Source organism: Agelaius tricolor, unplaced genomic scaffold, assembly GCF_023055355.1.
Source record: "Agelaius tricolor isolate 1412-34295 unplaced genomic scaffold, bAgeTri1.0.p SCAF_8, whole genome shotgun sequence".
NCBI lineage: Eukaryota > Metazoa > Chordata > Aves > Passeriformes > Icteridae > Agelaius > Agelaius tricolor.
In genome coordinates, this window is record NW_027269268.1 from 3,455,207 (window position 1) to 3,524,999 (window position 69,793).

General features: G+C 44.1%; 4 protein-coding genes and 1 long non-coding RNA gene across 5 annotated transcripts in view; 1 reads left to right on the forward strand and 4 right to left on the reverse strand.

The window, feature by feature from the left end:
• Positions 1–12,660: 12,660 nt before the first annotated feature.
• LOC139592589 (interleukin-8-like) lies at positions 12,661–15,926 on the reverse strand. The gene is made up of 4 exons (XM_071432686.1): positions 15,802–15,926; positions 14,878–15,013; positions 14,041–14,124; positions 12,661–13,481 (listed from the first exon to the last, which is right to left on the reverse strand). The coding sequence occupies exons 1-4, from the start codon at positions 15,860–15,862 to the stop codon at positions 13,451–13,453; spliced, it is 312 nt and encodes a 103-aa protein (XP_071288787.1). The 5' UTR covers positions 15,863–15,926; the 3' UTR covers positions 12,661–13,450.
• A 5,772-nt stretch (positions 15,927–21,698) lies between these two features.
• LOC139592590 (interleukin-8-like) lies at positions 21,699–24,454 on the reverse strand. Its single transcript, XM_071432687.1, has 4 exons — positions 24,391–24,454; positions 23,582–23,720; positions 22,554–22,637; positions 21,699–21,965 (listed from the first exon to the last, which is right to left on the reverse strand). Exons 1-4 carry the CDS (start codon positions 24,452–24,454, stop codon positions 21,890–21,892), a joined length of 363 nt encoding a protein of 120 aa, XP_071288788.1. The 3' UTR covers positions 21,699–21,889.
• Positions 24,455–27,430: 2,976 nt separating this feature from the next.
• Positions 27,431–29,456, reverse strand: LOC139592591 (interleukin-8-like). Its single transcript, XM_071432688.1, has 4 exons — positions 29,237–29,456; positions 28,927–29,062; positions 28,056–28,139; positions 27,431–27,461 (listed from the first exon to the last, which is right to left on the reverse strand). The coding sequence occupies exons 1-4, from the start codon at positions 29,298–29,300 to the stop codon at positions 27,431–27,433; spliced, it is 315 nt and encodes a 104-aa protein (XP_071288789.1). The 5' UTR covers positions 29,301–29,456.
• A 25,133-nt stretch (positions 29,457–54,589) lies between these two features.
• LOC139592592 (ras association domain-containing protein 6-like) lies at positions 54,590–64,915 on the forward strand. Its single transcript, XM_071432689.1, has 10 exons — positions 54,590–54,660; positions 58,692–58,770; positions 59,132–59,283; positions 61,057–61,148; positions 61,569–61,753; positions 61,856–61,957; positions 62,824–62,875; positions 63,390–63,508; positions 63,595–63,692; positions 64,404–64,915. Exons 1-10 carry the CDS (start codon positions 54,590–54,592, stop codon positions 64,477–64,479), a joined length of 1,026 nt encoding a protein of 341 aa, XP_071288790.1. The 3' UTR covers positions 64,480–64,915.
• Positions 64,916–69,671: 4,756 nt separating this feature from the next.
• LOC139592040 (uncharacterized) overlaps positions 69,672–69,793 on the reverse strand; it is an 8,724-nt gene continuing 8,602 nt past the window's right edge. The window contains exon 6 of the long non-coding RNA XR_011679863.1: positions 69,672–69,793. This is a non-coding gene — a long non-coding RNA (uncharacterized lncRNA).

Consider the following 69,793-nt stretch of genomic DNA (forward strand, 5'->3'; position numbering starts at 1 on the left):
AAGTGAAAAATCTGCCCTGGGATTTTGCAAATATCTGCTGCTCTGGTAAAGTGAAGCTGTGTGTAGCTCTGTCTGGGCTGTTCCTGAGACAGACATGGTGTAACAGGGCAATGTGGTCATTTCAGACAGACACCATTCCCAGGGGGAAAGCCATTATGTGTGCAGACACACTGGAGTTTGTTGAGAGGTGGCCAGGGCAGGCAGGACTTTCTCAAGGTTCTGAAGAGGGAGCAACAGTCTCAGGTCTCCTTTAAATGGCGGTGGGGGGGGGGGGGGGGGGGGGGGGGGAATCACTGTTTTTTTAACAAGGAAGAAAATGTACATGGAAATTCACAAGGAAACAGAAGAACATTTCATGCTTGCTACCCATGGGTGTGTAAAGGAGACAGATTTCCATAGTACCTTCATTTGTCTGTCCCATGTTCTGGGGGTGAGCCAGCTTTCCCCAGGTGTCACAGGAGAACACTCATAACTGCCCCATATCAGCAAGGCCAGGATGTGGCTTTCAGATAAGGTTTAGTCGGATTTCATGTGGATTTCATGTGGATTTCATTTCATTTCAGTAGATTTGTCTGTCACTAAACCAGTACTGTGTACCCAGTGACAGAAAAGATTGTTTGTCCTAGAAAAGTGCACTGAGGAATCCCGACAAGGGGATTCTTGGCTTTCAGAAGTGTCAGAGATCCTTGTTACAGATAGGACCCGAACCATTTTTCTTCTGGAAACAAATTTACTGTTGCAAACTTTTACTGTTTCCTACAATAGCAAACACTGTTACTCCTTCCCACCCAGCAAAATGCGTTTAGCTTTAAACACAGCCCACTTCAAGGTGGGCTGGAGAATAGTAAGAATAGAAACTCCTGCAGATTGCAGGGGTGTGCTTGGGTTCCATACATCCGTCCTGGGGTTAATCTCTCTTCATACCAGCAGCTCAGATCAGCTTCAGAGGGTTTAAGTAACGTGCCTCTGAATATAGAAACACATTAGCTTGGCACAACGTGCCCCTGACACTTCAGAGAGAACTGGTCTGCAGGTGTGTCCAGGAATCCCTGGCTACACAGAGGTCGCTGCTTCCCTGCATCCCACTAGCCCAACTGACGCAGGTACACAGCTCCAGTTAACATGGAATTCACAAAAACCTGGGATGTTTTTCAACAGGAAAACATTTTTATTGCATTATACATTTCATCACATTATCATGAGAAATCCACCTCTTTACATATAATTTCCAAAGCAGAATAATGAATATTAGTTATTCTTTATGAGTTATGACACTATGTCATACAAGTAGACATAAAATGTCTAAGTCTCTCCAGAACATTTACTGTTCCTTTAGATCTTGTGCATAAATACCAAATATTGTAATGTAAACCCATTTTAAAACAAACCAGCTAACCAACCTCAACACTATCTGGTTAAAACTCAAACCAGTCATGGCACAAACCCCCACAATTTCATAGAAATTATTAAATCCTTCTAAGTATTGAATAGGGGAAAAAGACTTCGGGGCAAAATTTCTGATTTCATTAGACTGTGATTTCTAAGTATCAAATAGGGGAACAAGACTTCTGGGGCAAAATTTCTGATTTCATTACATTTCAGTACATTGTGCAAAAAGGTCCCAAGGCATTCTGCATTAAAGGCTGGAGAGCTGGAGTAGGAAAAAGAGATTCAGCAAAACATTCTTGCCTGAACCAGGTTTTATTCCCATGTAATCCTGGACAGGCACTGAAATGTTAAGTGCCATCCAGCACTCCTCTTATTCCTGATGGAAAGATTACCCCCAAATATTGGCACAATCCATTCAAACCTCTCCTGTCACACTCTCTGCAGACATTTACAAAATCATCTTCATGATGTACTCATCTTCTTTTCAGATATTAATATTTTATAGGAAGTTATTGGCAAACAGAATTTGGCAAGAAGGAGTTTGCACAAAGGTGGAACAAGTTCTGAGAAGGCTGCTGAGAGGTGTCCAGCAAAGCTTCCACTGTCTTATCAAATGGATTCAATCACTTTGTCTCAGTCAATAAAACCATACATAGGATTAGGCAATAACAACTATGAGGAGAGGGAATGAAACATAGAACATCTGATCTACAAACCCATCAAACTAGAGAGTTGAGCTATTGTGTCCTCCCAGCGTCTGTTTCCTGGGATCTTGTGGCAAACAGATAACTTCATTCCGAGGTGTTCCTTCCCTCACTCACAGCTTGTTGGCTGAACTGCAATAGGCAGAATTCAAATTGTAAAGCCAGACAGGAAGTTTTTCCATAAGTTTTCTTGCATACACCAGATAATAAATCTCATAGAAGGTGTGGAAAAGATGCCTGATGGTGATGATGGAACGTACTGTGGCTAGATTTGCAATTAATCAGGCATTTGTTGTGGATACTCTCCCTGACAAACTGCTGGGTTGTCTCTTCCCCAGCACAGAAGCCACTTTCTGGACACATTTTTGGTGTAACTAACTGGATTTCCCTACAGAAATCAATAACAGAATGTGGCTCGTTATTCTTGGGTTTGAGAAGGTAATTTTGGTCCCAAGTTCTGGTCACAGCTGGCCCGGCACGTACCTGCGGAGGATCCTGGTGACCAGGAGCTTGACCCAGGGAGCGACGGGGTCCAGACAGATCATCTGTCCCTGCTTCATCGTGGCTCTGCGGGCGAGACAGGGAGGGGGTGAGGCCGCGGCCGGGGCCGGGGCCGGGGCCGGGGTCGGGGTCGGGCACTTACATGACCTCGGGCACGGCGCAGTGCGGCCCCTCGGCGAGGAACTCCAGGCGGGCCAGGCGCCGCGGCGGGATCATCTCGGACACGGTCCGCACGCAGCGGCAGCGCAGCTCGCCGGCCAGCGGCGCACCTGGCAGGCGGGAAGAGCCTTCTGAGCCTCGGCTCCGGGGTCTCCCGAAACTCCCCGACCCCCGGACGGGCCCGGCCCCCCGCGCACCCCTGCCGAGGCCCGGCCGCGGACGGAAGGGTAACTTACCCTGGCATAGAGCGGCGGCGGCCAGGAGGAGGAGGAGGAGACGGAGGTGCGGCTTCATGGGTGGTGCTGGCGGCGGAGAAGGTGCAGGAGCCGGCTAGCGGCCCCCTTTCCCTCCCGTGCTTTTATTCCCGGCCGGGAGCTGCCGGGGAATTCCCCGGAGTGCAGCCAGGGGGCAGTGCCCCGTTGGCCCCTTTCCAGGGATGGGTGTGCGCCGCTAAAGGAGCAGGGCGGAGAGGGAAGGGCGGCCGCTCCCGGCACAGCGGCTGCTTCAGGTCCGGGAGCGAGAGAAGTGTGGCACTGCGCCGTCCCGAGAACCGCCCAGGGTCTGCTGGGACCCCATTCTCCGAAAGGAGCGGCGGCTTTTTGTGGGGGCTCTCCGTTAGCTTGCAGAGTGCAGGGTGCTGAGCCAAAGGGGAATTTGGGTTCTGGACCTTGCCTTGCTGCCGAACCATGTGCAACCACGCACTCTTACTCAGTGGGCATTGCTCTCCTGAGCATCCCTTCATTCACCTAGTTTTTGAAAACCGGAAATCTTTTTTTCCCCGGATTTCCATACGTACACTCTACTACCGACAGCCTTCTGTTCCACTCCTTCACACACAGAGGTCACTCTCTATCTTCATTCCTGTCAAGACATTTTGCTAAGTTCAGTTATAAAGAAGCAAAATAGCAGTTTCCTATGAGCTTTTAATGAAAACAAGATGACTGTTTTCTACATTTTATTTACACACAGGTTTAGATCAGTTATGGTCAGCACACTTTCTTTTGTAATAAGTTTTAGTACAAAATAGAATATTGCACTTTATTTGTCTTGGTTTTTGGTTGGTTTGGTTTTGAGTGGTTTTTTTTTAACAAATCTGTTTTCTTGCACAGACTTTTGTGAACATGGGTGAGGTTCAGCAAATCAATTTCTTCCAGGATCAGGCAGCCGTGTGTCTTGCCCAATTTGCCTGAATGCCTTAGATTAGATGAACTGTCTGAGAACAAAACCAAGTCAGGACCCAAACCAGATAAGATACAGTGTATAAAGCAGTCCTAAAAAGGGATTAAGGAGATAGCAAGCTGATGGGACACAAAGACTCTCATTCCTGGGCTCCATCATCTATAGCTCAGCTGTTTCATACAGCTGCTGGCTTAGTCCCTCAGGAGATCAGCCCTGCAGGAAGATTTTATGTCACAAGAAAATGGTGACTGCCCCATGTTATCAGGAAATATCTAATGACTAATTTGGACCCCTACCCAGATGCAGTTTGGTAACGCCATCCTTGGGAGCATCTGACTTTTAGCTTGGTCTTAAAAGGAAGTTACATGGTCAGCTTAGGGGCAGCCACTAATTAGAAACCTTCACTGAGATCCCTTGAGATGATGGAGGTGGAGTCACCATTCCCTCCAGGTTATAGCCGCACAAGCCTTGGACTGGGAGTTCCCCATATGCGTGTCCCAAGGAAGTGCCATGTTCTTTGCAGGAAGAAGGGTTTGCCCAGCTGCAGCAAACTGAGGCAACAAGCAGGTAGGATGGTGCACAATCTGCTCCGGGTCATTGCAATTATAGTTGGCAGATCCAGCTCAGAGTGATGTGGGGAGCAGATCCCTCATTGTCACTCGTGCGCAGTCAGATTACACACTGCTCTTGGACAGTACACATGAGTAAGGACAGCTTACATGACAGCACTTGGCTTTATGCTTGCATGACTGCTCACAAGAACTGACCCATCAGACTCATTCCACAGTGGTTACTGCTGAGGAAATTCCAGATGTCTCCTGGGGTCTGGAGTGTGAAGCTGTTTTTAGACATGGAGCAGCAATGTGTGAAACTCTGCAGCCAGCTGTCCCTCAGAGCAACAGTCAAGTCATGGACGTGCTGCGGTGCAGCAGATGGCACAGAGCCTGGTCCTCTGAGTCAGGGCTTGCACAAACAGGCCTGGAACAAGGGAAATGCGTGTCTCTGGGGCTATTTCAACATGCAAGACCATCTGCCTGAGCAAGGCTTTGTACCTGTAGACTTCAGATTGCTTCTAGTTCCCTTCTGTGGAAATGTGAGTAAGGTCTCTTCAGTCTAGATGACAGCAGCAACAAGGCTGAGCTGCAGAGTAATTCTCTTCAATTGTAACCTTTGCCCTGTTTCCCTTCACCATCTTTGACAAAATGCCTTTAGCAAGTACAGAAATGATAGGGAACAGACAGCACCACTTTAGAAAGCTGAGTTTTCCCCTGTCTGCTGCCCTCTTTCATTATAAATAAGCTTGCCATGCACCGAGTGCAGGTGGAACTAATAGAATCATGAAATGGCTTGGATTGGAAAGAGACCTTGAAGGTAATTTTGAATTAAGTTTAAATTAGTTATTTTAAGTTGTGGTGTCAGTGTAGCTGGGACAGAGCTCACCACAAGATTTGTATTTGCCTCACTGAAGTTCCTGTTCAACTCACCCAGCTCTTTAGCAGAAGCTGCTGTGTGAAGATAGGCCAGGATTCTGTGATTCTGTGAAATCTCTCCGTGTCCTTAGCCTGGGTCTCAGGGTTACTGGGACACAGAAAGCACTCCCAGCCCAGGCAGGCCCTGAATAGGTACATAAAGACAGTAAACCTTATGGCTCAATTACCTTCACATTATCCAGTCCTTAATTCATTACATGCAGGAACTGATTTGGCTCCTTTGTTTCAGACTTTGGCTGTGTGCCTTTCCACAGCAGGTATTTATTTGGCTTGGCACCTGTAGTGTGAGCCATTCACTGGCAGCAGGCCCAGGAGAGCTACAAGACAATTAAACAAGAGATGTCTCACTTCAACAAGTGAGGACTTCTCCTAAGTGCACGAGAATTACCTTGGAGGATGTGTCCCAGATACAAGAGTAAGGTGAACTTTGATCATGACCTAGAAACCATTTAACATGGCCAATCTCTGAAGGAGCAGTCTTATTTCCTCCAGGGTTTTTATTAGGAATGGTTTATGTTCTGATCTGTAAAATGTCGAGTCACTGCTACCTAGTACAGACTGAAGTCAGAGGGTATGGACTGCTGATATTCTCTCATCTTCATTATGTTACCTTTTTTACCTATACCAGCATGCTTCATAGTATTCCCTGTCTATATGAGGTGCTGCTCCCTAGCACTATAAATCCTCCTGTGGATCCAGCTCTGTCATGAAGTACAAACACATTTGCTGGAGGCAGAAACCAAATTTCAAGCTGCAGTTTTGTGCAAGGTAAGTTTTCTATCTGTCAGATGTTTTATTTCCTTCAATTTCCCTGTGTGTTTCTCAAGTTTTAAAATGTTTCCAGTCCATATGCCCTTGAAAATAATACCAGAAGCTGTAAAGATAGAAGTGTCCTAGTGTTCACCTTGTGTCATGGAGAATCCCAACTCCATTTTTCCAGCTGCATTGTGGCACACATCACATATTGTTGTGTGCTCTTTTCTGTAATACCTTTTGAGATGTGAAAATTCACATTTAAAATAATGATCTATAGCAAATGATGCTCAGTATTTTCCTGCCTGCCTTCCTGCATCTTCACCTAAATTTAACATTCAGGAGCCCTCAGGCTTTTTTTTTCCCTTCCCCAGAGTTAGAGGTTTTTCACCATGCCCACTGCTGGGAATCAGAGCGTGAGCATACACACACACACACTGTTGATAGCTGAAAGGAATGTGTTTGTATTACTCAGGCATTACCTTGGCAAATAGAACCTGTTGGCTCTGAAATCCGTGTGTTTGGCCATCATTTCTGTTTTTCAGTTTCAGGTGCCAGCTGACCTTTTCTGTGATCATTGGTGGGACTGCAGAGACTGTGGTTTCACTGTCACCTTACTAAGTGGGACTCCTGGACACACAACAATTCCCAAAAAGTGAGTGACTGGTGGTGGATTCAGTGGTTCTGGTATTTTACACCTGCCTGACATATAAGGACACAGGAGGGGCTTTATTTTGAGTTTGGGACCCAACTCTTTAAGCAATTTGATCTTACCTCTGCTGAGGGGGAAAAATCTCCTGGCTTTTTAGTGGCAGGCATGATCCTGGACAAAGATTACAACTGTGTGACTCCTTCCACTCCCACAGAGTTGTTCAATTGATAAGCCTTTGAGGTCATCACAGCTTCTGAAAGGCAGAAAGAGCTCCTCTTGGCCTTACCAGGAGCAGAAAATGCTCTTCATCCTACGAATTGCCTGCAGGCTTTTGTCCTTGGATCTGTGCGAACTTCATAACAAAGATTTCAGTCAACTTAGAAATGATCTGTTTAGAAATAAATACAATAAAATTTGTTCCATCTGCAGAGAGTTGCAAGTAAAGAAAGTATGAGTCGCTGAAAAAATGAGCTATTCAACCCAAAAAAACCCCAATCCAAGGTCCTAGAATCAACATTCCCCCCCAACACGGCTTAAGGCAATTTCAGTTTTCGGACTCAGTGGAGCTGAGTAATTTTTGGGAGTGTGCTTTGAATAGTTGTGGTCTTTTGGTTAAAGTGATGGCATCACTTGGGAAAACAGTGACACGAGATATCTGATCACAAGAAAATGGGAACACTCTTTGGAATAATCACAAAATGTTTGAAGTCTTCTCTCATGACACCCAGACTTCAGTCCTGTCTGTTACTTTCATTGCTTGTGTTGCAATGAAGGAAAAATGAAGAAATCATACTTGCCTTACACCCTAGGAGACATTGAAGCTGCCATCTCAGGGAATGCTTCCTTACAGCCCTTTGGGTGCCATGTGCAGGTTTAGTCTCCAGAGTACTTGGAGTCTGTAGTAAAATGAATTAGATTGTTCCTGGCAACAAAAAATGGCTGCTATATGTTGGAAGGAAGGAAAAATAATACCAGTGAATTTGCTTAATTGTTACTGAATTATCCAAAATAGCCTACAAAGCAGCAAGAGGGACATGCATCCTTCCAGCTTGTTATAGGGAGGTGTTTAGAGAGGGAGGTGTTTGGAGGAAACACACTGGTAACATTTTTGGTAAATGCAATCACCACTGAGTTTACTGTCAATGGTTTTCTTCCCCATTATCTTGTCTTTCTTTATTTTTTCCCTTCCTTTTTAAAAATTTCCAGTTAGTGTGACTCCAAATTGCTTCAGTACATGCAGGGTACAGGACTATACCAAGACATTGTGCTAAAAGCTGTGGCAACAAACATGAGCAAAGCATTTTTTCTTTCTTAAGAACTAAGAAATTAAAATTGCTAGTGAGTACTGCTGTCAGGAGTAAACTGAGGTGGCAAGAGAATAAGCAAGCTAGGAGCATTCCATGGAAAACTGGCTAGTGAAAAAAGCAACATTTGATTTCATTGAAATGTAGCATTTTTACCTTTGGTTTTCTTCTAGACAGTGAAAGCCCCCATAAAATGAAATTGATCAGGACATTGACTGAAAATACTAATTTCACTTAGCTCCAAATACTATTTTGCTGTGAGCTAAGATTAGTTTAATTTAGATGAACTTTGCCCTTAGCTCTTGAAAACAACCTTGAATTTAACAAAATCATTGCTTTCTAATGAGGTTTTTTTGGTTTGTTCAAATCCTCATTTTTCTAGGGGAGCACTGTTCCACCAGCAGTGGAACAGTGCTTTCCATCTGGATGGCCCTGGCTTGTATTCCTGGTACACACCATTTGAAACAAACCGCACAGAGTACTTTTCATGCATTTTCTTCTTTTTTTAATGGTCATTTTAGTATCAGAAGACCTTGCATGCTCTCCCTCATCCTTTCCTCTAAGCAGGAATAGTATTGTGGAACCTTTCAACATGGAAATGACTCCACCATTTGGCCTGCCAACAGGTCAGGTGTGTGCATGTGGATTGACAGCTCTTTCCCGTATTCCTTCCTCAGCTGAGTCTCCTGCTGACCTTGGTGAAAGATTGGTGTATGCAAAAACCTCTTGGGTTTTCCTTGGTGGTAACAAGGAGTGGGTGAAACTGCAGTGTTCAACACGAACCAGCTACAGCAAAGCCTGTTTTCTTTGGCTCTTCCCGTTGAGATTGTGCTCAGGGTGAGCAGCGCTTACGTCAATTGCTTCTCTTTTGCAGGATCACAGGCTTTGCTCTCAGAGGTGAAGCACCAAACAGAGAAGAAAGCAGAAAATGAGGAACTGATGGAATTTTTGACTACAGGGGTGCAGTAAGTCAGCAAATCTAGATTTATTTGCTTTATTACTGGTCTGCTGCTGGCAATGTCTGACTCAGCAATGAACGAGCTGGGTGGCTGTGCATTCCTTCATTGGTTATTGATAAGTCAAACACAAAGCTTTCAAAGAGTCAGGATTTTTGACAAGTCACTTGCTCTTCACTGTTTGTATTGAGTGACTAAGTTCCTTTCACACAGAGGTCTGACACCTGCATGGACCAACTCTTACTTTTCAGTAATAGCAAGAAAATGCAGGGGGTGTTCCAAGTTCAGCTCTTTGGTCCTTTTCTGGGCTTAGTATATCTTGCTTCTCCTGTACTTTTTACACACATTCTCATTCCTTCAAGAAGTTCTGCATCAAGTGAAAAAGAAGCCCATGTGGTCCATGCTCTCATTCACATGTCCTGTCTCATTCTTCATGAAGTCTGCCACTGATGCTTTAGACACACTTCACATAGAAATGGTGTTTTAAGCTTTTGCAATTTTATTGACGTTTTGGCTTTAGCACAACAGCTGAATTCTGATTCTCCTGTCTGCTTACAAACTTGTAAAAAGTGTGGCCTTGAAAACAGAAGAGGAAAAGAAGAATTGTCAGTATTTTGGAAGTCTCCTTATTTCAGTGCAAACGTTATATATGTCTTTAATAAAACAATGAGGCTAAGAGAGTGGACTTATTAATTTGCTTCTCTTATGAGCTATGAAACTTTCATCATTCTGGAAAATTATTTCAAGGAAAAAGCTAGAAATTGTGAATCTTAGGAGTGCAGCAAGAATGTTACTTCATGCTTAAAAATTATTTTTGTATTTAGCTGAGTCAGAAAAGCTGCTTAACTCTCCTTCTCAAAAACTGAAGGCTCTTTTGGAGGTAAGTTGATTCACTGGAGGTAAGTTGATTCAAATATGCTCTCAAGCCACTTGCCCAACGACTTCTTATTTCCACAGATTTTTATAAGGTGTCTATGTATCAAAAAGTTTTCTGCAAAAGATAAAAATATTAGAATTTTCCCCAGTTCACCTGTCCTCTAGTAAGGAATAGGAGAAATGGACAGACTGATACTGAAGTTGCCAATGTGTATTTTGGGTGGTGCAGTCTTAGCTTCACTTTTCTGCTAGTGTTATTGGCTGAGTCAGTGGAGATGGGTTCTGGGAAACCTAGTGCAAGCCTTTTCTTTCAAAAAAATGTTGATCACATTCCTCATGAATTTGAACTTCCATGGAATAAAATAATTGGGTGTATCAGAGGTTGATGCTTGTTAAAATAAATGATATTTGTTAGTGATGAAAAGTTATTCAGCATAGCTATGTTGAAATCTGCGCACAGAAGCTTGTAGAGACGTCACACTGCTGTTTCATGAAAGGGCAGTGAGCCTGGTTATACCTATAACCTTCCAGATTCTTCCACAGAATCTCCCTCTCCAGAATTCCACAGGGATTGTGAAGTAGTCTTTGCACTGACTGATACCAATGACAGTTACTAGAAGTAATTTAACTGCAGGTAATATAAAAGTCAATTTTCATAACATTTTCCAACAGCAGAGATCTCAGGCTTATTTTTATAGGTGGCAAAATTCTTGTTTCACCTGTGCAGTCAGAAACAAAATGCCTGTTTGCTGACCCCAAAGTTTCCATGGCAGTTGGTGTAATTTCCAAAGGATCCATTTCCTGTAGAGTTGCTCATGATATCTTGTTATAAACAAGAATAAATTCCTGAAACAAATCTGCAATTTAAGTCCATCGTATGCATAATTTTCCTGGAAAAATGGGGTTTTCCCTTGTTATGTGATAAGAGCATAAGAAAAACAATCATTTTAGTGTCATTTAGGGAAGCAGTCCATAATCAAAAGCAAGTTAAGCATGTTTGTCACCTAACACAAAACCAGGATGTTTATGTTAGCCAACATTATGTTTATGTTAGCCAATATTCAGCACAGACAGAGAAATTGAGGCCAAGAAACTCATGCTTGAATTCTCTGTACTTCTAAGGAAGAGTTAGGAGTATTTTTCAGGGACTTTCCAGTATTTCTCCCCATGACTTCCTCTATAGTTTGCAGTGTTTATACATTTGAGAGAAATATACTTTCATTATTGCAAGGACAGCAATCATAGACACTTGAGGAGACAAATTGCAGTTCTCCATACAAGAGCAGAGCTCCATCAACCAGGCATGGGAAGGGGAGTTTGAGGAAAGGGAAATGACAGGAGGTCATGGCTTGGTCAGTTGATAGTTGCCACTTCTCTTGCCCCCCAAATTAACCTATTGGTGCAAGAAGAAAATAAAAGTGGTTTGAAGGGAAGGTGAAGTAAAGGGGCCAAGAGAATACCAGAGGACAGAAAGGATATGTAAACACCTCTGCTGCATTTCATGATGTGGAAGGCACTGAAATGAAAGGGAGGTGGTGAATGCACACAGCAGCTGTAAAGTGGAATGGTCTTCTGACAGTCTTGTAGAAAGACAGTTTAGATGCTAAATGAAGTGACCGAGGGGAGCAGAAACTTTCATTGGATTGGGAAAAGGAGAAGATGGACAACAGCATGTAGTTAGCTGCAGTGAAATCTCAGGGTCCATCCTTTCCCTGTGGTGCAAACGTCTGGCCCTTAATCACCCGCTGGCCAGCTGCCTGCTGTGTTACACAGACGTGCATATGTACCCAGACAGACACTGACTGCAGGCTCTGCATGTCTCCAAAGTGTGCACTTCTCCCCCGTGGCTTCTGCATGGCCTGATAGCTGGAGGGCCACAGGACACGTTGTTTAAAGTGGCAGAACTCTTCTAGCTGATGCCAAAATAACAATGGTGAAGGAGAGGACGGGCATCAAGCTTACTGAGAAGGGTCTTCAAGAAAAAACAAGCCAGAGACAGCTGTCTTATTTTATGATCACAAAGTTACCCAGCAAAAATCTCTCTGATCTCTCTGCTGTTTTATTACTATCTAGATTGTAGATAAAAGTGAAATAAGAGTGTGCATCCCTCAAAAAAACCAGTTATACTCTAGTTATAAACAATAGTCTTTAAACTTATGCCCTTTCTCTCTTATTCCCTATTTCCTTCTGGGAAGTTTTTAAGAGAGGGAGGAATCATGTGTTCAGCACATTGCATATCAGGGACCAGAATAGGAAGCAGTTGTTATACCAGGATAAGTGCTTGCTCTTTGGGTACCAAAGTAAAGGTGGCAAATTCGTGTTTTGATGGTCAGATAGTGGTCTTTTGTTGTAGTAGTTACAAGTGTGAGGCTGAAGTGGACACTTAATGGTGTTTAGGCATCTGGGAGTAAAACTCTTTTGTCTGCAAGGGAATTAAAGAAGGGGCCTTGCCCTAGACCCCACCAGTCCCCATGGATTTGGAACAGCCTGAAGAGAGGAGAGTGAGCTACTTAGCCCACCTTAAGAGTCTGTGTTAGTGTAGTCAGGAGTGCCAGGCTACCATAACAGAGAAAGTTATGGCACCATGGACTCAAAAATTTTCATTTCAGTTCCAGAAATCAGGCTGGCAAAAATAAAGTAGAATTTTCAAATAAAGCTAAAGAAGATTTAAAAGATCAAGCAGAGAACCAATTTTTTTTTAATTTAAAACTTTTAATAGTACATTTTTAGGAATAATTACACTCTCATAATCAAACTCTAGGTATGTAAAATACAGTTTTTTCCATTAGATGATGGAGTAGTTAATTAGACATACAATCAAGTACAGAGTAATGAGATTGTGAATATTTCTCCACAAACAGATAGCAGGAATGAAAAATCCAGTAAAAATTAAATAAATTATAACTGTTTTCTTTCTTACATAGAAACTGCTCAATAAATACATTTATAAATACCACAGAAATCACAATCCATAAATACCAAATAGAGCATTACACATTCTGTAGGTTAGGTTTTCCAAGTGAGGCATTACAGTTCACAGTCTGGCCACAGGCTGACTGTGGTTCAGGAAGCTGTTGTTGACACAACATACTGGTGCGCTCCAGGGGAGCAGGAGGATTCATCAGTTTGCTGGTGAAATAGCAAAATGATCAGGCTTAGTGTGAGTAAGCTGTGCTGCAGGTGCATTGCACCTCACTGCATATGTTTGGCTCAAGTGGCTGCCGAGGGTTCTCCACGTCCTTCAGCAAACCACTTTTCCTTCAGTGTCAGGGCAGCATGTCCCATGGACAACACTGACCAAAGTGAGACTTCCTTAAATACACATAGTTAAATAAATAGATAAATAAATAGAACCATCCAGCATTAACATCATAACACTCATGCAGCATGTGGAAGATTGTGCACTGCTTGAATGAAGCTCTTCCCAAATATTTCTCTTGACAGAGGAGCAGAAGCAGTTCCCAGATTTCTTCTGTCCTGGTGTTTCTTAGAGTGGAGAGTCAGAATTTTTTTGAGCCCTGTTAAGAGGTGAGAGAAGAGGATAATTTAAAAGAAGGTTCAAGTTACCACTGCTTAGCATATCACAAACAGTTTAGAGTGCGGGGTCTCTTTCCCATTCTTTGTGCCATCTTGAAACACAGGGAGAATAAAGTTGATGTTTCGAAAGCAACTGCTGAAATCCCACTGTGTGCATGCCTGGTGTCCAGCTGGGAAAGGTCTGCAGCACAAGCTTCTTCAGTTCCTCACAGCAAGAACCTCACTAGCTCAAAAATAGCAACTAAGTAAGGGGGAGATGACTTTTTTAAAGCCTTATTTTTCAAAGGGAGAAAAACACTTCTGTGCTTCTCTGCAGACAGAGTTGCTGATAGAGGTTTAGTACTGACATATCAGCTTGAGCAAGGACCCTGAAGCACAGCCAGAAAAACTAAGACTGATTCTATAGTTAAGCAGGAAGCTTCCCTGTTCTTTAAATCTGGTTAAGAAAGAATGGGAAGTATCACCATAGAATCCTACAAACTGGCTTTTTCTGGGAGGTTTGCCACTCAGCTGCCCAGAGAGAAAGGTAATGGGACTTACCTGGCCATAATTGCCTTTACAATCAGCTGTACCCAGGGAGCAGTGGGCTCCAAGCACACCTCTTTGCCATTCTTCAGAGTAGCTCTGCAAAACAGGGAATAAAGAAAAGTCAGGAAATTACTACATGGATTTGTTTTACTCACAGAATGTAATCTTGCATTTTTAGATCAGATAGTATCAATTAATCCCAGCTACTCCAGGTTAGACTTGGCTGTTTTGCTTTATACAACTGAAGAGACCAGAACCATCCTGAGCTGTGAGTCTCTGTGTCTGCTCTCAAAGCAGACACATATTCCCAAAAATCTTTCCCTCTATTTATGAATACCTGTTTCGGGTGTATTTATGTTACTAAAGCTTTCTTACACAATTATTGAAACCTCCAGTGGTGAAAAGGTTTGTTTGAGCAGAATAAAAATTTTAACATTTTAGTTCCTTTGTGCTGTTCAGACCAGGTTAGGTTGGTTCACTGTTTCCCTAAATCTGCCTCCTGGAACTTAGTTTTTCTCCTTGAGTCTGCCTGCCTAATAAATGCAGGATTCAAACTACATCGTTACCTTGTGTACTAAGAGCTGACAAGTCCATGAAATTCACATTCCACTACTAGAAATACTTCATATGTCCCTTGACAGCTGAACAATGGTCAGTTCAGGAATATGTAAGGTCATAGGGATGTTGAAAAACAGGGTGTTTCACTTAAAACCATCCCTCCCAAAATAAAAGCCAAGTCTGGCTGCATGAGGTCAGCATGCTGACTGTGGTGCTTGTGAAGCCTGAAAGCCCAGCAGCAGTGGCAGCAGTGCAGGGGAAGGGGAGGGAACCTCTTGCAGAGCTACTTACATGACTTCAACGTTCTTGCAGTGGGGGCCGCTCTGTGTCAGCTTCACATCCTGAATGGATTTCGGGGGAATGAACCCGGAATGAGTGGCTATGCACTGGCACCGCAGCTCGGTTCCCATCCTTGCCAGGGTCCTGCCTGTGAGCACAAAAGGCACATTGGGGTTTGGCAGGTGCTCTTATGGTCCTTGTATCAGACATAAAGCACAGCTGCTCTATTGTAACAAGATTCTCAGTTAAAACACTGCATTTGTCCAAGCTGCCTAAATCCTCATCTTATGGGGAGGGTTACTTGGGTTCCAGGGGAACTGATGCCCAACTACTTTGGAAACTAAATTAATAAATCTTTTAAAAATGAACCCACATATTTTGCAGTTACTAACCATACTGACTACACAGTATGGTTAATTGCATTGTTTTAATATCTGGATAAAAAAACTTAGGCCACTCTGCAGAAGACAGAGCCCTAGATTTGTTCATTAATTGCAGGTTTTCCCATGTTCTATGTTAAAATTGTTTGCTCTCCCTCTCAACTACGTATTACTTGCTTGAGGCGGCATGGTCACTAAGCAACAAATATGAGATGATAAACTGTTATTTGTGTGGGAAGGGAGAGAAATATTAAAGCACTCCAGAACAAAAATCTGTCTCTAGCCACAGAAGAACCTGTCTCTAGCCACATACACTTCAGCAGAAACAGAAATAAAGCAAATGCAAGTTGCACCCTTAAAATATTTCCCACAAGATGTCAGTAACTCTTCAGTCTGAGGTCTACATGGTAGATTTCTGACTGAAGAGAGGTTCTGAAAATCTCTCAAAAGAGACTAACTTAGTGAGACAAATAGAAAGCTACCCTGCAAGGACAAGCATCTCAATTGATGCCTCGGCAAAACTGCAGCCAGGGGGACTTTGGGAAGCTTTACTTACCTTGAGACACAGCTGCTGAGATCAGGAAAAGAGCCAGGACAGCTACGAGTTTGCCGTTCATGGTTGAACAGGAGTTTTTCGCTGGCCTGTTTAGGTCTGGTTCTGTGAGCTGGAGTCCCAAAGGATTGTTGATTCCTGCTGTGTGTGAGGACTGTTGATTCCTGCTTATATACCGTTTTGTGCCCAGCCTCTGTACTCTGCTGGCACAGAGATTGCGTTACAGGAATTTCCCAGATGCAGTAAAAATGAGTCACATGACTATTGTGAAACTTCTTCCTAGATGACGAGGAATTATTCTGCAAATGCAATTAATACAATGCATTAATTTGTTAAAATATGTCTATGATAGTCACACATTCTGATTATTTTGGTAGACTTGTAAACTTTGTGCTTTTTCTAAAGCATACCCTTATTTAATAATGCAACTTTAGAATGGTTTCAGTTACATTTATTAAAATAATAAGTTAATACATAATATAATAATAGTTTGTCACTTATTATTTTCTTCAGGGTTATAACTGTTCTTTGTAGATGTATCAGGTCTATACTTGAGATACTGAATTTCTTATTCCCACTTATGGTGACAGCTTCTGCTTACCTGATACAAGCCATCAGAGTGGAATTCAGGCAGTGCTGAAATTACTGAGAAGCTCTTTACTGGGTCATGATTTTACCTCAGCATTATTTTGACATAAAATATTTTCATTTTAGTTATTTTCTTCGTCTGTTCAAGGGGCATGGTTCAAAGTAAATTCATCACTAATTCTTTGTGTCTAATAAACGCTGCAGTATTCAAAGCTTTCTGCAGGAAGCAGATGCTGAATTCTGAATGGATTTGAAAATCATGCCTGTACTTTTCATGTTACACGTGTTAATGGATGATAAACAGAGGAAGCTTTATATGCAAGTGAAACAGCATGACCTGCTGAACCCAGCTGATTTTGTTTCCTCCGTAATTCCAGACATTTTTAACAAGTATTTTCCGAAATCTTTTCAGTGACAGCAACCCTAGGTCCTAGCAAAGGGACACAAGAGTGAGAGCTACGGCACTGTGCAGAGTTTTCTGTTAGGGATCCTTGTTGTATGAATGCTGAGCTTCTATTTGCTGTGGCTGGGGATAATAGCTTGCAAGGGAGACAATTCCAAGGGAGGATGGGGTCAAATGCTGAACTTTTGCTCGAATTAAGATCTGTATTTTCAAACCCAGCTGGAATGTGTGTGATTGGGAGAAAGCCTCCTGTTTCAGTGCAGTAAAAACACCGTCCTTTTGACATGGTGACTTTTGCTGCTTGTAGTCTTCAGACTCAAAGCTTTGTGGTTTTGGGATCTGTGGATTGAATGAGGTACTTCTCCCCAAATCTGGGGCCTTCACAGAAACTCAATCATCTTTAGCATGTAAAGCATTGCAGTTTATTTACAGTAAGAATGTTTGTTTGCCCATAATTTATTGTAGTTTCCGGTGTACCACTTATCATTAACTTGATAAGAGGAACTTTGTGATAAAAATTAATTTGTTTCCTATTGCTGCATGGGCTATCCCAGGAAAAGATCAGCAGCTTTGTCTCTCCTAACTCTTGCTGACTATTAAGTTGACAAAAGACACTGACTCCTGATAGTGCTGCTCCTTAGCTGTGTCTCTTAGACAACTTCAATGAAAAATACATTTACTTCTCTGAAGATGTGAATCAGGAGAGGGTTTTGCTAGGAACTTAGGGTTATATTTTATTGCTAATGTTCTATTATGATGTATATGTTGTGTGGTTTCACTGGTGCCAGATTGTAGATGTTGGAGTCTTAACCAGTTTACTTGGAAGGTTTTGCTGTTTTTTTTTCTTTTGAGTTCTCTCTGTGTCTCCACATATGTATGCACACACACAGAGGTTAAATTAACATTTGATTAGAGATCACACTTTTCTTGGTTACTACTTGCAGCCTTATTATATAATTTTGATATGTGCTGAAATGTTATTAATATTGAGGAAATAAAAGAGAATTCCCCTTCAAATCCCCAAGTGAAATCAGTGAGTGCTTGTGCTCCTGATCACCAGGCTCAGCTATTTCCTGTGTGTGGCAGTAACGGATCTGCAGAAATCTCCAGGGCAGAAGTGAAGCCAAGAGCCTGCTCTACCTATGATGAGCCCTGCCCTGAACTAAGAGTGAGTATCTGTCTAAAAGAGCAGGATGTTTGTAATGGAATATAAATCCCTGCACTTCTTCACCAAAGTTGCAGTTTCAGTGGGACTGTGTGAAGTGGGAGTAAGAGAGACAATTTGAGGTGTGAAAACGTTGAGGCATGAGATCAAGCCCAAAGGCCAGGCACTCCTGAGCTGTGTTTCTGGGAGTGCCATGTTTTGCCCAAGCTCTCCCTACATCACTTCAGCACTGTGCCCAGGATCTCATCCAGGCTTTTGTCATGGCAACTACAAATCCATTATGGGATTGTGGCAGCTTGTTTCCCTGCCAGCCATCAGAGATGACTTGTGCAAATGGAATTGCTGCTCCTTTGGAAGGATGGCGTCACTGAGTGAGCTGATACTGCCGCGAGCAGAGACCTTCCTTCCATGCTAAACCCTGTAAAAACCACGCTGGCAGGGAACAAAACAGCGCTTACACAACAGTCTGACTACTGAAAGACTGCTGAAAAGGAAGCAAATTCCTCCCGTGCCTATGTTCTAAGACAGGATATAGCTTGTGTTCCCCATGTTGCAGGATGGAAACTAGTGGCTTGTTGTGACTCATCAGCTTGTCTAATAAGCACAACAGTCAAAAGGGCATCTTTAGGATCTTGACTAGGACCCGTTAATCTTTGCATGTAGCAAAGGATGCCCCTGCACAAGGGACACACTAAGGGGGATTACGGTTTACTGAGGCTGAGCTTCAGTCCATAACTGTTTGAGTCGCTCCAGGTCCAGAGGAATGCTCCAGCTCCTGAGCTGATAAATTTACCCTGAGAAAATTAAGAGTCTGTCGTGTTTTAGGGAAATTCCATCCTCTCCCTTGAGAAGTAGTGCAAACAGACCCAGAGGCCCAGGAGGCCAAGCTTTTGCTGGAATGAGGTTTCAGCTGGTCTGTCAACTCCTGCTGCCTGTGTATCCTCTGTTCCAGCTACTCTTGTACTCAGGGAAAATCTCACTCTGGCCTCTGAAACCACCTCCTTTTGCCCATAAGGGCCTTGGCATTCAGCTGCCATTCTACTTGAGCTGCAGAGGGCTGAAGGAACAAATACAGGAGCTGGGAAACAATCGCTTCCGCTGCTCAGAAGCTGTGCCCAGTGTTGTGCAAACACTTGTGGAAGTCTGCAATGAGGCAAACGTTAGGGAACAGACACGCAAAAAGCAAAATATCTGCTAGACATAAGAATTGCTATAGGGGGAAGTGATAGTAAGGAAAGGAGAAAGGATTAGGTCAGCTTGTGGGGTTTTTTCAAACTTCAGTGTTTAAATATAGATGGTTATGTAGCCTTAGTCAGATCACAGCAAGTGCTGGACTTTCCTGAATCCCTCTGGAATCACAAAGTAGCAGCTTTTAGGTTGATTTGCCTTTTAATGTATGTATTTATAAAAACAGTAGTATGTTACTGCATATTCATTTTTGATAAGTATTTCAGCTCTGCTTGAAAAGATTCAATTCTGTATTGTAGCTTCCACTAAAAAATTTGTTGTGGATTCCATGAAATGCTTCATTTGCTCTAACTCAACATGAAAATGCATTGAAAATATTAATATAAGGTGTAAAGTAATACAAGAAAAGGATGCATTAGTATCACCTGCAGTGTTAACATAAAATACTAGAAAATATTAACAAATATACCTACTACAAATAAAATTTATCTATGTGCTATGAACAGAAGAGATACTAAGTCCACCTAGAGAATTGTTAGGCACCAGCACTTGGGCTTTACCTGCCCTATAAGGCTGCATTTATTGCTTATCTTGCATCTGCCTCTCATCAGCTGGGCCAGAGGCATTTTCTGACTATGCAAGTAGGACCTGGAAGTGGCAGGAGGAAACACATGGTGAGTTTGAAGAAGTTTGTGCCAGGAACTTTTGATTAAATTAGAGGCGGTCAGTGGCCATAACACACATCACACCCTCATCTCTCACTCTTATAACTGAGATATGTTTGGTGTAAAAGCTGTAATATGTAAATTTGATGATCCAATGGATCTCAGGTTGATGGACAGGTAAAACCTTGCTGCTCACCAAAGCCTGGTGGTGCAGCTGCAGGAAGGAACAGTGGAGGTGTTCAGTCAGCTCATGGATTCACATCTGAGTCCTGAGCTGCTTCCACGAGGGGCCTGCTGGGGGTCAAACTCCAAACCCCACTGCCCACCCTGGGGATCACAAAACTGACCCCCACAGGGCACTCATGGCATTTTTGAGTCCTCCATCACTCTCACCATGTGTGCCTAGTCTGATCAATGCTGCTAGAATCTGCACTTCAGCGCTTTCTACCTCAGAAATCAGATTTATATGGTCAGCCATAAACAGTGTGAATCAAGTCACTAAGACAAAACATCTTTTTGACTGTAGAAAGAAATTAACAATAAATCAATGGGAATTGACATATCAACAGTAGTGTTAAGCCATATAACCATTCACCATGACCCTGGAAAAACAACACAGAATAAATATGTAAGCTGCAAAATCCTTTTATATAACAAAAAATGTGGTCTGTTAGGATGTCAGACAGAACATGGTGCTCATAATGCCAAGGTCACAGGTTCAATCCCCATATTGGACTTTCACTTAAGAGTTGACTTGATGATCCTCTGGGTCCCTTCCAACTCAGACTAATCTGTGAACTAACAGGAGAGAAAAATATTGACCTAATATTTTTTGTTATATTGAAGTAAATAATGTGGTTTTTTTCTTTGGAAAGATGACTTCTAAACTTCTCTTGGTATATACGTGTATGTGTGTCTTTCTGCCTGCATCTTCGTGTCTGTGAGTGGAAACTGCAGCACAACAAACAGAAGTAACAAGGGTGAGGTAGTGTCTCTATTTTTAGCTGCTCCCTTCTGAAAGCCCTGAGCTCCCAGTCTTTACCCCGAGGCTTACAGTGACTTGGAACTGTTGATGAGACAGGAGGTATTTCAGGTATCAGCCCATGCTTGCTTGCACCTTCCTTACACCCAGTCAAATCCCATTTTGTCACTTACAAACACTCTTCATTCCTGATCTAGTATTCCTATTGTGCACCCAGCATCACCCTGAGATCTCTCTCCTGTGTGCTGAAGGTCAGCCTAGAATGTTTTACTTCTGTAGGAGCTCTAATTTTTTTCCTGTGTCAATCACTTTGGCTACTTCCTGCAGGGAATTTCACCTAGTAGTTTGTTGCATAATCAGTGGCTCTTCCAAGGTCCTTCTGCAGTTCTTCATAGATAAGCCTTGTTTTCACATCATCATTTAGCATCACCAGAGTACTTCAGCTCATGGCAAATGACCTTCCCAGATCCTGTGTGGGATGGCCAAACCTAGCAGGACCTCACACAAGGTGGTGTAAGAATCCATGGGTGATGTCCCTTCATCAATGAAAATTGATAAATTGATCTTTTCATTCTGCCCTTCATCTCCATGTATTCACCTGTTACTTATCCATTTCCAAGACATGTTCTTTGCCTCATTATTTCCAATGTTTAGTGAGGGCTGTGAAAGCATTTCAGAAAGGCAGTTTGGCTCTGCCTGTGAAACCTGCCACATCTGTCCATACTGTCTTGTTTTCATCTTCAAACAACTGCAACAAGTGTGTGAGAGATGACTTCCTTCAAAGCTACACAGATGCTTCTTTATTATGTGTTTATTCATGTGTTTGCTAATTGTATCCATTCTCTTTCTGTTTCAGTCAGGCCATTTAGGGGTAACTAACTTCATCTTGCTTTTTCTCATCCTTACAACACTTAAACACTTTCATTAACCTTGAGCTTCTTGATCTATCACAGACAGAAGTTAAGAGAGAGCAACAGCAAAGAAAATAGCATGAATCAGCAACCATCTCAGGGAAAGAAAAATAATCAACTGTAGTGATGTAGCAGAGGGGGCATTCTCATCAGAAATTATGGCATTCTCAACAGCAATGTTTTCTCATTTCATATCCTTGCAGAAATCCAAGGTTTATTCTTCCTTGACTTTTCTTTGACTGGTGACTCAACATTGTCCCTGGCCCTGTAATTAGATTAAGTATAAAGTAAATTCAGAAATAAACAATTACTATTAATACAAGCTAAGGGAGAGCAGTAAGTGCTCACCAATCATTAATTACTTATTTTTACTGTACCAACCAATGGACATTTGTGCAAAGAAAAGAAAACCAAAACCAAAACTGTTCATGCATGAACTGCTCCCACAGAAAGAACTTTCATCTGCCTGTGTGCAAAGTAGGGATTTGATTGTCCCTGTCTTCAGCAGTGAAAGATCTTGGAAATGCCAGCTGCCTGTCTGAATTATACCCAGAAAGAGGAAGTGAGTTTTTGAGATCTTGATTTTTGGAGGTGTCGAACACACAAAATGTGCTGTCTGTCAGCAGAGGTTTAGGGGCACCATAGCCATGGCCTTTTGCGTTGTTTAACACACCAGGAAGATACCAAAGGAAACTGTTTCACTCCTCAGGCATGTAGAAATATTGCTTTAGAGAGAACTGATAGAAAGAATTACCTATGCCTGAAGAGGGTGAACATTTGCATGCCAAGAATTTAAGTAGCCTTCTAAAATTAGCTTTTAGGTGCAGGTGTTCCAGGAAAGGGAACAGCTCACCTGGCCAGCAGAGTCTTTACAGCGAGCCGGATCCAGGGCGCAGCGGGCTCCACGCACACTTCCCTGCCATCTCTCAGCGTAGCTCTGCCAGGAAAGGAGCACAGGAGTTAGGGCCAGGTGTGTCCCTCACAATTCTGCTAATGGCTGCAAATTTCTCTTAGCCACTAGATGAAGGACTTGTTTGGTTTTGTCTCATGTGTTTGGGGGTCCTTATGAATGATGTCAGTACAGGTGTTTATGCTACAATCTTATGATGAACCTAATGAATTTTCTATTTGGTTTCAGTTTTCTATCTGGCCACTCTTTAGCAGATCTTTTGGGAACTTAATTATCTTTAAAAGTATTTCTTTTAACCAAGCCTGGCTTAAATTACCAATGCCCAGTGAGGTGGAACAGGATGCCATGCAGTGCTGCACAGAGGGTATAATTGTATAACCATTATTTGCTTAAGAAACCATAGTGAAAGCATAAAAGCCTGACAGAGCCTTTCTGTTTACTGACTGCACTGCCCTGGTTCCTGTAAATAGCTCCAAGAGTGGTATTAAATGAAGCTTACTGTAGCTTTTGTTTTGTACCCACATGGAGTATAATCCAAATTCCTCACTCCTCAAACAGGGAAATGCTCCATGTGAAACTCTGACACAAGGAATAACTTGGGGCCTTTCAAACTTTGCCACATGCAGAGTTTTAATTCATGTCAAGAGGATCAAGCTTGTATCTTTGATTGATTCTTCAATGTCTAAGTTATTAATTGTGCTCTGTGTTGTGGGAATCTGATTCTGCCCTCTGATGTTGTTCATAAGTAAGATGACAGAAAGAGAATTAAAATACTGTCTGGAAGCTGCTTGTAACACTGGCTGGGAAATAACTTATTCCTTTGGACATAAGGCCTCATTCCTGATACTTGATGTCTCTGAGGCTTGCTAGGGAAACATCCTGCCACTCAAAGTACTTGAGTAAAAAGGATGAGAAATGCTGGGTTGGTTCCTCCTGTAGGAAGCAAGGTGCTGTTGAGGAAAAGTGCTCACATGATTTCCACATGTTTGCAGTGAGGTCCTCTTTGGCTTAATCTCACATCCTGAATAGTCCTGGGAGGGATGAACTTGGAATGAGTGCTTACGCACTGGCATTGGGAGCCTCTTTCATCTGTGTTCTCCAGGGCCTTACCTGTGGAACAAAATTCTGTTATCTCTGGGTACATGAATAGTGTTTTTATTTGCCTCCCCGTAAAGCAAACTGCATTCTCTCCTGTAGCCTCATTCTTGTTTCTCAGATACTCAGATTTGCTGCATGCTAAGATAAAAGTAATTGCATCTGCACAACACAGCAGCTGCATTTTCAGAGCTGTTGATGTGCAGGTGCATTTGAATTTAAACTTGGATTGCTAAGGTTCTGCCATGATCATCTCATCATGGCAGATAAAAATAAGATATTCCTTATTCTTTCTTGCAAATAGGATAATTCTTGCTCTGTCATCAACCTGCCTACTAAGAATAAAATTGCAAAAAGGATAAAATTGTCATTTGTAAAAGATCTTTATTGACATATTTAGGGAAAAAGGTCCTATTTTAATTCAAGCACTTATTAAAATCTAGAGAGAAGCATATATATTGTGGCATAGGAATAAATTCATTTGCAGACAGAAGCATATTTTACTCCTGGAAACATCCACAGCATCCTAACAGGTACAAATGATCCTTTTTACTTCTGAATGACAGTTTACTGAGGATGCGCTTCTCTTGCAAAAAGTCATCATGGACATAGCATAAGCCCACTTGCATTTGCATGTGTATACTGATTAATTGCTTACATGATTTTTAATAAATAATTTTCTTACCTTCTGACCCTGCCATTGAGACCAAGTAGAGAACCAAAGTGACAGCAACAGATTTGCCATCCATTGCTGTGCAGATTTTCTTCTTGACAGAGGTCCTGCTCTGGTGCTGTTTCCCATCAGGTTTTATACCTGAAAGGTGCACTCCCAGCAGCCTGAGTGCTGAGAGGTGGGATCTGCACATGCAGGTTTCCTAACACAGGAGAGCGTTGCATAAGAAACCCAAACCTCTGTACAGTCCATTCAGTGGCACTTCAAACTTTCCTGCCTTTTGCTGCTGTATATTTTCAATTATTCTTTAAATTGTTCTTGTTATCCATCACTTTCTGTTTGCACTTCTTCATGGAGTACTGGCATTAGCTAACAACGCTAAGCTTGCACTTGGAAATCAATACAACATTACCAGACATCTCTCCGAGCCAAAATAAAGAGACTTTTTCCCTCCTCTGTGCATATAGAACTTCTGTTCAGCTCTTTGCATCATGCTGAAGTGCCTTGTGCACAAACATTTATCCAGCATAATTACAAGAACTTTTCATCCCAATCTTGCACACTATATTTTGATATGAATTGGTTGAAGTTATTTGGTCAGTGTTTTATGAAGACAAGACTCAACTAGTTTCTCCTGCTCTCTGAAAGGATTTTGTCTTTTTCAGTTTGGCTAAAGGGATTTAGATGCTTTATTCTGTACTGAGAAGTCTCTCTAGTCATTAAGCAGGAAATGATGAGCTTAAAATGACTGAGGCATCATCACCAAAGTCACTTAAGCTCCTCTGAAACTTTAATCTGTTCATAATATGAAAGGAGAAAGTATCTGGCAGTAAGGGCTGTAAGGATACTTGGTTAAAATAAACACTTAGGAAGTTGCTTGTTTTTCTTTCTAACCTCATGCATTTAGAATAATCACAGGTGTTTAAGACAGCAGATAAACACATGTCATAAGTGACTTCTACAGACAAGGAAGAGCAGCCCAGTCTGGTGAAGGTTGACACCAAGTCAGAAGAGCCACAGTGCTTCACTTAGCAGTCTCCAAGAGCACAAAAACACATTTTTGGAAGCATGAGAGTGCTTGTTGTCCTTCTAAGGAAGGTATTCTGTGACTGCACACAGAACAGAGATGTGATATGTTGGAATTTTTACCCTTGAGGTACCAATGAGCCTACGGAGGAAGGTTCAGATGCTCTGCCCAGGGTCCTACAAGTGCAGCCATTGCTGACATTTTGGACAGAAGAACTGATGAGAAAAGCCCTTTCTCAGCTGTGGTTCAGCTCCCAGTAACCTGACTGGGATTTTGCTGGTGTCAGAGGTTATGCCTATCTGTATTACACTAAAAGTGATGTCAGTCCTTTAGGATACACCCAGATTTTTACGGCTGTGCAGATCAAGTGGTCTTTCCCAACCTCTCCCCATTCTTGTCTGATACTTGCAACATCCTTATCTCCAAATTACATCTCTGAAAGGAGATATGTTATAAAAATCCCTCAGGATTATTTACAGGAAGGCTTAGACTTGTAAGACAAGTCTGAGCAAAACCTGTCTCTTTGAGAAACCTTGACTCCTTCGCATTCTGAGGACTAGCAACCTGTACAATGCTGTGCAGTGGGACAGGGGCAAATATGGGGACAGGGAGGAAAATGTGGTCAGAATAGTTGTCCTCTTGCACAAGAACTTGCTCAAACACTGCCAAAAACTCCTTTTATGTCTTGCACCATGAGCAAACATGAGATGATTGTGCAGAATATGGAGTGGCTCCTTGTTGGAAAAGACCAAACCTTTTGGTTTGATCAAAATATTTGCTCAGCTTTCCCACTTCACAAGTGTTTGCTGCTTGAATTTCAACATTCATCTGTAAATTGCTCTGTTACAGGTAGATATAAGGCGATATAATTGGAGCTCTGTTTCTTAGGATTTCCCCTGATGTAGTCCTCCCTCCTAACAGGAGTTAGGGAGGATGCTCAGTGACTTCCTTAATGTTTATCAGATTTCCCTGTTTCTTTAAGCTAATGAAACCCCTTGTTCACTGCCATGTTCTCAGGTGCTGTCAGAGCACCACACTGCTATGGCCTTGTGATTTCTGTGACTAACCAGTATGTGGTCATTACTATCTGGGAATTTTATTGTCCAGACTTCTGAAAACACTGACAGGAAAGAGGAAGACAGTAGATAACTTTCATAATTCCTCTCATTATCTACACTTTACAGAGGCAGCAGTATGCTGTTTCAATTTGCTGGCTCCCACAAATCAGATCCTCCCCTTGCCCTTCTTGGAACCCCTTATGTGATACAAACTGAGAGAAAAGGCTTCCTCTTTTTTTCAGTTCTCTGTTCCAACAAGGAAATTAATAACAAACAATATTGAAGGGAAAACATTTCAACAAGTATTTATTAGGTAGGTAAACATAAAAATCTTCAATAAATAAATAAATAAATAAATATTGTTCTATAAATAAATAATTTTTTTTCTAGCCAAAAGATGGCATTAAAATATGTTTTTACCTTCACAACACTCACTCACAATGAATAATATCTTGAAAATTATGACACAAAACCCGATGTACAAGAATTTTGATGTGTTAATTGTGGAAGCTCCCCTCTTCAGCCAGTACCCCACTGTGAGTGCCAGTGACCCAGGTGCAGTTGAAGTTACTTGTCCATGCTTTGCTGGGGAGAAATTGTTGCTGGTCTTTTCCTAAACTGTTAGCACAAAGGGAATGAATCATTTAGTGGAAGTTCCACTGGGCATGCACTGCACTGTTCCAGCTGTGTTTATCAAAAATTATTCCAGAATCATCTCCATATTCCTTCACAAGCCATTTCTCCTGCCTTCTTGTTGAGGTGGCAGTGGTTTCTTTCCTGCATAATGAGACCAGTTTAAAAGACTAAAAGTATTGTTGTCAACTAACTACAAACCAGCAAATCCATATTCTAAATGATGTGACATTGTGAATGTAGGAGGCAGGAGGAGGAGAACTGTCAGAAGCTGGGTGAGTGTCTTCGCTATTTTTGCCTTGCTGGAGAAGTCAGGACATTTTTCTTCTTTGTTTTAGGACTCTGTCTCAGGTTTGGTGTCGGCCCTAGAAAGAAAGAAGATGGAAAAGGAAGCTATTAAAAATCAACCATACAACAGGTAAGATTTGCTGGTGTCAGCTGAAATCTACCACTCTCTGCTTCTGTACCCAAGACCCTGAAAAGCTGTGACAGAACCCAATGGACACTGGTACATCATAACATTCCCAAAATGATTCAACAGCAGTGCATTTCCATCATTTGATACTTCACTTGACAACTGGAGCCTGTTTTTCCCCCCACTTATCTATGTGCCAGTAGTTTGAAAAACTGATTGCTGCTTTCTGCCACTGCAAGCAGGAGAAAACCAGTCAGTTAATGCTCAGATTGTCTGAGCACTTGCGCTGGAGGTTTCCAAAATGCTTCTGCCTTAAGGGAGAGGAAGGTAACCTTCCCAGAGATGTGTGGCACAGTAAGGCTTCAATAGCTAATGCTGTAATTAAGGCTCAAAGCAATCACAGTGTTTGTCACAATTAGTGAATACAAAGGTAATAACTGCCTGAGGAGACAATTTTGGAGCTCTTCACACCCGTCTGTGTTTGGTAGTTCAATTAAAATACCGGTTTTCAATAAGCTGTGCTTATTGAGGAGAAATTACTCACTTGTCCAGAATTGCCTTGATGATCAGCTTCACCCAGGGAGCACTGGGCTCCAGGCACACTTCTCTGCCATTTTTCAGGGTAGCTCTGCAACAGGGAAGAAAGGAAGGGAAAAGGGCTGTTCAGTGAAATCCAAGGCAATGTCTCCTTTCTCTCATAATAACATCATTCTACGCATACACTGACATGTTCCACTTTAGGCTGTATAAACCGAGGCTATAGCCTAAGATAAAGGGATCATTTTCACTGGTTTAGTATCTTCTCATATCTATTTGGTGCATTAAGCCATCTGCAGGACTCTCCCTCTCTTCAAAACTGCTTTTTTCCCCAAACTGGCTTGGTATCAGTCTTTCACTGAAGAGTTAAATCTTTCCATCTTGATTCAGAAATTGTACTGCCCAGTCCAGAGGAACTACCAGTCCATAGGAACTTGGTTACTTACAGAAAAAGTTCTGGAAAGTAACTGGAACAATTTGTATGCTAATGGTAGTTTTTATCATTGACTTGAGCAGAAGTGTGATCATTTTTTTGACCTAGCCCTTAAAAAGAATGTTTTTTATCTCTTGCTCAGCATGGCTCCATGCATTTTCACAAGCCAGTGGAATTCAGAGTTTTAGAAAGTTATTTGCTGCCTGATGACTGAGAATTTAGGTCAAAATATTGCATGTGTTCAACAAGTAGAGATTGGCAAAACAACACTCAGTTCCCAACACATAGCACATCATCTGTAGGAGCAGGGAATGTTGCTGTCCTGTTTTCTGAGCAGCTGCTTCTACGGGCTGCTCACACTGCTCACAGAACACTTGCACGCTATCAAGAGCAAAATCTGCTTCCTTCTTGTTAAGTAATCAGGAAGGTTTTGCAAAACACTCACATGACTTCAACATTTTTGCAGTGAGGTCCGCTGGGGGTGAGGTTCACGTTTTGGATGAACTTGGGATGGATGAACTTGGAATGGGTGCTTATGCACTGGCACCGGAGTTCAATGGCCGAGCGTGGCATCGCCTCACCTGGAAAACAAAAGCAGTGGAGTGGTTCAGTATTTTCACAGGAAGCACAAGATGGGGGTTTTTGCTGACAGCACTGGGAGAGCCCTTTGCTGCACTGGTAGGACAGCACAGTGTCTCCCCACCAGCATTTGCTCTGGCCATTAGTCAGCAGAGCTCGAGGAAAAGTTTCTTTACCTTGTGTTCCAAGTGCTGAGATCAGGAGCAGGATCAGCACAGAAGCCACAGTCTTGCCAATCATGATGTAAGAGAGTGTCTTCCTGGTGTGGCCTGGGCCTGGTTGTGTGGTGGAGTGAGCTCTGGGAGATCCCAGCTGACAAGTGCCTGTGCTCCGGGGCAGGCTGTGTTTATATCCTGCCTGGCCAGCCGGGGCACTCCAGCATCACGGGGGGTCATACCCGGGAAACTCCGAACCTGCGAGATGCTGCTGAGCTCTGAGTCACAGGTGAGTGGGTAAGCCCCTTTCCCTTGGTGACCACAAAGCTGCTTCTCACTCATAGAAAGCACTTTATGAAGTAAAGACATGTAGAATCGCCCTGCAGTGACCTGTGTGGAGTCTGTAGAGAGTTTGTAATTTCTTGGAATAATTTTTATGTGTACTTGTGTCCTCCTTGTGACTTTCTACCACAGCTCAAAGGCATTTGCTCTGTGATTTTCTATCTCTGTGTCTTTGGACTTCAATTTTATTTTTTCAATTTATTTTTTTCTGTTGTAAGATATGACAGAAGCAGGAGCCAATAATTCTAGAAATTATAGATACTAGCTCTCCATGTCCTTATATTCATGTACATTTTAAAAACTGTTTTATATGCTGAGATAACTTTACCAGAAATATTTACAGTATTCTTTTGATGAATTCAAATCTAGTTTCACTGAAATAAGCAATAGTACCACTGAGACTCTGTAGAACTATTGAGAACACACAGAATATGTAAATATGATACAATGAATTCCTTTGTCTAACCTAAGGTGGATTTTGTTTTTTGAGGATGACTTCTTCTTCTGAAGCAGAAACTTCTTAGTTATTTGCTGCTTTGAATTTGGGCAAAGGAAAATTCTAAAAGCTGCTGGAGGATTCTGCTTCTGAAATAAAGTGAGAAGATTTCTTCTGATTATGATGGAAATAAAGAAAACTGAAGATGGGATCATGAAGAAGGATTATTCTGACAATGTCAGAGGTGTTCAACCATTTCTTTCAACAGTACAGACAAATACAAATACAACTAGGCCTTATTTGGGTTAAACATTAAGAACTCTCATTATTGTTCCTCTGCCAGGTAATGGAGAAGTCAAAGGAACAAGACATAGGGCCAAATATGAATGAATGCAGGTTATTTTTCTCTGACTGATCATGGAGGTCTCAGAGATTTACATATGCCAGACTGAATTCCAGTTCCTATCATCATATCTATCACTGTCTGTAGTTTATAAATTGCCTTAGAGCACATGATCTGAACAGTAGCTATTCCAGAAGTTATGGAATTAAGCACCTGGTTTCCCTGTCACTTTACAGCATGCAGCAAATACAGCTGGATTAGCTAAGAGATAAACAGAAAAACCCCTCATCACAGCCCTTGCTTGTCTGACCTGAGGTCTGCCTGGGGATTGTCCTTTTCTACCATGGCAATCAGCAGGTGTCTAGGAATGTGTAAGAAAAGACTAAGTGTCTTTGAGACTTATCCCTAGCAGTCTGATTCTGGTTTCATTTGCTGCCTCCTGATTCTTTTACGGGATTACAAGAAGTAGATATTGATCCTTATCCTTGATTTCCACTAGCTTCTGTAGGCTTTATCATGTCTCCAGGTTAACCTCTTTTTAAACCTTACAAAAAACCCCCTTTTTAACCTTAAAAAGAGGTTAACCTCTTTTTATCAAGTGTTGTCCTGTCCAACAGACTGGATCATTTTTTCCTATCTCTGGACTTTTTATTTTCCCCTCACAATCCATTTCCATGCAGAGCAAGCTGTTTACAGAAATGCAAACTAGAGCATCAATGGAAAAGTCTTCTAGCCTGCATACAAGGAGAAAATGGAAGGATGAATTGCAGGGCCTAAGGAGTGTGGATTTTTTTCCCAAATATTTCCAACAAACTGTTATTCCTCTTTAATTTCACAAATTATTTTCTGTATTCCAAGTAAGAAGATATTCTTTCTGGACTCTATATGCAATGAAGCTTTTATCCTTTGTCCTCTTTGTGAAAAACCTTCTGCCTGTTTGGTTTTAAGGAAATGCCATTTCTGCTTTCTTGGTGCAGACAGAGCAGATGTTTGTGGGTCTGTGCATTTTACTCAAATATAAAGAAAGGGCTTAGGTGTTTTACGTCTATCAGAGACAACATCATGATTACAGCATAAAAAATCTTGATATGGAGCAGTGGGACAACTGAGCACTGGAGGCTGTTCTTCTTACTTGTAAGCTATGATGTAGGGAGCAGAGTGCTCAGGAGTGGCCTGCAAAAACTTACAGTCCACAAAGATAAAATATCTCCTGTGATTACAGAGAGAAGTCAGAAGAGGTGAACTCTGAATGAAAAGGTCACATGTTTTATTGTAAACTGTGTGATTTGGGCCAAAGAAAGCGGCTGCTGTTCCAATTGATTTATAAGGATCTTGTTTTGGAGACGTGAGGTGGGTGAATTAAGAGCTGCTGGAATCTAGTTCACACACACTCTGACTGAAGAGAGCCATTGCTAAGCCTTAAATATGAGTGTCATAAATGATATCTGATGTCCTCCAGCTGTATAAACACCTTTTTGTCATAAGGGTCATGAATACAGTTATTGAGAAGCTTCCACTTTCTTGGCAGGAGAGTGCCTTAACAGCTACCAAGTGATAAGATTTCTGAGTACTGATGCTTATCAGCAGTATATGACACACAGGCTGTCCTGTGTCGACTTCTGACACTGGTATGTGGTTCAACAGTCCCTGTCCAAATCACATGGCAAACTGGTACATGTAGGGTTAGTTCAGATCAACCTGGAGGTGCTACAGTAGGCATAGGATTCAGTAATTCCACTAATCAAGGCTTCCACATCAGTTATACTATAGAAAACAAAGGGCCAGAGAGAGGCTGAGGTACCCAAGTGAAAATACTGCAGTTCTCAGATAATTTTCTGTGTGCCTCTGCCCTTCTATGACTCAAATGCCCAGGAAATTTACATTTCCTTATGCCCACATAAACAGTGAGGAATTTCTTTCCCCTGGGGGGGATCCTTGCAGTGCCCTGTCCTCGTTTCCCTTAATGACTGTTCGCTACTATCTTTAGTAATTCTGCCTCATGCCTGGAATTTTACATCCAAACATGTAAAAGATGATTTTAAAATTGCTGAGCAGCTGAGTCAGTCCCTGTGACCTGATGGGGTTTTTTGAAAGGATGTTAGGTTCCACAGGAAAGGGTAGTCCTCTTTTGCTTTACATTTCCTTTAGGCAAACTCTTCCTCTTAATTTCTTATGCTACTGTGACCCTGTAAGCAAAATCTCTTCATATTTTTGATCTGCAATAGGAAAATACTTCAACATCTTTGTGGGTTTTTCCCTGGCATTTGGGATCTTTAGTTTTATCTGTGTTTTAGCAGTGAGATAGTCTCTACTGTGAACCTTTCCTTGATAGACTTGAGAGGGCCAAACAAAGAATTAATTATAGTTACAAATGCCATAACTCTATGTCTTTCCCCACTACTATTCCTTAATTAGATATCAGCAAACTCCACAAGATTTTAAGTTTGCCAGCTTTCTCACTGAATGACTTTTACATGAAAAATATAGAATAAAGGGCTAATTAGAAATGTAACCATGAGATTCACTTTTATTGTCTGTCTTCTATGAGCTTCTGCAATGTCTGATCAGTCCTGTGCAAAAATATTAATTCTCTTTTGTTTAGTTAATGTGCAATTCTGCAAGCCCAACTTGTTTTGCTGAGCCCTCCATCTCAGAAGAGGCTCACTGAAATTTGTGTGGCTGCCTCCCCACTTCCTGAAACTGCTTCTGTTTGATATTTACCTTCATTTTTAAAAAATGGAAATAGCAATTGTTTACTTCTAGAAGTGCTGGGTATGGAGTGAAGGGTCTTTGCCAAATCAGTCCTGCACTGGGCAGGTGTTACAAAGGTCACTATGCAAGTGGTTTAAGGAAGGAGTATTAATTAGTCATAAAATTGCACAGTCTTCTGAGAACAAGGATGAGAGGCAGAGCTCTGCTGGACCACAGCATTATTTCCTCAGAGCACAGGAGATGATGATCCCTATTCCTGTATTTTCCGTGCAGCCCATGATTCTTGCTGCAGAGAAGCACAGTTGCAACATCTCAGCTGGTGAATGGTTTTTTCCACCTGCCCTGCTGATGAGATCTCTGGTTCAGAGGCAGGTGAGGCACCTTGGAGCTCTGTCTCGAGAGCACACGGAACGTGGATGTCCCTGCTGCACAAGCAGCTACTCCAGGAATACACAATCATATCACACATCGAAAGTCATTGTGAGCACTTCTCTCTCTCTCTCCTGAATTTTCTGTCAGCCAGCTTGATTTGCCAGTGTTCATCCTGCTGGCTCTTCTAGGTCCTGGTGCTGTGCATTTAATACTCCACGCTTGCAGCTGCACATCTGAAATTCACTAATGGAGATGCTGAGCCTTGCTTCAGCACTCCCTGAGCTTCCAGCAGAATATTTGTGGTTGACTCAGAACTTGATTCACATTTTTTAGCACTTTGAAGGACTCCAGAATTGCAGTTCTTCCTTTCTGTGCCCTTTGGCAGATTCACAATACAACAGAAGCCATTTACTGATCAAGTTTGATGGAAAATATCTGTCTTTGTGTATTCCTGGGTTTTCCCCATGTATGTAGTAACTGCACAGGAAATGAAATCATCTCCAGAAGGGGAAGTAGTATTGGGGGAAAAAAAAAAGATAAAGAAGAAATGGACAGGATGCTGCCTGAAACACTGTCAGGGTATTCAGGCTACTCAGCAACTTTTTCAAAGAACAGAAGAGACCATTTTAATTGCATTAATTGCATTTTTAAGGAAAAAACTAATTGCAGTAGGATTACTCAGGGACTTTCCAGTATTGCAGTATTGCAATACATGGTATTACCATGTATTGTCTTTCCTATTAGATAGATACCTTTTTTCATTAATCATCATATGTAACTGAAAACCTATTACAATGCATGAACAAAAGAGTTACTCAGAAAAATATTTTATTTAGTGTGACAAAGCCAAGACTTCCAGGACTGAGCAGGAAGAGTAGTTGAGAATAGGGAAAGGACTGGAGAAGATCTTTGGGAGTAGCACTTGCTTATGCTCCCTTCCTTACCCCCCAGCCTCCTCTTTGGCAGCCTCTATCGCCTCAGCTGTCCCAAATCTAGAAGCCTGTGTTCTGGGGTTTACCTGCTTGGGAGGGAAGGATAAAATAATGACAGCTTTTCCAAAGATATCATCTTTTCAAGAATTTAAGTGAAGAAAAATTAGCAACCCTATGGAACATTCCATGGGCATTGCAGTTCTAATCACCCCCCTACTGGTGTAAATCAGGAATAAATTAAAATCAATGGAGTCACACCTCAGCACTGGATGTAGATCCAAAGAGAACAAGGTCCTGAACTCAGAGGCACTGAGATGGTGCAATGCACAACAGCTATGAGGAGACAAAGAGGGTGCATTGGCCTCAAATTCCAGCATCTACTTTCCCTGCTTGGGAACACTGTGCTGGAAGGTAACAATTTATAGGGAAATCAAACTGATTTTTCTTGTCACTGGATTTTCCTCTTCTTTCCTTCATTTCATGTTGTTTCATTCCCATGTGAAATGGAAAGGGAATAATTTACATTATATTGATTTGTTGGGAATTCCTGCCATAGAGAACTTCCTTTAACTCCAGTGAATTTTGTAACACTGATCATGAGTTAGCAGCTGGTCAAACAAATGCTTCAGGTATGACCTGTTTGCCCTCTCCCATTCCTCACAGATATGTAACAGCAAACCAGAATACTTGTGTGACAGGGAGAGTTTGGGAACTTGCACCTTGGATTTTTCCAAGCACTCACCAGTAGCTCTCTAAATTTTTAAAGGCCCAGTGGTACAAAGACAGAATTCATATTGTTTTAAGCCTCTGTAGCTTGCCTAAAGAATTACAGCACTTTTGGAAAGCAACACTATACGGGTATCTTGGATTTTGTGAACTTAACATTTAAAATACCATTGTTCAGGAGTGTAAATCTCTGCCTAACTCTCTTGGTATTTATACACTGAATCATATCTCCTCTGCACGCTAACTTCCTAGTGCACTTGCAATTCACCCTGGTGCTTTGGGAGAAAAGGATGAAGCTAATCTTTAACTCTTCAGAAGAAAGTGACTGGACATTTTGAAGTAGTGATTTGTAATCACTTCCCACCCAGATCAATCTTCTTCCTCAGAGGAAGATCCTTTCTCTGTATGTATTACTCATGTCCCTGGACCTGATGTTTACCAAACCACCATCAGCCAAGATCTCAGCTGGCTTGGACAGTCACAGTTAGAACTCTAAGTGCGTTTATACCTTTAGCAATTCCTAAGGTGTGTTCTGAACTTGGAAAAGTTCTACTCTCCTTCTCCTATTACCACCCTACCCTCTCTAAAGGCATATCCTCCTCTTCCTTTGAGGAAAAGTATTTGTCATTTGGATTCAATGAAATGTGGAAATTACTCTTGTATGCCACTGTTTCTCCTACTTTCAGCACAGAGTTAATTTCCTTAGATGAAGGAATGTGATTAGAAGTCAGGAATTGACCCACTTTTATTTAGCATGAAGACCTGCATTGCTGTATGACACAGAACATCAGTGGTTGATACCAAACTCAGACAAATGAATATCTAATGTAGATCACGGATATAAACCCGCAGCAGGCAGTTTGATTTTCCCCAGCACCTTTTTCCCAGAGGTCTGACAATACCTGTTTGTTAGGTCCAACCAGCTGAGGTATCCAATCCCAGCACAATTAATCAGGAAACTATCCATTATGAGCACAGGGCACGAAGCCGAATGTTTAATCACCCACAGAAAACCATATCCCTTCCCCATTCCTCTGAAGTGCAATAATCACCAGAGTGCTTGGAAACTGCTAGGAGTCATTATGGGCTTTGATGCCAGCCACTGTTTTATCATTTTCATTTCTGAAGTGGCATGTGTGACTGCATGCCAGCTGGCAGCCTTTCATAAGGTTCTTGCCACCAATCACACATATTCTTCAGAGGATGTTTCCGTATCTCCTGAAAAACCCCCATTATTTCAGCAACTTTAGAGGACAGAAACTCCTTGGCTGGTAAGATGTCCTCCAGAAGATTTTCTCACAGACTGTCAGAGAGTAAATATGAAATTCATAACACCTAGGAGCAGTTCTTCTTGGTTAGACTTCATGCTTCATCTACTTTTTGGCTTATGTAAGGTTTTAAAGATTCTCTCCTGAAAAGGTTATCCCCATGTATTCTAGTTTTACTGTTCTACTTGAGCCATTTGGCCAAGTTCTGTCCCACCAAATCCACTAAGACTCTCACAGCACATTGACACAGTGGCTCCAACTCTTCTCCTACTGCACAGGAGCTTTATTGTTACTCTTGTAACAATAGGTGGGTGCACCTTGGTTGCTGATTGCATGTGGAGTGTGACAAGTGACAAAAGCCTGCATGAGCACAGCAGGCCTAGGAAGGTCCTACAGCTGGGACACAAAGAGTTTTCAGGCAATAGGGTCATAAACAGCAATTACCAGGCCTGTAGCAATGGTGGTGCATAATTATTGGTACATCAGGATTTGGTTTGCACTTTAGTGAGAGCTATGTGACAGTGGTTTTGATCAAAGAACAGTTACTTAACTAAAGTTTGAAAACAATTTCCTTCCAGCTTATGTTGCAAGATGAGCAGGATGTTCACTTGTTGGCTTGAACGTCACTGTTCACCTTTCGCACAAGTTCCTGAAGTACATTATAGAGGTATGGGAAATAGCTACAGATCACACTTCAGCTTGCAGTCCTCCTTATTATAAACTTCAAGTAATAAAGCTTCAGTTTCAAGGTACAGAATTGGACAGGAAGCAGAAAATTAGTTCTGAAGTATTTGTGCAGCCTCATTAATGTTTATGTTGTCCACTTTCAAGATAGACTCCATTTATTGACCTTCAAAACCCTGAAATGCACACTCAAAATGAAAAAGCTGCTCTATTCTTTGTTGCTCTGGTGTAAACAATCTTGCCATGATGGACAGTCAGGTCCTATCAAATGCTCTTTGTCACAGTAAAATTTTTTATCATGCACTTTCTTGATTGGGTGTTTTGTGATCCCTGTTTACAAAGTTGTGTGTCATGGTCTGAACTCATCCCAGAGCACTCTGAAAGTAATCCTTGCAATCCTTTATAAGCCACTGCATGTCCTATCCTTTTCACAGCCTATTCCAAAAGGAAATGCCAAACATAATGGTAATCATTTACCAAAAGAAATTGCAGATGAAAAGCATGTGTTTGGGGCAGAAGGCATAAGAGCAAAGCAATTTGATTTTTAAACACATTTTTTGAGTACTTATGTGATTTTTTGACAGTAGGAAACATAAGCCAAGTGGCAGAAGTTCAGACAACTAATTGCCTCCCTTCTGAAGATACCAAAAATCATGTTTTATTCTTTAAGCAGAGCATTAAGGGAAATTATGTTACACATTGAGAGCTCCTTGGAGTCCTCCTTTATTTGCTTGTCTTTATTTCTTCTCTGAATCAAAGATAGCTCCCAATCTACATCTATTGTGCTGTTTTACTATGTTTTCAACAGATTAATCCAGAAAGGAATAGTGGTTCTCCTTAATATGCAGTCACAGTGGATTTTCAGTGGAGGACTTTTGGAACTGACTTTGAGACCTGGGAATAGGAAGTGCTGAGATTTCTGGGGTGCTTGTCATTGTAGACAGTTTTCCTTCATTTCAGGGCTGGTCATTTTTCTTTTAGTGTGATTCTTTTTCTTTTGAGGAGGTCCATTTTATAATCTGACTCTAGGACACCGGTGGTGAAATAACTGAGAAGGTGGTGCAAAAGCTGCACTGCAAAGGTGGAAAGAAGAGGCCAGGACTGGAAAAGAAATAAAAACATCTGAGTGGCTTCCTCAAAACTGTGTGTCTCAGTGTAACAGCACAGCCTGGAAAATTATTTACTGTGATCCATTGCATGAAGCGCCAGAGACACTAGACACTGCATTAGCTGGGAGAAAATACCTGAAGGATTAGTGACAATGGCTCTACAGCCCTTATGAACCAAGGCACCATAAATTTAAATTATACACCACAGTGGAACTTCAAGGCATAGTGCCATTTTTATCACAGAACTAGCCTTACTAACATATAGGTCACTTCATTTCATGACAAGTTGGGTCACGTTTGCTCTTCCTGCTAGGAGCAGTGGGTGTAAATTAAAGAAGTGCTGGATATCTCTCACAGTATGCTGGATCCCTGAGCCTCAGCAGCAGCCAGTGAGGGTATGGAGCACTCAGTGCTGTTCAGGAAGCAGTCAGACCATATTGGGATGACTTGCAGTGCACATCTTCTATCCCAGCTGGAGCACTGCAGCTGGAGCATGGTGCTGCATGTGACTGTGATGGGACAGAGGGAGAACAAGCAGGCTGGAGGCACAGGAGCAGTTGTTGCCCAGGGGAATTGCAAAAGGCCACTACATTGCACCTTTGCTGGTTTTCAGGGCCTCATCCTCAGACCTCTGAGACAGGCATCACCCATTTCAAAGTGATTCATTGCTGGGACATCCAAAGGCCATTTTCATGTCATTCCTGTTCTTGGAGGCAGGAACTTGGTAATGAGTTCCAGCAAGACAATCAAATCCTCCCCACATCATGTTGCAATGTCCTGGTACTGCAGTGTCATCGTGGGAGCCCTGTGTGCGGCGTCACCTCTGCCCTGGTGGCACACACACGAGGACAGTGCCATTTTGGAAGAGGTGTGGTGGTCTCGCTCTCAGGAGAGTAGGGCACCATCCTGCTGGGAGCAGGAATTTTCCCTAAGGCTCAAGCCAAGGATATGAAATCACTTTGTGATGTGTCTGTTTTCTGGATGTGTGGAATGTGAGGCTAACTTAGCTCAGGCAAGTTAACAGGTGCTGGCCTTTCACGTTTAAAGCTGTACCATTGAATAAATGGCCTGATTTTCACATTTTTAATTACAGTTGAAGTCTTTGGGTATCTGGGAAAGCAATAATCAAGAGAACTTCAATATTTTGCTTTCCAAGTGCACCTGTGAAAGGACACTGCAGTGGATGCAGTCCTTGCAATGTAATGTACTCCATGGACCCATTAGGAATTTTCAGCTTTAGGCAACTCTGTTGTGAAAGAAAATTATAAGGACTATCCAAGACAAATTCAGCAAGTAAATTATATTTATTGCATGCACATGATTTGGAAGATGGATAGATTCAGAGAAAAGACAACTGCGTTCCTAAAGTGTTAACCTGGAACTGCAGAGATTTCAGTGCAGCTCTTGGCTTTGGAGCAGAGGTTTGTGACTCTGGGATAGTTGATTAAGCCAGGATTTGCCAAGTCCTCATCAAAGATGAGACTGTCATCCTCAAAGGTACTGCCAGAGCAAATTAATTACTGCTGAAGATCAAAGTTTTATTTCTTTGTGCCTGACTTCTCCTCAACACAATTACATGGCTGCACAGATTGAAGGTGCCTGTCTACCAGGAGATGAGTTTGAGTTGCTGAGGCTTTCAGAATAATTTCTAGAGGTTCAGAAAAAGAAACACTAAAATATACAGTATGGAGAAAAGTTAGTGGCCTTGAGAATTTCATGATTAGTATTTTAATATTTATATACATATATATGCATCTTAAAAAACAGGAGTAGAGGATTGCCATGGATCACATGGATAAGGAATTGGCACAATTCTCAAACACAAGTGGTACAGACCTCAGACAATGTAAGTGATACTGGGCTTTCTTTCTTTCAAAAGTAGGGATGGGAGTTACCAAGCATACTTGGAAGTATGGACTTAGAACACCTCTGAAAGAAACATCAACTTTATTCTGTATGTTTTGTGTGAAACAATACAAATCATGGGTACATAATCTTATCTTTAATGTTTCAGGCACTTTAACCCTTTGAAAAGAAATCATGTAAATCTGTGACTCAGAAATATAGCGTCTTGCTTTCTTTTTTTCTGGGACAGATCTGCCTTATAATCCTTTGGGAAGGACTCAAGCAATATATTTCACCCTCAACATGTTTCATAAACAAATAAACTATCACAGGATAAAGGATTTGAGGTGGATTATCATTTCGTTCCACACCTCAGAGCCAGGAAATTCAGCCACCAGTGACACACTGGTTTCAACGCAGCCCATTTTGTTTTCCTAGTAGTGCCTGTTACAGACACCACCTGAAAGCTGAACTTCCTGCTTGTAGCTGACACGTGTATCAACCCTTTAATGAAGGATTTGCATGATTTATTTCTCTTCTCTTCTGCATTATTTGTCCTAACACATTGTTGGGGATTGCAAGGGTCTTATTCACCCCACTGAAGTAACTGAGGTGATTTCCCTGTCCCACTTTCCTCTTCTGTAATCTGATAATTTTCCTCCCATCTCACATGCATTAACAAGATCCCTGAAATAAAAAACAATGCCAAGACTTCCTGTTAGCATGTAAGGCATTCCTTTCTTGTGGGCATCCTTCACCACTCTTTGTCTTCAAAGGTTTAATGGCTCTGTTTCAGAAGGTGTGAAAGAGGTGAATATAATAAGCATCTGATCATTTTATATTTCACTTCAAAAGGTCCAGGATGAAGCATTAGATGGCCAGACACCAGTACGAAGGGGATGCTATTGCAGGGTACCAACTGAGAAAGTTGCTACTTGCAGCAGAACTGAACTCAGAGCATCCACTTGAAAGCATCTTTATGTGTTGTCTCCCCTGCTCTTACATGAATCACAATACTTAAATGTTTCCACATTTATTTTCAATTGATTTTACACCTTCAGTGAGAGAGCACCCAGAAAATACTACCAGTGCTCAGGTTTGCAGTAAGTGGGCAAGTTCTGGCAGGTGGATATTGGGGCCCAGGAGGGACCAGCAGCTCCCTAAGGCACCAGGGGCCAAGCACCCAAACCCAGCAGGCTGGGCAGGCACCTCACTGGCCCTGCTCCTTCCCACAGAGCCTGAGCAAGGAGATCTCAGCAGTTCTGGGTCCAACCAAGAGCCCACATCAGCAGCAAAGTTCAGGGCAATGAGGCCAGTCCCAGGTGAAGCCAGAAACCCAAGTGACAGGGCAGGCACCCGATCAGTGCCACCACGGCCAGGAAAACTCGAAGCTGAGGCTGGGCCCAGCACCAGCACTACTCCAACAAAGTTCAAAAGCAGGAAAATTGCCAAAGCCCAAGCTTAAATGAGCCTCTGGGCCTGTGGGCAAAAGGGGATGCATGGAGAGGTACCAGGACTATGAAGGTAAATTGCTAGAGGAGTTTGACGGGTCATGAAAGGGTTTAGCTGGAAACACTGAAGGAAGAAAAAACTCAATGGACTTTTGTCCTTCAACTTCCTTCAGCTACAGACTGCATACAAGCTTCAGCTTGTGATACCTTCTGTGACCTTTCTGCATGCCTGATTTTTTCCTAAGTCCTCTGACCAGAAATAAAACTCAAATCTTAATCATTTCTAAAACAGCAAAGGTAAAATACAGAAGTTTTCTTTCAAGTTACAGCACACCAGAAACCCCTTTTCTGGATCTCCTGGCCTTCCATCTTTAAATGGCAGCTGAGTTTCAGACACATATCTCTGATTTTTATTTTTTTAAATTGTCTTGAATACATGCCTCAATGGAAACCGGCCTCTACTACTTTCCTATGTGAGGTTCCTTGCTCAGTGAGAAACTGAATAACTTTAAATCACATGTGCTTGCTTTAGGCTGGATCTTCTGTCCCTTGGCAGTGGTGGCAGAAATTACCTAGTGTGCTTCCTGGTCCAGTTGTTGGCTGAAAATGCTTTTGGTTTTTCTGAAAGCCTGTATGTGGGGTGATTTTCAGAGTGAGCCTTCTCTTCTTTTTGTAAACCAGGTGTATTTGAATCTGGGTTACTCAAAGTCATGTCAGTGTTTGGAAAAATCCTTGTCCATGGATTTCACTATTTTTTAGGTTTTTAATAATAATACTTCAGTCACTAATGGAGAAGTTTTAGACTAAATTTCTTCATGTTCCCAGATGAGAGGTGTTACGTAGCTGCAGCTCTTTACTATTAATAGCTACTGCACATTCTTACCCTGGGAAATTGCTTTTTCTGCTCTAGCAAAAAAAGAATGAAGAAGTAGTTCCTCCTGACATCACACACAATGAGATTAAATGTTTTCCCATACATTTTTGGTCTGGCTTTTATTTTTGAACAAGGTACAACACAATAGCAGGGCACATTGATAACCACCAGAAGGGTTGTCAGTGAAATGCATGAGACGTATAAAAACACCCAAAATTAAATAGTTGCATCTTGTAAAGGCTTTGAACTGCATATTTAAAAGCTTTCTTATATATTTTCGGGTTCTTCTCCAACAGTGTCCAAACATGGACTTGAATTGTGTTCTTGAGGATTGCGTTTTCCAGAAATAGAACAAACTGATGCCCACATGACTTTCAGAAACGATGACAAAGAGATACTCATGTTTTATTTTATGAGAAGCAGATTAATTTCTGAAGCTACCCTGGAAGTAACCTGCAGCAGCAAGTCCCTGCGTGCACACACAAACCACCCAGGAAATAGCAAGCTGCTGACTGCCCAAGTGGGCCTTTTCTCTTGAAGACAAGTGCTGCATTGTGTTGTTAGTCTGTTTTGAGTTTTGTGGTCGTAACATTTTGCTGTGTCAGTTTCAGACACATCAGCCTGAACCCAGAAATTGTCAGGTTATCCCGATGGGTCATAACTAGTCAGAAGCTTACAATATTTAACGAGGTGCCATTCAGCAGCCAATGCAAACAGTGTCCAACAGACAGGCAGAGCAGCAGCTGAGATAAAAAGCAGTTCCCACACTTCTTGCAGGTGACCCAATGCTGGTACACCTCCCAATACCTGTATCTCAAACATTTTAGATCCAGTTGACAGGATCCCTGTTTATGTGATTGCAGTGTTTAATGGGAGGAGACACTGTTTCCTGTCTAGGAACTCACAAATCTGCAAGCTAAAAGAAAGAATATTTTCCAGTTCACAAGGGCAGAAGCAGCATCTTACCCTTAGGACAGAACAGGCTACACTGGCCATGTCCATTTCTTGTTTTGTCCAGGACTCAGCACTTTTGGTGCAGATTTTTTCCTTTAATAGTATTTGGCTTTTCTAGGAATATTGGGATTTCTCTTTCAAGTGCTTCTTTAACACCTTCAGCCAAGCAGGAGCCTGTAGTACTGTGTTGTCCAGGACCAGTTATCTTTCCTGTAATTGACCCACTGTCAAGTTTGAAACCAAAACTGGATCTTTCATGTCCCAGTATCATTGAGGATGGATTCCTTTTTTAAGTTCCACATCCACTCCTGCAGCCCCAGAGCCTACAGGGGCAGCCCTTGGCAGGGAAACCTGGTGTGGGTGTTCAGCATGTGCCACGCAGCGTGCAGAGGGCAGCTGCACGTCCGTCCTTCCTTCTCTCTTCTGCCGCGGGTCACTGCATAAAGCGCAGCACAATAAAATGTAACAGCAGCGCTTCTTAGGGCGGGCTAGTTGGGAAGGCAAGTTGTCCCCGTGTGTGTTTGAGCGAGGAGGTGTACGACAGAGCTGAGAGGCAGTGGTATCCATCCTCGGAACACGCTGCTCCCGGGAACACCGAGGTTCATCCCGCGGGCACAGCGGGAACGGTCCAGAGCCCCGGAGAGTTAGGGGAGTGAGCAGCACCCCCTCGTACCAGCGCTATCCACGCTCGGAACACGCTGCTCCCAGAAGCACCAAGGCACATTCAGCGGACACAGGGGGACCGCTCCGCAGCGCGATCCGCGGGCGAGCAGCACCCCCTCGTGTCCATCCACGCTGGGAACACGCTGCTCCCGGGAACTCCGAGGCTCATCCCGCACGAATGACGGGACCGCTCCGCAATGCGATCCGCGGGCCAGCAGCACCCCCAAGTATCCATCCACGCTGGGAACGCCCTGCTCCCGGTGCCCCCGCAGCGCGGTCCGCGGGCGAGCAGCACCCCCCCGTGGCCGCGGCCAGGCACGGCACCGCGCCCCGCCGTGGTACAGGCAGTCCAAAGGCGGAGCCAAAATCCGCCTGCCTGGCTGGACCCGGTCACGCGCACCGAGTTCACGCCACCCGAGCTGTGTACGTACGAGAAGGTTTTGCCCTCACCTGGGAGCTACCGCTGACATTTACTGCTCAATGCAGTTCGTGTTTCTGCAACAATTTGGGCATAACATTTCATGCCTGAAACTGTGTCCGTTCCTGCACTGGTTAGAACCTGTGCACTGTGCACAGACCCGGGCGAGTACAGCTTCCAGGTAACAGTCCTACAGACACTGCAGCTTTTTAGCTGACTGACCATCCTCTTGTTGGAGATGGGCTCTGTCAGCCAGCATCCTGTGGTTTCCTGCGTGCTTCTTAAAAGCTAGGGCAGCATCAACTCAGAGGCAGACTGCATTCCCAGTGCGTTCAGATTCTTCACTTGTAAGGACATGTGTACTGGCTAGGATCAAGGTTTTGCCCATGGGGCTGAGAATGACAGTTTCAGACGGATCAAATTCCAAATTAGAAGACACACCCTCCAAAAACCTGCACAGGGAAGAATCTTTCCAGAATTTCAGCATCTCCCAAACAGCTATTGACTTGTTTATATTGCCTTACACAGGCACAGGCAGAGCTCGTACTCCAAATCAGATAGTGGTTTGATACTCCACCACGTTCTCATCTGGATTCGTTTTTCCAAAGCCCCTCTATGCCAGAAGGACATTCAGATGTCCTCGGCAATCAAATGAAAGTTTAGCCTCCTTAATTCCCATAAAGCCTAGCATAGTTTGGTAAATGTGTGACCCAAGAATGAAAGAGGGTTTGGCCCTTCAAATTAGACACTCTATTGTTTCCTCCAACGCTGCTGAAATGCCACCGCCTCTGCCCTGGAGGGGACATATAAATGCCACCATAAGCTCCAGGAGCCTAATTTGGGCCTTGAATATCTGAATGAGAAGAAAAATGTGATCCATACAATCAGACACTTAGGAGAAGGATATCAATTTGATGCAGTAAGTATATAAATGAATTTATTCTTGGTGAAATGTGCTCAACAGCAAATGCTTCAAGGGGTTATTTGATACTGTAAGGGAAAAGCAGCATTATGGAAGGCCAGGAGTGACACAGAGCAGGCAACTGCAGTGTCTGCGGGGTGATTTCCAGTGAGAAGACTGAGCTGAGTCAAGGAGTGTCTGTGTCAGAGCATGAACTTGCTCAGAGAGGAGTCACAGTGGTCCCCTCAACACACCCAGCTCAGGGCAGGACCTCAGTGAGTCAGCCTGATCTGTTCTGCTTTGCACTTTCTCTTCTCCAGTGCCCTCTGGGCTCATGTTTTCAAGACCAAATTAATAAATAAGTGCCATGGATGCTTCTGGGTCATCTGCTCTACTGTCTGTATAGATCTCTAATGCACACATATTACATAGTTGTCTCCATGAACAATTTTTCCAATGCTTCAGGGCTGTTGCTTGCCAATATTCACTACAGGGACATTTTCAGGTGTCAGATGTGGCTAGTTTCACAGCTTCCCAGCAGTCTGAGGCGTCAGTGGGAGGATTTGTGCTCAGCAGCACTCAGAGCTGTGTGCTCTGCAGAGATGTGAAGAATGCCCACAGAGCACAGGGGCTGTGAGGGCAGGAGCGTGGGCTGCTCAGGCACACTGCCACTGCTGCCATTGCCCAGTGGCACCAGCCTATGATCCCCTGCTGCTCAGGCAGAGCTACAACAAGAGACAGCTGTTTCTCACCCTTTTATTGCACTAATTGGTACAAATTTAAGGATTACTGATGCTTATTTCAGCGTGTTTTGCTGCAGGGACAAACTGTCCTCTTGTCTGTACAGGAGAAGCTTTGATGTGTAACACCTTTCACATTGAAAATGCATATTTATACCTCATCTGAATGGAAGTATCAGGAAAAATGACAGGCTGTTTTGGAAGGATGTCCCAGCTGTAGCAGCTGAGTCTGCCCTTCCAGGAATGGATGGTAACAATTTCAGTTCAGGATTAAGATCTGAATTCCCAGAACTCTAGGAAGTGACTGCTCAATTGAGGGGAGCTCTGGACAGACATTTTTAAAAGAAATAAAAAATAGGAGACAGTCCGTATCATGACTCACCTGCCTTAAGGAAAAATTGAAGAAAAGTCATTGTAAATGGGAAAAGGGAGCCAGGGGATACAGTCACATGGCCTCAACTGGTCAAAGGAGTGACTGAGCATAAAAGGATCCTGTAATGCATTGGTGGGTGGTTGTTTTGTGGGAATTGGGAGGGTCTTTATAGCAGTTGTCAAAATAAGGGAGACCAAGGGTTTTGTATTTTGAAGACAGAAAAATCCATATATATAGCATGACCTACAGAAAAAGAAAATGGACAAATTATGTTTTATGGACTTAAGAAAAATGCACATCTGAAAACCTTGATTGTGGCCAAGTCACAGTTTTTAAGGGCTGTGCAAGGTGGCTGGGTGTGATGTGGTGATTTTACTCCTGCCTGAGCTCTAGTGGGAGTGACAAGCTGTATTGCTGTAGCTCTTTGGGACAGGACAATCCCCTCTGGGTCTGCCCTCTAGGATATTTTGTAGCTCCAGGCAGTAAAAATCTGGGTGTACCTCTATGAAGTCCTGTAATATTAAATGGGTGACTTCATGGGTGTGGGTAGGCAGTGACAGCCACGAGGCATGACTAAAGGTGCTGCAGATGCTTAGGTCAGACCTGCCCATCCAGCAGTGCCTCATGAGGATAATAACAGTGACACCTGCAAGCTGCTCTCCATGCAGGCAAAGGTCAGTGTTTGGTAAGCTCCAGCTCTTGATGTGATATTTAAAAACATAGACTTTAGTAGGTGTGCTGCTGCCAGTTTCAGCTCTGCTTCTTTTCTGTTCCTTAAAAGCTCAAATCCACCAAATGGTGTGTGTGAGGAATTATGGCCTATGGCAGAGCACAAGCCTTTGTGTGATTTTCATTTCTGTGATATATTTCAGTATCTGAGCTAGTATCTGTTACCTACTTTCTGCTTTCTGTGCTTATCAATTGTGGCTCCAGAACATGTCCTGGCACACAAGTACTGCTGTTGACGCTTGGTTCTGATGACAGAAAATAATCTTGCTAAGGAGTGGGAGGCCCTCTGTAGCCTAAATTCAGGTTTTAATTCCTTGATTTGTTCCTATGATCATGCCACCCCTCTGGTAGCATTTGTAATGAGAATGAAAGGATTGATCACTTGTTTTTCGAGTTAAGTTCATGTCTTTTCAGATGAGGCTCTCCTTTTGCATTAGAGTAGGTAGCTCAGAAAATCCTGGAAGAATTTTCTGTGCTTGAAGCTAATGAATTGTGTAGAAAGAGGTGTTTGCAAACAGGATTAGGGATTTTCCTTCTCACTGTGAAACAAAGGAATACTTTGTGTTTATCAAAGTCCTTCCACTGAAGTGCAGCACGTGTGTGTGATGCTGCCATGGCAGCCTGCTTATTGTGATTTGCTACTACAAAAATAGAACAGGAATCTCTGTTTTTCCCGTTAGAGGTTCTCTTCTATCTTCAGCAGTGTGTTGATGGTTGGAGGCCAAGTCATGAAGTAGTTCAACTCCAACTTCCAATTACTTATTAACTTAAAATTACTTAGTTATTAATCATGCAAGGAGCAGAAGTTTAACAAAGTCTGTAAAGACTCCAGGATTATCACATTCCCTGCCTGCTCTAAAGAAATTATTGTTACCCTTTCACTCAAGAGGTGAAACAGTATTACCAAGCTGTGACTTGTTCATAGATTTTCAGGGAATGCAAACTATGCTGCTTATGAAAGACGAAAAAATAATTGTCTCTGTGCATTGATGATTGAATTTCTATGAAAGGGACCAAAGCCTTCTGTTTCTTGGAGGTGACAGTAAAGTAGTTCCTGCTCTGTGGCCCTGAGGACTTGTTTCCCCTCCCCATACCTGCTCCCAGCCTGCACTGACCAGTCCTTCCCAAGTATTCACCAGGTAATTTTGTGTGACTCAGATGAGGTCAGAACTTGCCCAGTGGTAGGAAGAGTTCAAGGGTGAGAGAGAGCTAGAAACAAAGCAGAGCCACATTGCCCAGGCCAAGGTAAGGACCAACACACCTGGTGTTACTGGAAATGGGAACCGCAGTTTTTTATTACAATTAGAGGTTTCTTTGCTTTATAGTATTAGTTTCTTACTGAGACATCTTTGCATGAATCTAAGTACTTTAAGCATTGGATTTTCAAAACTTGGTTATAAACTTACAAAAAAAAAAAAAAAAGGAAAAAGAAAAGAGCTATCCCTAGAAACCTGAGGTTTTGTTTGCTTTTTAAGTTGAAAAGTTTGGGGTCAGGATTAAGCCTGATTTATCCTTGGGGGAAGGGGAGGGTTAACATCACATTTTGCTGTTGTAAGCCAATTGTCTGGTCTTCCGTCATAAAAATACCCAGGTACCTCCTGGTGCCCAACAGCTTCACAGTGTGAGTGTCCAGCAGGGTGTCAGACTTGTCAAAAACAGGTATTTGACATTATCTTGGGTTAGAGACTTGAAGGAGTTAGGCTGCTATTGCTCTCTGCTCCAGCTCTCTGATCCCAGAGCATCAGGCAGCACGCTCAAGTACCTGAATCTGGGAAAGGAAAAACCAAACCTTTGGTTTTACAGCAGTTGGGAAACTGTGTGTGTTTGTGCTAAACTGTCCCACTTGAGATGGAGCAGCTCCAGAGACTGAGCTTGGCACAAAGCTGCAAGCCCCAGCACAGAGCTTCTATGCTCTTGTGAACTGAGTTAAAAAACCTTGTGTGCTGCCTCCCTCCTGTTTTCAGTGATTCTCAATGTTGTAAATAGCAATTAAATCCTTGTGTCAATATTTTCAAGGTGCAAAGCCAGAAACTGCAGCACAAACTTTAATCCCAAACACCAGGATTGCTGTGGTGTGTGTTTGGCAGTGTGTCCGTCTCTGGACAGAAGTATGCCACGGGACAAGATGCGATCAGGAATCAAACATTACAGTATTTGAGTCTGGTCTGCCTCTCCCTAACATCAAATTATATAAAGCAAAAGGAACTTGGTATGAATCAGTGCAATAAGAAGGGTGTGAAGGCAAATTCAGGTCTGGCGGTTTTCATGCTCCTCTCTGTGGCCCAGTAACTTCTGCTTTTGGGGTTGATCTGGTGAATGAATTATTTGCTAGAAACAGATGGGCAAACAGTAGGAATGGTGAAGGTGTGTCTTGGTTCAATACTTTTTTCTAGCTTAAGCATCTGCTTATGCAATTTACTGCTGAGCAATTAAAGTAAGAGGCCATGCTTTCCTTCTTACAGATGCAGCTCTTCCCCAGTAATGTTCATAAGGCTATTACACAGTTCAGCAAAAAGAACTGTGTGGGGTTAAGGGATCAAGCTGTGCTGTCACAATTTGTCATAACGTTCTAAATCTGTGTATCTACACTGGGGCATGATCTGATGGGTTGTACCAGTTATTCCCCCAAACACTGAGGATGGGCATGTATGTATCTGAGGGAAAGCCTGCTTTATCCGATGGGTTAGGAAACAGAAGAAGCCTAACAAGTGCTTTGGGCAGAAGATGTTTCACGGCGTGTCACCAGACGATTCCAAGGAGCAGGCAGGCAGGTTGCCTCCCTTGGTCAAGTTAGTGATTAAAGCGTTAACCGGAGCCTCCTGGAGGTGGAACCGTGACTAAGGGCGGGCTCCTGTCAGCGCTTGGAGAAAGGAAAGTGGTAGGTAAATATTCCCGACGTGCACCGAGGTGCGGGGAGTGTCCTGGACTTCCAGCATTCCCAGTTTGTTAAGCAAAACAATAATTACCAGCCCGGTGGGTCCCGAGCAGCAGCAGCGGAGGCGGCTGTCCGCGCTGGCCATGCCCCTTTCGCGGCTCAGGGAAAGGCGTGTGAGACTCCTGCTGCGCTTCTTCTGCTCGGATCGCCCGGCCAGGTGAGTGCCAAGGGCGGCTGGGGCAGTTCTGCTGCGCTCTCGGGGGAAGCGAGGTGTGCTTGCAGCCACCCGAACTCTGGGCACACTCCTCTGGGACATGGGGGTGCCGGGGGAAGGAGAAATGCCCGACAGGAGTTCCCAAAGGCTGTGTGAGAGCCAGCTGAGGCTGGGCGGGCGGTCACAGGTAGTGCCGCTCCTCCTGTGCCCGTGGCCAGGAGCCCGCCGTGCCCTTCATTCGCTCCGGGAGTGACCGGGGAGCGACGCCGGTGACCTTGTGCGCTCTTTTCGGCGGCTGGAAACGGCCCGTGCCGCTCGGGTGCGGGCACAAAATAACTTCTCCTAAAATGGGGGAACACAGTGTTTGAAGGGGATGTGTGCGAGCCCCGCTCTGGCAATGCCCGAGGGGAGGGAGCGTGTGTGCGTCCTGCGGTGTGCCTGGGAAAGTTAAGGGGCCATATTCACATAATCCAATTTACTGCTGGTTTTGTCAAATCCCATTCCGAGCCTGCCTGAGCAGAGGGCTTATGCTGTGATTTGTACTCAAGGAGTGCCCTTAATGCTCTGTACTGAACAGCTAATTATTGAAATAAGGTGTGAAGAAATCTGAAAGCCCGAGAAAAAAAACAAAGCCCCCTTTTTTTAGTGGGGAAAACATAGTTGTTCAGAATAAGTACTTTTTTGAAATTACCACCTTTTTCTTTGGTGGTAGGGACATCTAACGTAAACAAAAAGAACAAAAAAGGGGAACGTGAAGTCCCACAACTAGTGTATGTGACTGGTAAAATTATTCTGCTGATACTGAGTTTATCTATTGGAACAAATCTTAAATTCATCTTTATAGAAACCAATCAGGATCGAAAAATTTGCTAAATACCAGCCACTTGTAAGTTTAGAAGATGACTCAGCTGGACATGGTGTTGTGCCTATGTACAAAATATTCTATGTACGTGTAGTGGATAGCTGAGTTAACAGGCAGCTGAGCCTTGTGGTTTCTGTAAAAGAAATGGAAGAGGTTCACCCTATCCTGACTTCCTGTGGGTTTGGAAGAGCTTTGGGGAGTGCTGGGTTAAAATACCTAGGGGTCTTTGCTGAGCTTTGGGGTTTCAGTTTCTCTAGCAGGGGCAGAGGCTCTGCACAGTGCAATGCACTCTGCAGGCCCTGTCTTCAGATATGGATGCACCAGAAAGCACATCCAGGCTCTTCCACAAACTGAGCTGCTGCCTTGCTGCTCCCGCTTGGCTCAGTTCTGGATCCTGGGTGTCCCTCTCCTTCCTGTCCTCCTCTGCAGCTGCCTTTTTTATCCTTGTCTAAAAATCTGTGTAGCCATTTGCTCTTAACTTCTGCTTTGTCATTCCTGCACTCTACTGTCCCTGGTCTGTCCCCTTAAGTAAATGACTTAAATATCACTGTACTGAATAAAAGGGAGTAAGTCCTCTTATCTGCCTCTGCACGGACACTCAGACTTTTTCTTTGGGGGAAAAAAAAACATTTCAGGTAAGATATGAAACTGACAGGCAAGTACAGCTCATTAGCTTTGTGAGATTTGTCTTGTGCCCTGATGTGCTGATGCTCTTGCAGCTTTGAAATGTGCACTGGTCTGTTTTCCCTTTGCTTTTCCTAGACTCCTCCAATAGTTGCAGTCCTCTTCTAGAGATGTTCAGTTTGCAGCTCCCCCAGTTTTCATGTCCTCCTGACTTTCCCTTTGCTTTCCTTTCTTTCCTTCACTACATATTTCAGGCTTCAGTCAGTCTTCCTCCAAGCATTAGGTTTCTACTTGGCTAAGTCTCAGGCCAGCAGTTTAGTCCAGCCAAGATCCCACTTTCCTAACCTACCTGAGGAAATTCTGCCCTTCTAATCCAGTTTAATATAATGGTAAAGACACCTGTGTGATACCAGGTAAGTCAAGTGATGGCTTTGGATAAATGGCACAGGCAGATATGGCTGGAGTGGCTGGAAAATCAGCATGGTTTGGTTAGTTCAAATCAAAGGGACCTGTGGAAAAGGCATTTCACTTCTGTTTGCTTCCTCAAAAGGACTGCAGGGAAGTGGCATGGAAAGCAGCAGGATAGCAGGAAGTGACGGGAAATGTCCCAGCTTTGTGGGTTTAGGGAGTGCCAGTGCAAACATCCTGGCATCTGTCGTGTCAGGTACTGCTGCTGGGGAAGGCACTGTGCCATGGCAGCCCACAGGTTTGGGTCTTGGCTAAAAATAAGCCAGAATGTGCCCATGGGAAGGGTCCAGGGAGAGGAGGTTCACCTCTGCAGTGAGCTGGTGCTGTGGAAGTGTTTGGTGCAAGGCTGATAAGCACAGCAAGTCACATAACTGAGGAGAACAGTGAGAGTTGTGCTTCTCCCCCAGCCACAGCAGAGAAGGCTCTGTCCTGGATATTGCAGCTGTGAGGGAGAGAAAGGCTTTGGTGAAGAATTGTCCCCATCACTACCCACTCTTCCAGTTAGCTTTATTTTCAGCATTATAATGGCACCTGGCTGATTTAAAATCTGTTTGGGGTGCTTAAGGCAAATAATTTACTAGGCAAATAATTTACTAGCCATCCAGTGCATAGCAAAACACAGTGTTCATCTCTCTTGTGTATGTGTGTAAAGGTCACTTCTCTCTATGTGAGAGATCAGCTTTTTCCTTCAGATGAATCATTTTAAGGCCAAACAGTGTAGAAAAGAGTGCAGCTACAAGCAGTGAAGCAGTGCTGGAGCTCTCCAGTGTCACTGCTCTACAGTTAATAGAGGTGACTTGGCCATCCACTACTCTTAACATGTTGTTTCCTGACGGGTGCCAAGAAGCTGAGGTGTACATTCAGTTATTCAGGTGCCAAAGTACATAAACTCCTCTGCATCCTGTAAAAAGGTCTTGAAATTACACTGACACAGGCAGCTGCTTCACTTAGAGTTCTTAGGTAAATCCCATAAAATCAGATTTCAAGGTGTGGCCAGTGGTTACTGAAGTAATTTCGGAGGGAAAACCCAAGCAGTGGTATACAGCAGTGTATTCCTCACACACAAACTCATGTCTGTACAGAAGTCCCTGGGCTTGTTTGGCTTGCAGGTATGTTTTTGTCTTGATGGATGTCACCCAAAGGACAAAGGGACTGCTCCTCCTTTCAGTGAGCTCCTGACAGAGCACTGCTAGAAACACCAGCTGCTCAGGTAAAGCTCATTTTGGTAGTGCACCCTGGTTTTAGGGGTTATGAAATTACTTCCTCTATATTTTGTAGGGTGAAGGTCATGTGTTTTATATGCAAAACTTCTCACTTGTCCACATATGTTGTTTTTTAGAAACTATTTATCTATGATTTTGGAAAATAGGTGGTATCTAAAAAAGCAGCTCAGTAGTGCAGTACACAGAGGTGAGGTGTTTACTCTTCGCCCAGTCATGATCTGTTCAAGGTTGAATGTTCCCTAAATCAGTTTTTGGAAGGCTGCTTGTCATGGGGACTATAGACAATCTACCACTTTTCTGACATCTTTGACCAGGCCCTATCCATTGCAGTCTGAAATCAGATTCAAGTCAATCCCCTGGCATAAGGGACAATGGACATCGAGTGCTGTGAGTCAAATTCCTTTGTCATCATACCCAAATAAGAGAAATGGAAGTGGAATGATGAATTTCCAGTGCAGTCTTTGGAGATGTTATTGCTTTTCATGGGATTCTCTGAGGTTTTTTTCCCCAGCCATGTGTGATGCCACTTGTTCAGTTAACTCCTCAGTCTTCCTTTTATTCTAGTACCTGAGGGTGAAGGAAAGAGCCTAGACTCCATAATTAAGTTTATTGAGGAATGCATTGTTGAAGTCTCATGGCTCTGGCTCGTTGCCTGCATAACAGACTTAAATCCCAGTGTGGAAACCTGTAAATTGTACTGCTACCTCCCTGAAATTACTGTCTTGTTCTCTCTTTGCTTTCTTTGTGTGCTGCAGGACACTGCTAACCATCACCACTCCTTCCCTTGCCTAGTTTTAGGAATCTGGATGGGGTGGTTGTCAGAGTCACAGTATGTTTTGCTGTCCCTGGGTCATGCTCTGTCCATAGCAGACACATGGATCCTGGCCAGTATCTCAGACTGCTAACAACTCAAGCATAATCCTGGAGTTGAACAAATCCTAAAACTGCTTGAGAAAGTCCTGGTAGATGTAGTGCTTGGGATTTAAGGTGCTGTTATACACTTGATGGGAATGGCTTATGGCTTTTTTTACTAGGAGTGGGAAATACTTGGGTATTAAGGCTAAGTATGAAGTAGTCAAAATATGAGGTAGTGAGCCCTCAGCTTGACTGTCCCAGCCTGTGTCACTTAGCCAAGTAAAGCTTTGTGCTTGATTACTATTCCATCTTTTGTAGTAGCAGTAGTGGATGTATTTACTTTTTTTTCCCCTTTTGCTTAGATTCATCTCTTCTGAGTAAATGAAGAAAGTGACTATGAAGGCACAGCATCTGCCTTCTGTTTTCATCAATGAAGAGAAGTTTGTAACCAGGTAAATTATTAAATCCCTGAATATTTAATGAGTTTGCTGCTTTCTTTCAAGTGATTCCACATGTATTCCTTGACAGGGGATCCTGTAGACAGCTGAGTCTGTAGCCACAGCAATCCCTACCACTTAGCTTAAGCTGTCTACAGAGCAGAGCTGGCCTTCACATGGAATCAAAAGAACAGAGCATTAAGCCTTAGGGTCTGTGGGATTTGTTCCTTAAGGAGAGCAGCCCTTCTAGAGGATTCCGAAATAAAATTACGAGTTAGGGAAGAAGGCGTTCTTGTCCTGGAGATCTGTTGGAATTGACCCTAAGTTCCAGAATTGAGCTCAGCTTGTCTGCAGCCTGGGGTTTGGCAGCCTTGGATGGCAGGGTATCTGTGCAGAAAGACTTTTAGGCTGCTAGCTCTCTGCTGTGGTCAGAGGAAGTGTCTCTTTCACCTACTTGTAGAAAAAGCTCAGAATTGCAGTCTAACTGTCATTTGTGGGATGCTTTTCCACAGTTCAGTCTCCCTGGGAGGAATTTTTCCTACTGCTGCCCCAAACTCTGAGCCACCTGGCCTTTAGCTCCATCCCCTTTCTTAGGGAATTGTTTTTTGCCTGGTGACAAGAGCGCAGGAGCTGGAATGAGCCTCTCTTCTCTCTCCTCTCTTCATTTCCATGGCTCTTAGTCCTCCCATGGGAAAGAAACTACCTGTGGACTCAGCCAGGGATGAGTCTGCAATGGAATTTATTTTGCTGCAGGAGAGCACAACTCCTGACTCCTGATGCTTTCCTGTGTGGCCTGGGCAATGCTGGTTTCTCCCTTTCCAAGGAAGGCTGTCAGGGCTTTGCCCAGGGCACACAGGCAGCAGATGCATCATTCCCTTTCTCTTCAAGAGTTGTTCTCTTTATGCTGCTGTTAATTTGGGATGCAGTGCTTTTGTGTCAGAGGTAATTCATGTGTGTGAACTTGGCATGCAGAAGCCTTTGGAAATGTATCAGGTGAACCAGAGTCTCTGGGGCTTTATTCCTCTATGTACTTGCCTGTTCTTGTGGTGAAATGTGCATCCCAGTTGAGACCTTTCTGCATGACAGCCATGGTTTAAATTTTCTTCACCTTGCATCAAGGGAAATAAGTGTTTCAAGAACCACTGACATTCCATATGCACTCAGGCTTGCTTCCAATGCAATTTCCAGACTGTCATCCCTCATCTCTGCCTTGAATCTGCTGTTACACTGCTTCTCTTCCAGTTCTATCCTGCAATCTTGCTGATGGGGCAAGCTTGCTGTTTGAGAATTGCACAATGGCTGGATCAAAAGGCTGACCAAAGGTTGTGGGATGATTTGGCTGGCTGAATTGCTGCCTCTCCAGCAAAACTGCCATAAATATTCAGGGACTGTGTGTAGGGCTTGGGCAGGAGAGAGCACAGGTGAGCTGTCCTGGATTGGTGTTTCCAGAGAGCAGCCTGGGCTCTGTTGTGGTTCACCACTGGGGCACCTGACCTTGCAGCTCCTTTGTATCCTGCTTTTGCTACTGGATAAAGTGGTGAATCTGCAGAGCATGTTATGTTTTTGGGCTGAGTTGTTCTGCCAGTTACTTGGCTTTGGTTTCTGTTAATGGCTGTGTTTGGCTGTTGTCACAACAGCTGCTGATTTTCCAGACACCAAACTCAGCAGAGATGGCATCTGTCTCTAGTTTAGGGCAGGAGGAAGATGTGTTACAGTAAGGCCACTCCTGGAACTAGGCTGGTGCACGTATTCCCTTCTGGGGCAAAAAGAAGGAAAATTTTTTTTCTCTTATGTTTCTACTACACAAGGACAAACAAGTCAGAGTGAGCTGCTGGTAATCTCTCCCTCAGGGCTTTTCTAATTGCTTGTATGGTTTGTCACTGTTGGTTGCACTAATGCAAGGCTGAAACCTGAAAGATCTACTTATGCAAACTTCTGAGGAAGGTAATGGCAAGTTTTTCTAGACAAGACAAGAAACTCTGTGGAAATCTTGAGGGCTTGCTCTGAGAAACAGAATCTGCTTCAGAGATGACCCTTACCAGACCACTAACTGCTGTTAGTCTATGATTTTATTTGCCTTTGCAGTCAACATGGACTAAGAGTAATAGGTGAGTCTCAGAGTGTGCCCCAAGTCCTTAAGTATTTCTAATCCATCTTCAGGAAGCTCACCTTCCCAACTTCCTACTTGGAAAAAACCTGTGAGATAACAGCTGTCAATAAAGTGATTGCCAAATGCTGTGAAGTGCAGAGACTTGAGTTTGAAGCACCTCTGGAGCAGGATCAGCAGGTCTGTCACAACATCTGTCAGACAGAACTGCAGATCTGTCTCCTACTTGCCTGGTAATCCTGAGCTGCATCTGGAGCTTGCCTGTGTACGAGGCCAAGGCGTGCTTCATCTTGCTTGTCTGTAGCCAGTTCTGTGATCAGAGCTGGGCTTGCTTCTGATTCACATCCAAACCTCCTTGCATTCCCTTTTGGTGGGATGGCCTGAATGTGGTCCCTCACAGAGACACAAAGAACCTGGAATGAGCTGTCTCAACCCAGTGCAAGGAAGGGCTTTTGCCACTAGTATTCTGAGGATTAAAGAACTAAGTAAGTTAATGTTGAGAATCCTTGTTTAGAATCCAGTTGATAAAGCTAGTTAAAAATATTTTTTGTGTGTGGGATTGCAATAATGTAAAATAAATAATTTACATCCACAGAATTAGCAGGGAATGCTATGAACTCTGAGTTTAGTGCTGCAGCCCCTGTCCTCATGTTACCTGCTAGGTAAAAGCCCAGTTGATCTTTTCCCTTCTCACCATGGGAAAAGGCTCTCTGAAGCAACAGGACACTGTCCTGTTTATTAAGTGGAGAGAGAGGGATAGGTGTGCCAGGGAAAGCTCTCCATGTTCATCTCTGCACGGCCCTCTCCCCCAGGCACAGCCTGGATGTGTACCTGCCCCCCTGGCTGTCCCTGGTTCCTCTCTGGTGTGTGCACACCTGGGCCCAGGGGAAAGCCACATTCCTGGGGCCTGTCCCCATGCTGGGCTGTCAGGTTTCTGAGGCACTTCTTTATTTAAAACTGGTGGAGGAGTTGTAGTAGTATTTCTGAAGGTACATGAGTTGTGAACAGCTCCAGCAGCTCTCTGAGGAACATGTGCTGCAGAGTTTGCAGGTGCTGTGTGTTCCATCTATGGGCCTGCTGTTCCAACAGCTCCCACAAACATGGAAATAACAGGCAGTATTTGGAAACAAACTCAGTGTCCTCACACCTCACTGTGAGGCAGGACATGAAACCATTGTAATCCTTAGTCCACAAGGAAGGATTTGTACACTTCCATGCAGTTGTTCCCCATGGTTAACCACCTCTGCTGCTGGGAATTGCTCGCTTGAATTACAGTCTGAGCCGTCTTTTAATGGTGTGGGGAACAGTGTTTCATTCTCATGGCCTCTAAATGCATTTCAATAATTCTGTCATTGCTCAGCCCTCCATAGCCTGAGCTGCAGCTGGCTTTGTCTCCGTGGCTCCTCGTTCTTGGCAGAGGTTCTCCTCATCTCCTTCCTTTCTCCTCTCAGCAAAGACATGGTGCAAAGCTGTTTTGTTTCAGGCAGAGAGAAATAGAAATGTTAGACATCCTGTAGATGTTTGGAGATAGGAAAAGTATCTGCAGCAATATGAGGACTAAATGGAAGCCAGCATGCAGGGAAAACCAAGTGCAGCCTAGTTAAAGCAACCTGCAGCACTGGTGCATGTGGATGTTGTTCTGTTTGCTTCCCCCTCATGACTGCTACAGAGGTGCAAAGTACGAGCTATGCTGGGGCAGTGTTATTAACATCATGTGAGGCTGACTAATTAATTTCCTCTGGGTCTTTAAAGGAGCAACTTATGAGCAACCCAGTAACCTGGCAAAACTTTTCTCTCAGAAAATGATGTATGGATCATTAATAAACCTATACAAGGGTGCAGTGGGTAGCACAGTTACAGGGTGTTACCCTGCCACATACCATCTGCATTTTACAGAGATGTTAAAAACATTTCTTTTTCATTGTGATCTTCATTCTAGAGAGCAGCTCAATTCTCTTCTGAAGAATTATAACTCTTACTATTCAGATCAAGAGAATCTGCAACTGACATGTAATCAGGTAAGGATTTAGGGGTGAGAAACTCCACTAATCTGGACATCACAAATTAGTGCTCTCTTCTCCTCACAGCACTGGACTCCAGCTCCACTCGCTGTGGTGTTGTTATTGCACGACAGGTTCCATCTAATGTAATAAACCAGAACTGGTTTCCTGAACTGATCAGGTCAGCCTGCAGCTTTGGCTGTTTTGGAAATTGCTCAAAACTGAGGTTACACATTCTCCAGGTAATCTGTTCCAGGGCTGTGTCAGCCTCAGTAATTTCATTGTAGTCCTGTTACTTTGAGGGAAGACAGATTATTATTAGTTGATTATTTTTACTCCATTATTATACAGCACTGACTATTTCCCTGTTTTTCTCCAGCAAGAAGGAAGCACCCCCTTCATTGAAGGAATCCTGTCGATATTCTGGGGCGTGCGGCATCCTATCAGATTAAAGATTCAGGATGAGAAGCAGATACTCTCTTTTGTAACCCTGAAGTCAACAGAGAATGTGGGCTTTTTCCCCAGTAAAAGGTAATGGATGGACTTCCCTAGGGAGGCTAGCATTGCAAGATGGCTCGTGTTGTGCCTTCAGTGAGTGGCTGTGGCTGGCTGCCCTGGATATCCCAGATTCCCCAAAGGCCGTGGTGGTCACTGGACAGCAGAGCCTTTGAACAGTCTCTGCTGGGCAGGAAGGTGTGTGTTTGTAGCACCTTTGTTTGGCCCTCAGGCTGAGGAGCTGGAAGGAGGCTGCTCTTTTTCATGGGAACTGACAATTCCTATACAAGGACTGGGAAATTGATGTACATAAATGTATAGGAAAAGAGCTAAACAATCCCCCTGTGTTTCCATGTGCACCTGATACTGGTAGCCCCTGAGAGGTCTCGTGTTGGTGCACACACTGGAGCATGAAGCCAGAATCTGGTGGGTAAGTGCTGAGGGATTGTCTGTCCCAGCTTACAGGTCTGCAACCATTGCTGCTCAGGTGAAGTTCAAGTCAGGCAATGGATACTGGCTTTGTCTGTGCAAAATTTGGTCTAAAAACCCCTTAAAATACTCACAGACCAGCTGCTCCATAAAATGACATTTTATATCCCAGTGTGTTGTGCTCAGCTGATACAGGTACTCAGTGTACTTTTCCTTTGTTTTGAACACTGTTTCCCCAGCCTTGGTTGGTGAATTTGATGAGCTGATTCTGAATCTTGTAATACAGAGGCAGAGCCAATGTTCACCCTGAATGACTCCCTGATAAATTGAGTATTGCAGAGTTTATTTTTCTAATGAGTTATTGTCTTAGCTTGCATGTGAGGCATGTTGGAACTGAACTGGGGATTTAATTCTGCCACCTTTGCAGCTGTGGAGTTCCAGTAAAGTCGTCTTCTCCATCTCTGGCTGCTGAAATTCAGGGATGAATTTTGACAGGAGTAACTAGGAAAGAACCTGAGTTTTAGGCAAATCTGGCTCTCAGTTTACCTTGACCAGGTCTGCTGGTGTGGAGTGCACGTGGCCTGCAGGGCACTTCTTAAAAAACTTCTGGCTGGTGGAAATCTGTATGCTAAAGTAAACATTCACTCATGATCCCAGAAACGTGGGGCTGCCCTGACATGCTTTAAGGTATGCAGGGCAGCTTGGCTGTCTGATCTTAAAGGAACTTGGTAAATGTGTGCAATACAACCAAGATCTTGTTTGGCATGTAAATTGGGGGTAGCTGAATATTGTTGGGAATACATATATATATATACATATACATATGAAATTCATTTTTAATATTGCACTACAAATTGGTTTATTCTCAGTCAGAGCAGTAACTGGATGAAGACCTTATGCTGAAGAGTTTGGGCATAAGTTTGAGTTAGTATGATTTATGGAAATATTGACATCTGAAAGGCTGGATGGAACTTCCTGCTCTCGTACACAGCTGGTTTGGACAGCACAAGTGTAACCTGTGTAACTCTGTTCTGTAACTATTAAACAACAATATATGTGTTTTGTGTGCCTGCCTGGTAGTCTGAGTGTGATTAATCTAGGATGTTGCTGTAAAACAGATCAGGAATTACTGCAAGTTGTTTAGGTTGTGTCCTGGTTGATGTTCAACAGGTTTTACATTGGATGTGTTACATTTAGGATCCCTGGTCATACTGTATTTTAATATGAAGTTGTTATGACTTAAACTAAAATGACCATGCTGAAGTCTGTATGTTGAGCAGGGATAGGAATGTATGACATGACCCCTGGCCACAGGATAAACTGCAGTCACTGAGGAGTTACTGAGGAGCAGTCAATGGTACCTCCGTGTTTGTCTTTCAGGGGAATGACTCGCTGGGGAGAGTTTGATGACCTCCATCACATCAGCGGGGATACACTGAAATCTACTGAGGAGCAGCCAGACCTCGAGCAAAGTTAGTGTTGGTGCTCTCAGGTTAACCAAAAATTCTGTGTTCTGTGACAGTGCAAGAGGTCTCTCACACATCAGCCCTTCCCTGCCAGCCAAGGGAAATCTCTTTGCTGTGTGTCACATGCCCTGCAAGCTGGGGAAACACCCACCTAGGGCTGCTTAGGGCTTTGCAGGTGACTTGGTGAACAGCCAGTGGCGATGAGCTGTGCTTTCATCCAAGAAATCATCCCCAAGGGAGCAAATCAGCAAACTGCAAGCCCTGCAAGCAGCCTATTCCTCATCGTATGCCTCTGCCTTGTTCCTTTCCCGCTCCACCACCCCAAAAATAATAAATAGTTAACAGTAAATGAAGCCCTTCACTGAGAGCCTCCCTCCTCTGGGGGTGCTGGCAGCTGCACAGGATGTGTGGTTCTCTTCTGTCCAGGTTATCCATGCTATGAAAGTCACACTCTCAGGTCCAGGAGGGAGCAGGAGCTCGACTGTGCCACCCTGCCCCGCAGCAGCAGCGATGCCGCAGCCGTGCGCAGGAGGACCAAGCTCCCCACCATCACCAGGACAGAAGTAGAAACTCACAGGTTCTCCATCAATGGCCACTTCTACAACCACGAGGTAGGAAATTTTAGGCTTGGCTTTGTCACCTGAGGGGCAGGGAGCCCTGCCCAGTGAGGTGTGCCTCAGGCTCAGGCCGTGGTGTTGCTGTCTTGTTCCCAGACATCAGTTTTCACTCCGGCTTTTGGGTCAGAAACCAAAATAAGAATCAACAGTCAGATGAGGACCAGACAAGTGATAGAGCAGTTGCTTTGGAAGTTTAAGGTAAGTCTGCTGGCAGGAGGAAGTGTGGCCGTGTTCTGGAAGCGCTCATTCCCATGTGCACTCCCTCCAGCACTGCGGGAAAGATGTGGAATAGCTGGGTGAGGACAGTGCGTGGAGCAGAGTGTAAAAAAACCCAGATGGACAATTTTAACCCTGGCGGTGCTGCCCTCCCGCAGACAGCCCCGGGAACTGCGGCTGGCCTAAAACAGCAGCAATTATCCCAGCGCCTGTCTGGGACGGGCTTTCTCTGAGAGCCAGGCGTGTGGAAAGATGGGAAGGTTACAGCTACAAGTACTGCTCAAGGCCAGTGCCATGCTGTCTGAAACTACTTTTTTTTTTTTTTTTTTAATTTCCTTGGAACCATCTCCCCCAACAATGTCCCAACAATGTCGTACATAGTCAGAAGTAGCTTTGCCCTTACTGCTGCATATTTCTCAAATGGCTGCTTAGTGTTTAATTTATACTTTAATGGTCTTAAACTTCCCATTTAACTTGTCTGGAGACTTCACTATTGCAGAATTACTTTGTGTGGTTAGTAAGGCTTGTGAGTGTCTTGAAAGGAAAACAACTTCTAGGAGTAACAAGGAAGGGAATTACAGAGCAGGGAGTAGAGTTGTAGGGAATACATTACAAAGTAAGTGTTCAAAAGCTGTGCTGTTTTCACTGTCCCTGGCACAGGGACAGTGAACATGGCAGCACAGCTTTCTGTCTTGTCCAGATCCACTATCTTTAACTCTTGTACAGACAGGATCCCTGTCTCAGGCTTTGATCCAAATCTCTGAGCTGAGACACACAGGGAAAATGTGCTGAGAGGGAAGTGCTGGGAATAACTGTGAGTCTGAATGGAATTTCTTTTTTTTTCACAGATAGAAAACAGCCCCCATGAATTTGCACTTTACGTTATCCATGCGTCTGGAGGTAAGCCAGCCACTGCTGCCTGAGCACTTCATCTCTGATCATTCTGTGTGTGTGTGGAATGTGTCCCTTGGAGTAACAGGACTTGTGTCCTCTGTCCTTGTTTGTGCATTGTGTGTGTGCTGTGGCATTTTGCCTTCTCAGGCACCCTTCAGAGATGTCTCCTCTGGAGAGGAAAAGCTGAATAATTGTGTGTATTTCAGCCGACAGCTTTGCATTGCATATGCTGAGTTCAAAGTACTCACTGGTCAGTGGAAACAGGTTACTTCCATAGTTACTTTACTTTTCCAGGAAAAGGGAGATTTGATCTTTATTAAAGGGAACACCTGAGAGAATAGGAGGGAACTGGGGAAGAAGGTATTTCAAATGGCACAACATTAGGGACCTGTTAGGTATCTGGTCCTTGCATTCGAGTCAGTATGGGATCCTTGTCAGGGAAAAAGGCTCGTGACTGCAAGTGGTAGATGGAGCCCCTGTGGGATGTTCTGTGTTTTGTGACACTGCTTATACATTCCAGAAAAGAAGCAGCTGAGGAGTAGGGATGTTCCCTTATTGCACAGGCTGCTGCAGGGGCCCTCTGAGAAGGTTGCCAAGTTCTTTCTCATGGATGGGGACATGGAAGAGATCAGCAGTGATGTATGTATATCCTCACTTCTCATAGCTCGTGGGGTTTTCCTCAGTGACCACAGTCAGTAGTGCCTTTCTTGTCTTCTCCTTGGTAGGTGGCTCAGTACATTTCATTCCATCTCCCCTTCTTGGAATCCATTCTGCACAGAATAAATGAAGAGGAGGAGCAGGAGATTCGACAGACAACTGCAAGGTAAACAGACACAAAATGAGGTGTCACAGAGTCCAGGGCAATCTGTTCAATTGGTTCATGAGGAGAACATATGGATGTAGCAGAGTGCAGGTGGAACACTGTAATGGGAAGGCTGGAGGGATTGGGAGGTTTTGTAATCCTTCCCCTATCCTGCTGCTCTGAAAGATTCCATAATTAATACTGACTACACACAGAGTGGGGTCTTCAGAAAATTTGGACCCTCAGGGTAACTTCTCGTTATTTTGTTTGCTGTTTGCTTTCTGGGCCTTTGACTGGCTCGGTTGGTACTTGCTACTGTTCCCTTGGAAAGGGTAAATGCAGTACCACACGTGGTACCATTTTGGTTCTGTAGCATTTCAGCCACATCAGTGCCTGATGTCCCCTTAAAACTTGAGGTGAGTGATGGAAATCCCCCTGGCAAAAAGGGGGATTGTCCCACAGGTACAAGCCAGAGGAGCTGCCATATTTGTGAGCCTCTCCTGAGTCCAGGAGCACTGAAAGGATGCAGCAGCCACAGATCTGTTACTGCATGATGGGCTGATAATCACGTTGAATCCAAGTGTCAGGAAACATTTAGAAAATACTAGACTTGCCTGCATTGGGAAAGTGGGACATGGCCACAAAGGTTGGGAATGCACGCACATGTGAGCAGCTGGTTGGAATTTGGGCTGAAGGTTTGCAGAGGTTATTTCAATGCCTTCTCCCTCTCAGGTACACACGAGAGAAGAGGCTGATCCAGCAGCACCTGCGCAGTCGAAGCGTTCAGAAAACAGAGACCACGGTGTGATGGTGCGGCCCTGGAGAGCACTGGGAATGCCCCTGGGAATGCCTGGGCTGCTGAAGGACAGTCCTGCTGCCTTCTGGGGTGGAACTGAGCAGTGAGAGTGCCCCGTGGGAGAAGTGTCCCCTCACCATTAACCCCTGCAGCGCTGGGGTGTGGGCTGCAAGCGCCCACAGAGATGCATGTTGCCCAAACTGCAGATGCTGGATCTGACTTGGAACTTGGGCAAAAACTCCCCTGAAAAGCCCAAGGCTTTAAATCCTGCTGATGTGTCACCTGGCACCAAGAGGCTGGCGTAGAAAAATGCTGCAATAACCAATGTGCTGATAGAAAACGTGCAAACTAGGAATATGGTTATCCCTCTGTTAAGGAAATGTTGTGTTATATTAGCAGAAAGCTTTTCAATAGAGCCAAGTGGCAGAAGATATTTATGTATTTAAGACTGCAGGTAGGATTTCCATTTAAGTTATAAAACATCCATGCAAGATGCCTGAAATCCACTGGCTTCAGGCTGGTGGATGCTGAAACTGCTTAAGCTTTGAGCTGCTGTTAGAAAAACATAACTGGAAACCCTCCCACTTAGGAGCTGCTCAGCTCTTAGCAATGACAGGGAATTTATTGCTGAAATACCTCATGCACTGCAAAGTAAGAACTGACTGAACACTGTGGGGTCCTGAAAGGCACCTCAGTGGTTTCTGTAGTTGGAATTGTTGATTGTGTTCCTTCCTGAGTGTTCTGTTTGATGGGGAATGGAGGTGCTCAGTGAGAGGCTGCGTGTCACAGCCAGGGAGGGCTGGGCCCACGGCCTCCCCAGGGATGCAGTTTGGCTCCAGCCCAGCCCCACGCAGGGCACTGCAGCCCCTGTCAGGTCCTTCCTGGCTGAGCTGTGTTCCATCTTAGAGCTCCAGTTACAGAGATGTAAATAAAATAGATCTGTGCACAGCTCCTTGTCCTCCTGCACTAGCTGGTTGTTTCCACCTGGTGTCTGTGCCTTACCTCAGCTGCTTTGTCTCATGCAGGTAACAAATGCTTGTGAGGGAGGAAAGGGATGTGCAGAACATGTGGCCTAGAAATTTTATGGAGTAAATCAAATTGTAAAACTTTACACTGCCCGAAATCCTGTTACTGGGATGGGAATTCAGAAAGTAAAGGTCAAGGTGCTGATATTGAAGCTCCTCAGGCTGCAGCAAGTGTATTATTTCAAAGTACAGTTTATAATCCTGCCCAGGAGAATGGGTAGGGACAAGGGAGCACAGAGGGCAGAAATAACAATAATTCATGGTTAAGAGGTAGGAATTAAATAGGCCATTTTTGTCACCATCTGATGTTCAAGACTTGAATCCTTTTCAATTCTCTTGTCTTGCTGAATTGGGACTGAAAACTTTGGGCAGACAGAAGTTTGGGGATAGGGCACAGAGCTGATGCTGTTGGCCAGGATTTCAGGATGAGTGCAATGGTGCTGTGACTCCTGCGGGGTTGTTCTTTGTGAGTGCTGTGCTATCTAAATGAACCATTTCTGACAAATACAGGCAGGAGCAGGGGAAGAATCTCTTCCAAGGTATTCTGGGACACTCAAGGAAACACAGCAAGGACACACAGGTGACAGAGGAGAGGGGGGGGTCACTCAGGTTCAAACACGAAGCCATTAACCACAGAAACAGTGATTACAGTCCATATCTTACCTGAATTTGTGCATTTGATCTCATTTGCACTTACACTTCATAAGCTTAGGATTTAAAATGCCTTTATTTGTTTTGTTCTGTGACTATTTGGGATAATATGATAACATTTCACACTGGAAGGTGGTGGCCACAGCCAAATTCTGAATTTCCATCACTTAACTTATTGTTTCAGTGGATTTCCTTATAAGGATTCAGACTCTCTCTGACCTAAAGGTGGCTTTTTGTCACTTGGTTTGCTTTAAATGCTCCCTGCACCCTTTGTGTCATTTGTCCAGCGAGGACCTTCACATGAACTGTGCAGCTCCTTATGCCGACAGCATTTTCTCACTCCTTTGGATGAGTTCTGGACCCTGGAAAAAGGAAAATCCCTGGGAGCGTCAGTGTCAGGAGAGTGGCTGGTGTGTCTGTGACACGTTCAGTGCTCATTAGGCTGTGACTGCACTGGCGCTAATTAATGGGCACGAGAGCAGCAGGCCGGGTTCGGTCGAGCTCGGTTCGGTTCGGCTGAACTCGGAGCCGCTCGCAGGGTTCGGCCGATCTCGGCTCGGTTGGGCTGAACTCGGAGCCACTCGCTGCATTCGGAGCTCAGCTCGGTTCGGTTCGACCGACCCCGTAATGTTCACCGTGGTTCGGCTGATCTCGCATTGGTTCGGCTTATCTAGTTCAGTTGGGTTTATCTAGTTCGGTTCGGCTGAACGCGGTTCCGTCCCGTTCCGTTCAGTTCCCCTGAGCTAAACTCGGATCGATTCGGCAAATCCCGGCCAGAGTCGGCCCTTCGGGTGCGCTCGGCTGTTATCGGCCACACTCGGCTGTTGTCGGCTCCACTCGGCCACACTCGGCTCTTCGGCCGCACCTGACTCTGCTCCGCGGTGCAATGGCGGTCGGTGGCGGGGCCCCTCTCCCCAGCCTGAGCCCCGTGAGGGGACAGAGCGCTGGGACAGCCGCCTCAGCCCGGGTCACCCTGTCCCTGCCCGGCCCCGCGTCCCCCGGAGCGCGCCCTGCAGCGCAGAACGCGGCCTTTGGGCCAGGAGCGGGGACAATGCCCTTGGCTCGGCAGCAGCGCCGGGAGGCAGCGGGCGGTGCCCTCAGGTGAGCGGCCGGAGGGGAGGGAGCTGGGCCGGGGGCACCGGGGCCGGGGCACCCACAGGGGGCCGGGGCTGCTTTGGGCGATGCTGCGTGGGACCCGCTGTGGGTGGGACGGGTCTGTCCCGGGCCTTGCGGCTCTCTGGGATCGTGTTCCGTGGAGTAAAGCTGGGGCTCGTCCCAGCTGCGGGGACAGCGCTTTATTGTGTGAGAAACAGAGTTCACTCTTTAGAATTTTTACAAGTTTGTTAAGGGATAAAAGGCAGCGCTGGAGTGCTTGGCTGTTTGCCAGGAGCACCCGGTTACCTTAAACCGTGTTCTCTATATTGTGTTCCATTGCAGTGGTGTATGCATATTCATTAGAGTTTATACATATTCAAACAGTCCTTTGAGTTTAGATGTTCTTTTGCTTGGTTTTAACCTTCATGCCATCTTGTGGATTAAACCAATATATTTTATTTCTTCCTGTGGTGCCATCCTGTTTTATTTTCACTCCCTCGTTATTTGATAACGAGTGTCAATAAATTTTTCCTTTTTTTTCGGTGCTCTGGTTTCTGTTTCTGTTATCTTGTGTTTCAGATAAGATTGTCCCCAAATGTGGGAAATCACCTAATTATCTTACACCATTTTCTGAGTTACTTACATGTAAAAGCATTTTAACATTTTACAGTCTCTATTATGCTACAGTCTAAAATAGTATCTATTACACTGCTATTTATAAAAGCTATGCAGTGCATACATGAACTGACAGATTATACTTTATCAAGAGCAGTAGTTACAGATTGTACTCTCTCAGGATTTTTGTGGTCAATAATACCGTGCCAGAGCTAATAGATAAATGGCAAAGGCAATAACTGCATTTGTTATTTATATTTCTGGGCTGGGCTGAGCTCTGTTTTCCGGGAAGCAGCGGGATGGGTGTCCCTGTGCCCACCCCCCTGGGTCCCAGAGAGAAGCTGCTCCTGTGGCTGCAGCTGAGGGGCACTGGGAAACCTGAACAGTCCTGATGGAAACTGATGCAAAACCAGGTTTTGTTGGGTTTTGGACTTGCCATTTTCCCCTGATCCCTGTGTTTTGCCTTAGGAAACAGGAACTGGGCACCAAGACATTTTGTTACCCTAGAAGGGATGAGTTTGTTTGTGTTTATTTCCTGAGGCACCTGGAACGATTTGGGTCTCAGTTGGTGCCTGAGAGCCTCCTTCTGTGTCCTGGGTGGGGTGGTGGCTATCAAAGGGGTAAAAGTTGGAGCAGAAGGGTGGGTGGAGAGGAGAGCAGTGGCTCTTTGGGGATTTGCATCTGGAAAAGGCCCTCAGTTTCCTGATGGGAGCCCTGGAAACAGAGCTGAGAGTCCCTGAGCAATGAGGATGGTGCAGCTGGAGTGCTGAGAGTGCAGAGGCTGCAGTGGGTGTTGTCTGCTCGGTCTCCTGATGTCCCATCTCTGATGCTGGGCTGGCACCCAGGCACCTCCCAGGGCTGGACACCCTCAGGGCAGGGGTGGTTTTGAAATGTTTTAAATGCTGCAGCAGCTCCCTCAGATTGGATGAGTGTGAGGATATCCAGCTCTTCCTTAGGGCTTGGAGCATGGCAAGGGTGCAGGGCTCATGGTCAGTCTTGTTTAAACACTTGTAATAGCAAAATATTTTAAAACAGAGACTTTGAGGAAATAACATCGGTGAGTCTGTTGCAAGGATAGGTACAAGCTGTCTTTATTAAAGATCCACACTGCTGAATGTTTTGTCAAAGCACTCTGGGGACAGAAGGTGTCCCCAAAGCTTCATTAACCCCTTGTTTTCTGCTGGTAGGGCAGGGTGTGAGCCCAGCCTCGGGGGCTGTGTGGCTCATCCTGCCTGGAGCAGGGACACCCCGTGAGGTTGAGCCACAGAGGTTCAGTTGTTGGAGCAGGTGGGGATCTCTTTGTGCCTGGGAATTGTTGTTGCTGCGTTCCTGTCCCAGCTGCAGGGTTCCCTCAGAGCCTGTGCCCTGCAGCAGCACTTGGAGCTCCTGTGCTGGGCAGGGAGCAGCTCTGGGCTGGGGCTTTCAGTCCCATCAGCTTCCATTGAAATCCAGCGTTTGTTTTACTTCCATCAGCCTCTCTGCTGTGCCACCCTCGGTGCCAGGGGACAGAGCTGTGGGAAGGCTCCATCCCATCTGTGCCAAGTGCTGCCAGCGCTTCCAGCAGCACTGCTGGGGCATCAAGGGCTGCCTTTGGAGCCTGGCCTTCACAGAGGGTTACACACTCTGCCCTTCAGCATCCAGCTGCATCCTACAGCTGGATAGTTCAGCTAGCAGGGAGCAGAGTCAGCTCTTGGGTCCAAACCAGGTTTTGTCCCACAGAGAGCGACTGAGCTTCCTGAGGTAGCACACAGATGTGCACTGGCCTTTGGGGCTAATAGTGAGTGCTGCCAGGTGATTGTGATAAGGTTGAGCTGAAGCTTAGAAAAGCCATCAGCTGTAAGGAGAATCTATGGAAAACAGGTGGCTGGTGCACTAGCTGGTAGTAGGTCCTGGGCTTTTCTTCTTCTTCTCTTTAACCTGTTCTTAAGAGGACCCCAAAA

Bases quoted from the DNA above. Each gene is read 5' to 3' on its own strand.
- LOC139592591 (XM_071432688.1), bottom strand. From the start codon at position 29,300: ATGATTGGCAAGACTGTGGCTTCTGTGCTGATCCTGCTCCTGATCTCA. The intron at 29,063-29,236 runs GTAAAGAAACTT...TTTGTTTTCCAG, and splicing joins CTCAGCACTTGGAACACAAG to GTGAGGCGATGCCACGCTCG. The intron at 28,140-28,926 runs GTGAGTGTTTTG...TCCCTGTTGCAG, and splicing joins TGCAAAAATGTTGAAGTCAT to AGCTACCCTGAAAAATGGCA.
- LOC139592590 (XM_071432687.1), bottom strand. From the start codon at position 24,454: ATGGATGGCAAATCTGTTGCTGTCACTTTGGTTCTCTACTTGGTCTCA. The intron at 22,638-23,581 runs GTGAGCACTTTT...CTTTCCTGGCAG, and splicing joins TGCAAACATGTGGAAATCAT to AGCTACGCTGAGAGATGGCA. The intron at 21,966-22,553 runs GTGAGCTGTTCC...ATCTAATTACAG, and splicing joins GTAAAGACTCTGCTGGCCAG to GGCCAGGGACAATGTTGAGT.
- LOC139592592 (XM_071432689.1), top strand. From the start codon at position 54,590: ATGAAGAAAGTGACTATGAAGGCACAGCATCTGCCTTCTGTTTTCATC. The intron at 62,876-63,389 runs GTAAGCCAGCCA...TATACATTCCAG, and splicing joins CGTTATCCATGCGTCTGGAG to AAAAGAAGCAGCTGAGGAGT. The intron at 63,693-64,403 runs GTAAACAGACAC...TCTCCCTCTCAG, and splicing joins ATTCGACAGACAACTGCAAG to GTACACACGAGAGAAGAGGC.
- LOC139592589 (XM_071432686.1), bottom strand. From the start codon at position 15,862: ATGAACGGCAAACTCGTAGCTGTCCTGGCTCTTTTCCTGATCTCAGCA. The intron at 14,125-14,877 runs GTAAGTAGCTCT...CCTGTTTTGCAG, and splicing joins TGCAAGAACGTTGAAGTCAT to AGCTACTCTGAAGAATGGCA. The intron at 13,482-14,040 runs GTAAGTCCCATT...ACCTCTTAACAG, and splicing joins GTAAAGGCAATTATGGCCAG to GGCTCAAAAAAATTCTGACT.